At 37.8% G+C, this 72089-nt stretch overlaps 3 protein-coding genes and 1 pseudogene across 4 annotated transcripts; 3 read left to right on the top strand and 1 right to left on the bottom strand.

Moving 5' to 3' along the window:
- Window positions 1-8978: 8978 nt before the first annotated feature.
- LOC149828164 (large ribosomal subunit protein eL33w-like) lies at window positions 8979-10336 on the top strand. The gene is made up of 5 exons (XM_090017423.1): window positions 8979-9075; window positions 9204-9239; window positions 9471-9699; window positions 9880-9922; window positions 10135-10336. Exons 1-4 carry the CDS (start codon window positions 9044-9046, stop codon window positions 9919-9921), a joined length of 339 nt encoding a protein of 112 aa, XP_089873549.1. The 5' UTR covers window positions 8979-9043; the 3' UTR covers window position 9922; window positions 10135-10336.
- A 7027-nt stretch (window positions 10337-17363) lies between these two features.
- Window positions 17364-21483, top strand: LOC149828163 (reticulon-like protein B12). The gene is made up of 4 exons (XM_090016776.1): window positions 17364-17520; window positions 17636-17816; window positions 20030-20241; window positions 20983-21483. Exons 1-4 carry the CDS (start codon window positions 17451-17453, stop codon window positions 21150-21152), a joined length of 633 nt encoding a protein of 210 aa, XP_089872902.1. The 5' UTR covers window positions 17364-17450; the 3' UTR covers window positions 21153-21483.
- An 8789-nt stretch (window positions 21484-30272) lies between these two features.
- LOC149828162 (pentatricopeptide repeat-containing protein At4g33990 pseudogene) lies at window positions 30273-31706 on the top strand (annotated as a pseudogene).
- A 964-nt stretch (window positions 31707-32670) lies between these two features.
- Window positions 32671-70877, bottom strand: ENOC (cytosolic enolase). 2 transcript variants are annotated; one of them, XR_016434247.1, is made up of 13 exons: window positions 70643-70877; window positions 70098-70252; window positions 58244-58418; window positions 36819-36890; window positions 36605-36721; window positions 35766-35846; window positions 35022-35098; window positions 34635-34738; window positions 34272-34370; window positions 34103-34188; window positions 33884-34025; window positions 33174-33371; window positions 32671-33079 (listed from the first exon to the last, which is right to left on the bottom strand). XR_016434247.1 is itself a non-coding variant. In XM_090017422.1 (13 exons), the coding sequence occupies exons 1-13, from the start codon at window positions 70745-70747 to the stop codon at window positions 33011-33013; spliced, it is 1425 nt and encodes a 474-aa protein (XP_089873548.1). In that variant the 5' UTR covers window positions 70748-70877; the 3' UTR covers window positions 32671-33010. The 2 variants fall into 2 exon arrangements, 1 of the variants encoding a protein (XP_089873548.1); XM_090017422.1 differs by having other exon boundaries at window positions 33939-34025.
- Window positions 70878-72089: the final 1212 nt, after the last annotated feature.

Below are 72089 nucleotides of genomic sequence, written 5' to 3'. Positions count from 1 at the left end.
AAACAATAAATAAATGCATGAACACACAAACACAAGCACATGTTTGTGAACATTTAGGTATAACATACCTAGGGAAAAGAACATGTATGCCTCAAACTGAGAGAAGGACATTTTTCACATATTAGAAACCAAAGGTAAATCATCAATATGTGGATATGCTTTCAGGTCATGCACAAAAAGTATGTCACAAAATCGATAAGGCTGTAAAGCTCATCATCCTTCTTTAATCACAACAGACTATCATTCTAGTTTCTTGGCCATATAGTATGTTGAAATCAACAACACCATCAACATAAACAAATATGAACAGCTATGTTTCCTTCAATAAATCGGCAGATAGTAACTAAACGAAAAAACTGAAGTTATGGCCAAAAAAATGTCAAAAAATGCCAAACGCAGATACACCCGTGCATGCCCAAATGCAAACACACATGCACACACATTCTTTCAGAAATTGAAAGCGAAAGCCTGATCTCCCTTGTCAGGTTAGAAGAAGGTAGACATATTTTATGTTGCCACCTGCGTGGTTGGTATCAATATTTTTTTGCGAGTCTTCTCACCATTTTTTTGTCACTGACAACCTATGACATTGAACGCGACAGAACCAAGATGTTTGCTTCAACTTTTACCATTGTTCATCGTCAGAACAGTGTAATCAAACTCATAGGGGGGAATGGTAAAAATAACATAAACTAAAAATAGTAGATTTATAACGTTAAAATTTGCATAGGTGCAAAGGCTTGATAATAAATCTAAGAACCCCAAGCGAATATAAAATTAACACCACAGATATTAGAACAAGGAAACACAAAATTATTCGATGGTGGACCTTGGTCACTATGCTGCCTCAAATTCATCCATAACCTAGCATTAGAAACAGAAACCCAAGAATGACACTAAAAGCAACAAATTGTGATATGTGTCAACATGCAATCTCTTCGGAAGATGAATAAGCGCACAACACATTACAAGAACAGGGTAGACAGAATACTTTGAGAAAAGGTTCACCAGAATTAAATACTTGAAAGCATCAACAACAGGCGTGATCATAAACCTGTAGGCCTCAATCTGTAGATGTGACATGTCAATGCAAAATGCAAAAGCAGCAAAACTAATTAACATCAAACACATCAAATATCATATAATATGCTAAAGAAAATACCTGATGAACAATTGTGCGAAGTACAATAATTGGATTAGCATGAGCCAACTTGGTGACCATACGGCCAAGCTACTTTAGGTTTTCTTTTGCAAGTCGTTTCAAGATCCTTCGAGTGTCACACAAAGGGAAAAAACTGAACACCAAATCACGTTCAAAAGAAAGGAAAGACTGAAATGAAGTTTAGGAAAACAAAAAATAAATATGTAGTTTGTGATACATAACCTTTGCAGTTTATCTTGCAGCAAAACCACAGGAATCTTCTCATCATCGTTTTCCCACTCTCCGTGATCATTTGCAAACATGAGGTTTTTATCCCCACATGACTAGTCTAGGAAAATTAATAGAAGAGCAGCAAAATCATCGATCAACACCTAATAACAAGAATAAGCACCAAACCACAGAAAAAAGGAAATATATGTTCCATATCATAGAATCAAAGAACTATCTCAAAACCCCCCAAACCACCAACCACCAAACCCAAACAAAATAACCACAAATCCTCCCCCAAAATCCCTAAAAACCAACCGAGCAACCCCAAAATGGCTTGCGTGCCCTGTATCTTCTGGCCCTCGAAGGTCAGCATTGAACCCTCCTGGTAGAGGTTGGCGAGGCCCACCCAGTGAGCGTCGAAGGTGCTGTAGTAGTGCTCCACGAACACCCTCGCCACCACGCTGCAACCGATTTAGAGATAAGTAATCAAGTAGAGATAAGCATAGACAACTAATTTAGAAAGAACCCCACAAAAAGTTAAAAGGGTTCCGCTTAAGGTCATCAAAAATCCAGAGCTTGGATGTAATACCCCAAAGTTTTATCCAAAAAACTAGAGATTTTTTTTTAAATTAGTTTTAGAAATCACAGGGAAAATTGAATAAGAAATTTGGGCGAGTTACAAATATCTACTTAAAGTTCAACATTCACCTATTAATAAGAGTTCATTCCAAATTTAAAATAATAATATCAAAGTTTTTTTCAAAGTTCATAAAGAATATGAATGTCTAAAATCAAAATCTAACATAAATGTAAAAAAAATAGCTCAAGTTCCAAATTTATAATAGAATTACACTTAACAAGTTCACGGTAGAAAAGTGTGATTCAGTACTCATAAATTAAAACATGTATGCAAAAGAATATTTCTACAACTCACACATGCAATTAACACTCATCAATTCATGGATATCTACATTATAATACCTCACACAATTTTCAACCATACACACTTGCAATTCTTTTTCAAACATAAGTAGTTAAATATACATGAACAGTTAAATATGCATGAGCAGTTAAGGATGCATGAACTTACCATTATAGAACGAACGACTATTTATGAATGAGTAACTTAATTATTTTTAATTCGATTTTCTTTTTAAATGATGCATGCCATGACTAACTAAATGCACAATCAATTTAAGTTCTTACTTCTTAGTCTCGTGGGTATGACACATGCATAAACCTGGATGAGGGACATAGTGTAGGTATTGTATTCATACAATTGTGGCTTTGGACCTAGCCAAACACCTTTAACCAATCCTACGGGTGAGGGACGACCGTATCGAGAGAGCACTTACAACACCATCATCTTGATGCATCAGACTTTTACTCATGAGTTTCTAACCATCCACCTTGTGTTCTGCTGTAGAGGCTTTTCTTATCTTCGTGGCTAGGGAGGAGCAATCTTTCATACTAAAAAATAATATCTACTAAGCCAGACGTACCGCTTACCCTATTCTTGTAATCATCAGACTTTAGTGTCACATGGTCAACCTCTTTAATTCATTAAGTCTATGCAGTTTACAAAATGAATCTAATTAAATATCCATGCCCCTTTCGGGCTCATGAATGCACAATTTTAAATGTCAATCAATAGTCATGCACCATTGCACATATTATAAATGTCAATCAATAATCATGCATCATTGTACAGTTTTGTATTTTTTATTTTAACATTCATTCATCAATATGCATTGGTCATACACAATTAGATATGTCCATATACATTCTCATTCCATGCATATTTCATTCAATTTTATAGTAATTTGCAATAAAAGCTAACTTGTGCAATGAACACCTTATTCAACTTGTGCCCTTATTTGGGCACTCAATACCTGCATAAAATGTGTGCTAGAATTATATTTATGGTATCATTAATTTCAAAACAAATCAAATTCGAATACCGGTAAGGTATCACATTCACTGCTATCGTGGTCCTTAGCCAGTTCGGGACCCGCTGGACCCCCAAACTGACCTATTGCTATGACTGTTATAGTATTGCGTGTAGCTCAGTTTTTTACATAATGTATTGTCAGCTTTTCGATGCCACAACCCGTTCGTAAAAATTTCTTTGAATGAGGGGGCATGCTGATGAATGTATAGCATTGACTATCATTAAAATATATCATTGTGCTAAAATTTTTCTTATATACCAATTTGGGTTACTCAAATCATGAGGTGAAAAAAGGACAACAATTGTTAAATAAATCATACTTACATATAAACTTAAAGTGCTTTTCTGCCTTTACAGGCGAAGTGCTTGTATATACAGAGCAACATTTAATGGGTTGAGTACGCATGACTGTAATTGTTATCTCATATAGATACATGAAATTATTAATTCTATTAAGAAAACAACCCTTATACCCATTCATAGTAGACCTACCTTGGAGAGGGTAGGTGGTACAAGCCTCAAGTGACATATGAATATTTTTTGGGTGTCCAGTCACTCAGAGGTTTTGGAGACCGGGGTGAAAGATTCTCCTAACTTCTGCTGTAAGTTCAGAATGCATCTGAATCAGTGCTTAGTGGCCTTTTAGGAATTTTCTTTGGGTTATAAATTGTTTTCCTTGGGATACGTTTAGCTAGTCATTTGGGGTAATTAAAATATATATAGCATAATAAACCCCCGAATGGTCTCGATTGTACGATGACTAGTGGCTTTACGAGTACCCGTAGGGAAAATAAATATCAAAATAAAAGCTCTTATATTTGAATAACTACTTGCAAAAAAAATGGACAATGGCATTGTTATTAAATACAAGAGTGATTATTTGCATTAAATGTATTTACACATTTATTTAAGCATATACGCATTTCTCGTACAATACCATGCTTATTTTATAGTTACATGAGCATCTATTAGGGTGCGTATGAATTTTCGTGTATTGCCATACTTTTACGTAAGACTTGCATGTTATATGTGTAGAAATATTATATATTACTATATATATTTATTTGGCATATATGCGTTTAGCATACCTACTTTGTTTATAAATATAATTGTGCAATAGTAGCATATATGTATAGGATATGTGTATGGTGACTGATTCCTATTGCTCAAACATTTCAAATACCCTATTACGCATAAAAATGATGTTTGACAAAGAAACCTCTAAGTAAAAGGTTTTGGATTTGTGTACAATACTGAAATGCTATAGGTTTTTTTACATAATCACGCACCAGCTCGAGGCCTAATTAATGCCAAGGTTTTCGATAAACCACGGGAGATGAAACGTAAGCACAACAATGTGCATCTCTCTAATAAAAGGATTATTGCTTCGTTAAGGTGTTACAATGCTGCATTTTCAGCCTCAATCGACGAAGTGCTCACATGAGCTAATGATGCTTAAGCAAAGATAGCATAACTATGTCGTCATACGAATGTATGTTGTTTGGGACCCTGACCTGAATGACCCAGTCTAATCCGTCTCAAATGGGCATGACACTCGTAAGCAACGCAGTGCCAGAGTAGTTGATCCGCCTCAAGTAAGCAAAGTACTCATAAGCACCACTATGCCAGAGTAGGCTCCACCTAGATTAGGCGAAGTACTCGTGAGCGATGTTGTGCCATAGTGGTTTTTTGCTTCTTCAGGCTGGTGCTTGTAAAAGCTAATAATGCATGAACAGTCGATCAAAGATGATCACATCATATGCATGCTTATGTGATCCATCATTTTAAGAATGGTATTCGTAAGTGTCGTTGTGCCAGAGTTGGTTATCCACTCGAATGTGTGAAGCGCTCGTGAAGGCTAAAGGTGTTGAGAGAAATGTTCGCTTGCACATAAACAAATATAACGATAGTCACTGCCCACACGAGATATGGTTAGCGCTTTTAAACAGACCGAGTGGGGTTGAGTTCATATTGCCCTTCGTGTGTGATGCACTGGTTGCTTATGAAGCATTCAACATTTATATAATAAAGATTATGCCATCGAACCCCTTCAGAACTTACACTCATCGTAGAGACAATGGTGATACCACTCGAGTAACATATATTATTATTGATCAAAGTGTTCAGCGGTCTCCTATCACTCGGCGGTTAGGAGGTCAAGCTATCCATTTGTTTCATTTGTTCTATATGATAGACCTCAACTATTGCAGTAGCAGGATACATCTGAAATGGCCTAACGTGGGTTCTCTCGACAAAATCTATTGCCCCGCTACGGGTAGGGTCATTCAGGTATCTGGGCACAAAAATACATAACATAAAAGACACCCAGATGTTTCGTCTGATATTGAAGTTAATTTTTCCCACGTACCAAGAGTGATATAGTTAAATATCGAAACAATGCATTAGTTGTAGGTTCATTGACAAATGTAGTAGGCGCATGTAGACCGTTGTGGTGGCTGTTTGAGCCATTATGGGTGCATGCTACATTTAGCTATTATGAGTTCACACAAACTGTCCTCTAGATTGTTTTTTATGGAGCCTATATATACCCTAATTGCTTTTGTTTTTTTCATCATAGAATTTCAGTCTTCCTCCTTCACTCTCTCTAAAGTTGCTCACGGTAGCTGTGTCATGGTGGCTAGCCTTCTCAAACACCAGGAGTGGTTGGTATTGCACGTGAAGTGCATACTTTATCCCTTAAACAAATTTGTATCCAACCCTCCTGCACCCAGTTTCACATTCAGTGGAGCAATGCTCTTTTAATAAAGCATTGCTGCACACCTCTAAGCTTTTCAGTTTCGTTCCCACCTATTGTCAAGGTTTTCCAATAGGGTCTCAATGATTTGGGGTTTCAAGAGAAAGTGGGATTTAAATTCGACTTAAATTGTGATTTTTTTTTTCAAAAATGGGACTTGAGAATAAATCATTTTTTAAAATAAGATTGAAATGTAACAAAATATTATTTTAAAAATATTAAAACAATGTTGTATGTGTTCGTGTCTGAGTTGACGTGCCCGTGTCACCAGGGACACAACCATAATGGCATGTCCCTGTGACATATTTTAGATTGCATAGCAAGTGCATTACATGAGTAGCAAAACAATCTTATGCCTCATTTTTCACCTTAATTACATCTAGAAGGAAAAAATATGAATTATTCTAAGCAATGGCAAGTGGCACTAGCAAATAGCGTCTTTAATGGCTAGTGAATCCTTTAGAAAAAAAAAGCAAAAATACAAATCTAAATGATAGGACCAGCTAGTGCACGTCACCTTGTGTTGGAACATTGCAAGTTCGAACCCCAATGGTTTTGGGGTAGGTAGGGGTCTTTCTAACCCCAGCTTGCCTTTAAAAAATATATATAAATGGTGAGAAAGGAAGCCCTTCCTACTCCAAAAGAAAATGAAGAAACATTGTTTCACAATGAACAGTTCAAGTCCAATGAGCTTTGTATGGGAAAAACCATCTAAGGCACATAGATGTTGTTCATCATAGAAACAAACTAGGGTTGCAAATGGGTCAGATAGGGGAAGATGAATTTGCAAGATTTTGGCTGTCTCAGATCCAAACTGACCTTACTCTCAAATGTATTTTGGAATCTGAAATCTGACCCGTTTGCGTCCCTAGAGTACATTTAGTAAGGTTTTAGGTGTGGTTTATTTTCAGATGAATGGCATCAAGGTGCCTTATACTATTTTTTGTTCAAAGCTCTTGACACCTCTAGGGGTTTGTGTTGGTCATACATGACCAAAGTTGACCATGTTTCATGCATGGGTTCATGCGATTGAGAAGAGAAGTGAGACCCACCGCTCTCTCTCTCTCTCGGCATAAAACCGCTCAAAAGTGAGCTTTATACAAATAAAGCACATTTGTACGTGCTTCATTTGGATAAGCATAAAGCGAAACTTATTATCAATTTTCTTTCTTTTAAAAAAAACACATCATGTATGCCACATCCTTTTAGTTCGGGTTTGGTTCAAACTCAAGTTGTATCAAACTTGGACCTGGTTTTTGAGTATGATATCGAGTCCAAACCCAGGTCTAATCAAGTCTACTATAAGAAAAACCATACTTACTGCCAATAAGAACTCCTGCCCTCGAGGCCTGGTTGAGTTGGCTCAGCTTGCCATACTTATGGTCGATGTGTTCGCAGCATAAAACCCCAAGATCAGGACCCCTGCCCTCGAGGCCTATGCTAAATGTTGCCTTGTGTATTGTAGAAGATATGCTTATGAGAATGAAACCTTGACCACCCTTCTAGCAAACAAGGCCCAACCTCACTAAGCCAGACCCGCTTTAGGGCAGGCCTCTATATAGTTTGTATTTTACACCTTGTAAGGGAAAATTGGCCAACCTAACCATGTCAACAAATCAGGTTTTGGTCCAATATTTGACTGAGTCCATATCCGATTAGTCAGATTCTGTAAATAAATAATGTGGCATTCAATTAACAATTGGATTCAGACCCGGTATGAATTTTGCATGGAATCCAGATACAATCATGAGCGGCAACTGTCTATGTATAAAAGATATCCGATCAGCTAATTGGGTATGTATTTGGTGTTAAAATTTATCATCTGACTCAGAATCAGAATCTGGATCTGATTAGGCAAGATCCGATTATGTCTAATTCATTAATGCTTAGACCCGAACCAAGTCTAACCTGTTTACATTACTCCATCTGGGCTCCCGGTGTGATCAAGCATCATGCTGGGTCTCCTACAATAGAGACACAATGGAGCAAGTAGGCGTGCAAATGAATTAGATATGGACCGGATAATGCAGATCCAATTCTAGATTCAAAATGCAAATAGTATATCTGAATCCAAATGTGATTAGATGAAGTAGGGTTGAATCCAGACACCAATAACATGTGATAACAAGCAATCCTGCAAAAAAAAAAAAATTAAAACAAGTTCTCTACATGAAAAAGCTGCGATTGGGTCAGATTTAGGGATGTCAATGTGTCAGGTTTGACCCAGACCCGACCCATATCAAACCCAATAGGATCAGGGTTTGGTGATAAACAAGAAGGTCCAAATAAGATCTGGATCAGATTCAAAGGGTCCGATTAATATATGAAGCCGGGTATAGTTTCTGAAATTTTATATCAGACTTGGGCTTACCTGAGTTCCAACAAAAAATTGGGCTTACCTGAGTTCCAACAAAAAATTTTCAATATAAAAAAGATAAAGAAATATTATTTTACCAGATATGATACCGGCCTGGTTCATGTAATCCTTATAAGATCCGGGTATGGCTTCTCTTATTGTGTGTCCGATTAAACCCAGGTCCGGACCTGGTACCAACATCTCAAATCAGATCTGGGTTTGGTCTCACTTGGGTTCGAACCAAACCTGACCAATTGACACCCTTTGTACGATTACAATCTGAATCTAAATTAAGTCTGACCTAAAATACTGATCTGAATCTGAAAATAATCCGATGTAGCAAATCAGAATCCGAGCCAAATAATCTTTACTTTAAAGATTCGAATCCGAAAATAGCAATTCAGATTCAGATCGGATTTTGACTCTATCCGATCCATTTGCACCCCTAGCCAACGAGTGGCATTATTGGAAATTCCTCCAAACCTCAGGTCTAATAACAACTGCTCCCAACTGTAAAATGGGGCTTAGGGTTTTCTTTCTGGTGTTCAGTGTTTGGGGTTTTCCACTCGGATTTCGTTTCTCTGCGGCCTCGGATTTGCTGCCGGGAAGATGGTGAAGGGTCGTCAAGGAGAGCGAGACAGGTTTTCTCCCTCCTACTCATAAACCATCTTCTCCGATTCATCTGTTTTCCTAGGTTTTCTCTTTTTTCTCGTGTTTGTTTCTTGGTGTAGTGTTTTCCTTTGTTTGATTTTTCCCAACTCTTTTGCAGATTGTACGTGAGGGGAACCGTCCCCGGGTACAAAAGGTAAGGTTTTTTTTTTCTCCCCAAGAAACTGTAGCGTTTGTGTTGTTTGATTTCTAGGGTTTTGTTTGGAAGAGAGGAATTCTTTTTCCTTCATTTTGATTGATTGAGTAGATTATGTATTTTGATTTCTAGGGTTTTGTTTGGATAAAGTATTATTTTCCCTTCATTTTGAGGTTTTTTCTTTTCTTCTCTTTTTCTTTTTTTATTTGGGGGGTGGTTTGATTTGGGTAGATCCAAGTCGAACCAGTATGAGAACACGTCGTTGATCCAGATTGAAGGGGTTAACACGAAGGAGGAAGTCGCCTGGTACCGCGGGAAGAGGCTTGCGTACATCTACAAGGCGAAGGTGAAGAATAACGGGTCGCACTACCGGTGCATCTGGGGGAAGGTCACCCGCCCTCACGGGAACAGCGGCATCGTCCGCGCCAAGTTCAAGTCGAACTTGCCGCCTCGATCCATGGTAACGTCTCCTCTTCTCCCCACCACTCGCATTTTCGGTTCGTTGTTGGGTTTTGTTATTGGGGTTCTTCCTTCTTTTGCCAATTCTCTTTCTTTGGTCTCTTTTTTCTCGTGCCGAGTTTTCTGTTTAGTGTTTGGGGGATTTGATTTTCTGTTCGCATTTTTTGTTTCATATTTGCAGGGAAACAAGGTTAGAGTCTTCATGTACCCAAGCAACATTTGAGGTATGTTGGCATTATTTGTTGATTCATTATGCTTTAGTTGTCTGCTGTATCCTACCTTTTGTGTTTCTTGTTTAAATACTGAATTTATTCTTTAATTGTTCTCGAATGCTTATTCTGTAGATTTTGTTAATTTTCAGTTTTTGTACTCCGTTCATTTGTTTCAGTTGTTTGGATTAATGGGGTCTTTTTTTTTTTTTTCTTTGCTGTTTCAGGTTTAGGATATGAAGAGTCCACCTTAGGAGTACTTGGTTGCTGTTTGAATGGAAACTTTTTGCTTGTTATTATAGGTTTGAGATTTTCCTGTTCAATTTTGGTCCCAAATGCAAGTGTAACAAAGGGTACTTTTCTTACTTTGCAAACTAGTAATTGTGCACAGATATGGATTTTTTAATCATATTTTCCCATTTTCTCTATGTTCATGGGTGTTGTCTACGTCTGGTCTATTATCTTTCATTATAAGGATACTTTATTGACTGTTGCATGGCTTTTCTTGTTTGAGTTTTGGATCTTTGTTTAATTTTACTTTCTTGGGTTCTTTGAATCCTATGATCTCGCTTTTCTTGTGGTCATATATTAACATTTTATTTATAATCTGCTCTGGTTATCCTTTTCTTGGTTGGAGTGGTTTTCTGTGGTTCTGCTATATCTCTTTAAATCATGAGTGTGTCTAGAGGATTGTTATATTATCACGTTCAGATGACGTGCTTATACCAAGGACTTTGCTTGCTAGTTGTTGGTCATTTAGGCTCTGTTTGGGAGCCTTGAATTGGTGGTACCTTGCGGTTTCCCCCAGTGCTCTCAGGCTCTGCTGTTTGGAATCTATGGTGTTGCCAAAACACTGCATTGGGAATGGAGCTGGCATCCCCAACACCACATTACAACACCATTCACAAGATGTTTTTGACACCCCCATCCTCAACGTTACATTTTGGCAACACAAGGAAACGGTGTTTCCATTTGAAATGCAGGACTCCCAACAGAGCCTTATGTGCATCCTCAGTGCTGTTTTGTAGATATGTCATAAGCTACAATATGCTAATGTTTTTCCTCCCATACCGCACCAGCAATGAAATTGTGACTATTATTGTAAACACTGCTTATGAGGTTGCTGAGAGGATTGCAGTCGATAACAAGCTTCTGTCAGTGTTCAAGTGTCAGAGTTGATAAATTTGTTGAAAACTCTCTTAAGGTCGTTTGATTTGTGGGACAAACCCCGCCCAAGATCCAACTCATTCTAATATTTTATGCCCCCCTGTATTCAATCAAACACACCACAAATTTGTGCAGAAACAAAAAGGACATACAAGTTCAAAGCAGGCCATTTGTTCTGAAAATATTGGTGCGACTACTCTGTTCAGGACGAAAACAATAGCACCCGACCCGACTGTTTCCATCCCCCCTCCCCTGTTTGGTTTCATGCGAGCGCATCTGATCCTGGCCCTTAAGCCCTCCCCATCGCCACTGCAACTCGGGGTGCATCTGTCGTCCATCACTTACCGCCATCTCTCTCTCTCTGGCCTTGTAGACAGGAAGGTCACCTGAATCCTCCCTTCTCCACTGTCGAGTGGACACTTTCTCTCTCTGGCCTTGGAGCTAGGAAGGGATTCTCTCTCTCTCTCTCTCTCTCTCTCTCTCTCTCTCTCTCTCTCTCTCTTTCGCTCTGAAACCTAATTTCTGTTTCTCTACTCTAAATTCTTCTTCTTCATAGCTTCTCTCCCCTCCTAGTCTGACTATAGTTTTTGCTAATTCTTGAGCTTTCTTTTGATGTTTTTGTTTTTTATTTTGAAAGAGAAAATCTGCATAATATTTACGGCAAAACAGAAGCAAGTTATGAATGGATAGCATCATTCACTTTGACTGGATGATTGATTCTGTTATCTACAATGGTGTTATATTGGACTTTTGGTTTGGTGTGGTTTCTCTTCTAATCTGCTTGCTCTTTTTCAGTTTTCATAAATTTTTTTATTTTTCTGATTTTTTAGTTTAAAAATATTTTTTTAAATAGTTAGATTCTTCTGATTTTTTCTTTTTCTAATTTCTATTTTTAAACATTTTAATTGAAAAATTCATTTTTTTAAAGATATCTTGATTGGAGTCTTTTTTGTTTTGTTTGAAAAACTGATCGTTGTTCAAAGTTCAAACCATGCAACATGTGCCAAAGTTTAATTTCTGTAGCTAAATTTTCTTGATCAGGACAAGTCCTGCCAATTCAAACAAAGATTTATTTGTTCAACATTAAGTGTTTTATCAAATCAAACACATAACAAAAAATGGTCGGGGACAGCTTGTTCATGACAAGCTTGTCTTAGTATGAGCTCATACCAAATTTACATTTAAAAAGAGTGGATTTGGTAAGAGCTTTACACCATCCAAATCCGAATCCGTTTAGACAACATCCAATTAGTCGAATATGTTATTGGCCGCATCCGATCCCGTTATGAACCATTTACATCCCTAAAACTAATAGGTGGATATTGGTTCAGGTGCCTGATGGGTAGTCAGGTATCCAGATCGAGATGGGTTTGGTTTGAATTACCACAACAGTTGGAAAACGGGCTGGGTTTGGCCTTTAGGGTAGGGATAAAAATTATAGAATGTCCAAGAGAACCAGTCACAGCTCTAGCCGTATAAGTCCCAGGGTAAGCCCAAACATGACAATGGCTGGGTTGGGCTTTTGGTGGGTCTAGGTCCAAGTAGGGGTGTTAATGGGTCGGGTTTACCTGGATCTGACTCAGACCAAACCCTATAGGGTCCAGGTATGGTGACAAATAATAAGACCCGGGTTCAGACCCGAAGGTCCGATCAATATATAAACTTGGGTATAATTTTTGAAATTTTATACCAGACTCGGACCTGACCTGAGTTCTGATTAAGACCTGCAAATTTTCAATGTAAAAATGACAAAAAATATTATTTTACCAGGTATGGTCAGCTCTGAGTATCTTATAGTAGACGCAATTAAATTCGGGTCTGGACCTGATACCATACCCAAAAATCTGGTCCAAGTCTGGTTCCACCTGAGTCTGAACCAAACCAACCCGTTGACACTTCTAGGTCCATGGCAGGCCCGGCCAGGCCCAATATCCACCCTTGATTGAAACAGAGCATAACACCAACTTGATATGATAGGAGTCTACTTTCAAGTTTGCAAGGAGCAATGTAAGGCCTGAGGGTTGTCAATGTGGAGGGATGTATGTAAATGGTTCGGATTAGGATCATATGTGACTAATACCATATCGAACTAATCAGATGTTGGTTAAACAGATTAGAATTCGGATGGTGAAAAGCTCATACCGATCCTCTTTCTACATGTAAACAGATTCGGATGTGTGTTAAAATTCGGATATTTGTCCAACTAATCAGATGTTAGATAAAACAGATTCGAATTCGGATGGTGAAAAGGTCATACCAATCCTCTTTTTACAATTTAACGGATTCGGATGTGCATTAAATTCGGATATTTATCCAACTAATCAGATGTTGGTTAAACAGATTCGAATTCGGATGGTGAAAAGCTCATACCAATCCTCTTTTTACATGTAAACGGATTCGGATGTGTGTTAAATTCGGATATTTATCCAACTAATCAGATGTTAAACAGATTGGAATTCGGATGGTGAAAAGCTCATACCAATCCTCTTTTTACATGTAAACGTATTCGGATGTGTTAAATTCAGATATTTGTCACATTTTGGAGCAAAAAATCAAAACTTCATCCTTATCTAATTATAATTGGATATGGTTTGGCTTACTAAATCAAACTAAACCGAATAAAATTCGGTCAGGGTTTGAAAAAAAAAATCTGATTCATTGACATCCCTATCAATGTGTCTGGTTGTTTATTAAAAGTTGGTTCGTCCTTATGCTCAGCATCTTCAGGGGTAGGGGTGGCAAAACCTGACACGACCCGCCAACCCGCCTCTTAGGCGGGTTCGGGTTTGGAAAAAATGAACCCGTTTAATAAACGGGTCGACCCGCCTAACCCGTTTATTAAACGGGTCGGGTTCGTGTTAGGGGTATGCCAACTCGCCAACCTGCCTGACCCGTTTAATAAACGGGTTAGGCGGGTGGGTCAACCTGCCAACCCACCAACCCGACCGGTCAACCCGCCAACCTGACCCGCCAACCTGAGAACCCGTTTACCCGACCCAACCCATTTATTAAATGGGTTGGCAGGTCGTGTCGGGTTACCCGTTTATTAAACGGGTCAGGTTCGGGTTGAGGTATGCTGACCCGCCAACCCGACCCGATTGCCACCCCTATTCAAGGGTAGGCTGCAAGAGACCAAACACAGGTTTGTCTACTAATAAGCCAATTGCTGCTGAAATATTCTGGCCCACCACTGATACTCACCTACCACATGATTAGAAAAGGGTTAACCCCTCGGACTGTTAGAACGGCAACCTTAAGTACGAGCCAGCGCGACTAAGTCTATGATCTTAAGGTGGTTTCTCCGAGTAAAACTAAAAAAAAAGATAGGGATGCAAGTGGTTAGGAGTCGAGTTGGATCTAGTCAATGCCAAATCCGGCGAAAGGGATATTGACTAATTGGGCTCAGATTTGGATTCGGATTCTGATTAGAAAATGCTAATACCTAATCCGAAAAAATACCTAATCCTAAAAAATACATGTAATCAGATTCAGATATTGGATTAAGATATTACATAAATTTTTTTTTTGAAAGGCAAGCTGAGGTTAGGCAGATCCCTACCAGTTATACAACTATACCCTTGGGTTTTCAATTTGCAACATCCCTACACAAGGTGACGTGCACTAGCTGCGGAGAAACATACCAAAAGTTGTTTTTTATTAATTAAAATATTAAAAAAAATATCATTTTTGTTTTATTTTTCAAAACATTTACACATTCGCGCATTGGAGTCTGAGTCCTGTCTGTGTCCTTGTGATAGGCTTTGTATACTCCACATGCAGGGAATGAAAACCTACCAAACATACCCACTAAGAACATTTTTGGTGTTTTTTGAAATTCTGGCCTTACAGATGTGATCTATGGGCTTGTTTTTATAGGAATCAGTTCTTGGAGCATTTGATTCCGATGCATGGATAGGTTTTTACAAGGTTTCAAAAATCAATGGCATACAATTTTCATAAAATTTTGAGGCCCCAAATACCATTTTTTCCATCCTAAATGCTTGATCCAAGTGTCAATTTCTAGTAAATTCCTCATGCTGAACACATGTATGGTCAACATTTTGAAAAAACACTAAAAATCTGATAAAATGTTTCTTAGTGGGCATGTTTGGTAGGTTTTCATTTCTCTTCTCGACAAGAAGCCTCGTCTTTATGCAGCTCACTTGACAAAGGATGACAAAGTTAGCATAAAAACCTTTATTTTCCAAAGACATTTTTAATGAGTTAACAAAAATGAGACAAAGAATGGAGAGTTAAAAAAAATCACAAGTTATTTTCAAATATCAGAGTTTTTTTGCATCTAAGGTCCGAACTGAACCCACTCCATCTCTTCAATGGAGCTGCGTGTAAGGGTGCTCCAAGTAGGAATGTGAAACAAGATGAGCTGATCATGACTAGGCTTGTGTCGGCCTACAAAGAACTTGTTCGAACTCATTAAATAGGCTCATCAAGACGAAGAGTGTTCAGCTCAGCTCAGCTCGGCTCGGCTTACCACAAGAACAAGTCAAGCTTGAGCAACCTCTATTCGGTTAGTTTGGCTCATTTACCAGCTCGAGCTCTAACTCAACCACCAATCTTAGGGCTGGGTTTGGTCAGGTATCTATTACACATCTAATGCATTATTTTTTATAAGAAACTTTAAAATTAATAAGATCCAGATGCATCTAGATCTTATTCAAACTTGCTCAAGCTGGTTATCATTGGATTCTAATTGAATTTGGACTAGTGTTTTATGTTGGATCTAAGTTTAGATTCAGTTCAAACCATAGTTACCAGAAGCTTCTTTGTAGAAAATTTACTGCCTCAGAAGCTTGCTTCAAAAGTGAAAAACTCTTCGCTTCTTGGAAAGGAGGTGAAGCTTTGAGAAACCCGTTTCTGAAATATGAAAAAACCGATTCTCTTAGTTAAGGAGCCCTCTTCCTTTTGATTTCTCAAATCAATTCCTTTTTTACTTTTCTAACGTTTCTCTCTCACTTTTTATCACTTCTCACTAGCTTTTCTCTTATTTCTTATATTTTTTATATTAAACAAATTATAATTTTTGTATAACAAGCTTGCATGTTGGATTTATGGTGTTTTGTATCTGTCTTGGTGTCATTTTTACCTATGATTTATTTGCCTTTTATGTGCTTCCTTTTATTAATTTTTCATGCACTTGTATAATATCTTCATAAATGTATCCTGCTTCTCACTTCATGCTACTTTTCAACCCTTAGCTTCCTCACTTCAGCCATGAATCACTTTTCTTATCTATTTAGTTTTCTGGTAACTATAGTTCAAACCAATATATTTACCTTTTCTAATTATTATTATTTACCAAAACCCAATATTGTCATATATATATATATATATATATATAAATAAGGGTGGGCAACAGGCCGCGTGGGCCAAGCCGAACCGTCCCACCGTAAGCCGAGATTGGGCCAAGGTTTTAGGCCTGGGCCGAAACCCGTCCGGTTATATACATGGGCCGACTTGATAGACCTGAGTTATTTATTAAATTTTAATAATATAAAATTTTTAAAAATAATTATTACATATAATATTTTGATAACTATTACTAATTAATTAGTTACATTAATTTTATGAAAACTAAAAAGTTGAGAACTTATTAATTATTACTATTTAAAAATAGATGTGGTTCGGGTTGGGCCAGACCCAATCTGCTTCACATTAGCCCGTTGAGCCAATGGGTCAGGCCATGTGCTGCTCTTCAAATCCGAGTCCGTTAAGAATCGGGCCATCTTTGAGCCAGACCATATCCGGGTCTGGCCACACTTAAAGCCTAGTGGGCCTGGCCCGATGCCCAGGCTACATTTATATTTTGGTTCGTCACTCAACCCTACCTCGTTCTATTGCATGTGTTTAGGATTCGGGGCAACCCCTACCTTCCACTTACACACACACACATGCGAGTTATTCGCCTGTCACATGGATATGTCAAACGGGACACGAGACACGCCATTCGTGCTTAATCCTTTATTAAGAATACTATATGCAGAGATGCGACACGAAGGTAAAGTTGAAGTATCCCTGTGACACTGCCATTTTGGCATCTTTGTACAGCAGAGCTGCATCATAGGTGCTCACGTGGATGTGTTCAACAAGTTGACACACAGTGTCTCTCTCTCAGCGCTCATGCATTCACGTTCTTCCATATCTATGACATTTTTATTCTTTTATCAAAATAGAAAAAGGCAAAAAAAAAAAAAAGTACTTGGTCTGTCGGTGGGCCCAAAAAGTGTGGATGGTTTTGCTCTTTTAGGTTGGATTCTTGATACCCCAGAGTACCATCCTAGGAGGGAAACACATTTCCCCAACACCACCAAAAAAATTTCCTCAAATCTTTTCGGATTCGTCTCAGATTTGAGGGGTCATGGCTTCTCCCTCTGGTCGATTATTTAACAGACAGAGGAGTCTTCATGAGATTCTTGGTGGTGGAATCAGTGAGTGGATTGATGAGATTTTGACTGAAATTTGGTTCGGTGTCTCTGGTTTTGGTGTTTTCAGGATGTGGGGTTCGCTTAATTTTGTGTATCTGTTGGTGGTTTTGATGAGCAGTTGCAGATGTGGTGCTGTGGAGGAAGAAGAACGTGGCAGTTGGGATTCTATCCGTGACCGCTGCAGCATGGATCGTGTTTGAGAAATCTGGCTACACTCTGTTGTCTCTGGTCGCCAACGTCCTGTTGTCGCTGTTTGTGATCCTTTTTCTGTGGGCAAAATCAGCAGCGATCCTTAACAGGTGAAATTCTTTTCTGTTTTTTTTTTATGATTTGATTTTGGCATATTCATTTGGAGCGATTTAATTGTAATGGGTTTTGAGTGGCGATTGGTCTTTCATCTGTTTTTCGTTGGTAGGGGCTAAGAGGGTGTTTCAGGGTTTGGGTTTTTGTGTTTGGTGGGGTGTATGTTGAATTAATATTATGAAGGTTGGCAGTGAATGGGTCTCAGGTTTCGGGTTGGCTATGATGAATTAGGGACCAATTGCATGTTATTGGGTTCTAGGAGAACTGCTTTCTAAATTCTAAGAGGTTGATTGAGAGTTTGGGGATTTAGGTGTTTGTTACCTTTGATTGGTATGCACATTTGAATTTTGAGTTCAGTTTCTGCTGTAATGAGTTAGTGGTTGGTTATGTTTTGATGGTTTCTAGAATGTGATCTGGTTATGTTGATTTTCTCATGGGGATTGTCACTACGATGGGGTGGTCTATGGTTTTATGATGTTGTTTCAAGTGGCACTAGATGTGTGGTGTGTAGGTTTGTATATCATGGTGGATGGGTTATGTTATACTTTTGAAATTTGAGCAGAGGTTCTGTCTTGATGAGTTTGGTTATTAAATCTTATGGGTTTTCATTGTTTTGATGCGTGGTATTTGTTTCTTGGATTTTTGGATTCAGTATGACGTTACTTTGATTCTGAATATGGTGATGGAATTCAGCTTTTGTTTGTCTATGAGAGTTGATGATGTTTTTGTGACCCATTGCACTTGCATCAGTATCTGTTGCCCTTATTTCATGTTCCCAGATATGTTTCCACTTGCTCTTTTGACAGTTGTGTTTGAATATTGGTATTCACGAACTTCAGTAGGCAGGACTGGTTTTTTAGGCAATGTCTGGTTGTTGCCATGGTAGCATAACATGGATCATATATGGTATCGCTTTTGCTTTCAACCGTGCAGTTTGGGCTTGGTCCTGGTTCGGCTTTGTCACTATAAGGTTATATCTTTGGAGACTGAGGCATGTCTAACCCACCAGTCCACTACTTCTTGTGGTTTTTGTTTGCCCACTGCAAGATGATGTGGATGAAAATACATAAGCAAATATAGAGAGCCTAACAAGGAAAAAGGGTAAACAGAAAAGAAGAAAGTCATTATTCCGAAAAAGGATATCTCAAGGAAAATGTTCTCTTTGCCAAAGTTATGCAAAAGAAACAACACGCTGTAAAGGCTATGGTTGATTCAGATTTTTCTTCCATATACCTTACCTATTTGTGCTGACATTGTCATTATGAAATCAGATGCTAGCTTATAAGAAACTTGATGTATCTATCCTGGGAGATCGTTAGCATCTTAAAGCTCCCATTTTTTTTGTTGTCTTGCCTAGCTTATTTTAAGCTGCATGGTCACCTTTCATGCCTCGGTTACCCCTTGCCATCTATATCCCTTGTCCCAATGCATGCATACAGGTGGTGTTTTCAAAAGTGAAGCTTTCATAGGTATACGTGTGATTTGTAACAGTTCTACAAGAGGGAAAGTGGTCAAAGAAGATGGTCAAATGACTTCAAGGTATCAGATTCAGATTGTGTGCATTGTCATTCACATTCATAACTATAGATATTTATGAATATGTGATTCCATTTTCCTCTGCCTGTCCTGTTTATTATGTTTTAATGTGAATGCTAGATTCTTGGTTAGCATCCTCGTTTGGTGCTTGCCTTGTGCTTTCCTAATTGTCATCTTGAAGTTGGTCTTTGTACCATCTTTGCAGGGGCTAACAATTTCTTAGTTGTTAAGAAAAAAAAAACTTGCCTTTCCAACAAACAACTATGGTATCATACAACATTTTGGACAAAGACAGGTTAAAAATTAAACATGTTTGATGAAATTTTGAATTATGATCAGATGTAAAATGATGGATTGTGCATTATCTCTTGAAAAGGGTTGCAGTACGAAAAACAGATGCTTTAAGCCCAAGTGAAAGAAGAGAGAGGACTGGATGGATCCTCTTGTACAAATTTGTCTTTTCCCTCTTTGATTCTGACTTATTAGTTTGATGGTTGAATCTTCTGCTGGCATCATGTTGCACTTCGCTTACGTTATGTTGCTGTGATAATTCTCATCTTATTTTTCCTTTTACATATGCTTCTTTTCAATTGTGTGCTATCAGTGTCGATTCTTTGGCAAGATATAAATATTCAAATCTTGAAAAGTTCTGTTGCTCTCATACTGAATGCAGACCACCTCCACCCTTGCCAGACTTCCATATAACAGAAGAAATGGCAGAAAAAGCATCAGTTTGTCTGCGTTCACAGATAAATTCTTTGCTCTCCGTTTCTGAGGATATCACCCTAGGAAGGGACTCTAAGCTCTTTTTCAAGGTAGCTGCATTTCTATGGGTTATCTCAATAGTTGGTGGAATGACTGACTTCCTCACGTTAGGTTACACAAGTAAGTCTTTAGTCTTGGCTTCAAGAATTATCCACAGTTTCTTAGTCTTTGCTTTGAGAATTACCCATGTTTTATTTGTATGGTTATATGTAACAGTTAGGTTATTTAACTATATAAATGAAGAGTCGTCTACTTTGACTTGCAATATTTGGGACTCGAGTCCCGATTCCCATGTCAAGGATTATGCTGAGATTTTGGATTTATCCTGATTTTATCAAGAAAAGTTTTCAACTTAATGCATTTTTTATATGTCGCTACTTTTACATGATCATAATGTGATTTTATTTCTTTTGTTGTTATTTTCCTAATTTTTCTCTTTCTTATGAGTGGTATTTTTTCAGACATTTTCGCAATGATTCCCAAGCAAAATAAATTGATTTGATAAAAACTATCATGAGATTATCTTTGCTGGAAAAAAAAAACTGAGAGCCAGATTTGTGGCACTGCTTAATTATCGTTGAATACAGTTAGTGTTTTTGAACAGGAAAGTCCTGTAATTTGATCACACACATATGATTTGCATCATAATTTGACAGTCACGGTTATCATCTTTACGCTTGTGTGTGTGTGTGTGTGTGTGTGTGTGTGTGTGTGTGTGTGTGTCACATGCACATGATTTGCATCATAATTTGACAGTCACGGTTATCATCTCTGTGTGTATATAGCCCTCATTGTTTCTGAGCATGAATATCTTACATAGACCCCTTACCATTTCCTCAAATTCAACATTTTTGTGGACAGGCCTCGTTATCATTCTTACAGTCCCTGCACTGTATGAGAAGTATGAAGATCATGTGGATAGATACACACAGATAGTATGTGTAGCAATGCAAAAGACATACACAGGATTAGATGCAGAATACTTTATTAAGATCAGAAAATGGATTCTGGAGAAAAGAAAACTGAGCTAGAGCATGCCTTTTATCTAGTTTGCAGTTAATCTCCGGCTTTTTCCTTAGTCACCGGCCGTCAAGCTCGGTGTTTTTGAATCAGAAATTGGTCAAGCTTGGAGGTGAAGTGCCCATCGGCATGTGTTGGTGTGAAGTTTGAAGAGGGAAGCCGTTCACTGCTAAAAGGTTTAGTTTCAATCTCATGGCCAACTGGGATCATGATGTTTTCTGTTTTTTGATTCGGCGTTATGCCTTTGTCTGAAATTAGTTGTAAATGCTGGTTTTTGAGTGGATTTCCGAGTGATGAGAATGCAGCGCTTGAAATCAGAATAAATTTGAGTTGTTTGATGGATAACGTCACTGAAGTAGTTGTTTGATAGGATTCAATTTTATAGTTTAGTTTGTATACAGGGGTGTCTACTAGATTGTGAGCTCCGGACCAGTTAAATCATGGTGTGAGTGTGTGTGCACCTGTGCCTGCACCCATGCCCACACCTGCACCAGTGCCCGCACCTGCGCCCACCCCCATCTTCTGGTGCGTGTACGCGTTTCTATGCTTCACAAAGAATATCTTAGTCTGTCTATAGTTTCTATTGTTTTTAAACCACTTGTGTTAAGTGGGTTCTTTTATGTTGTAAAGAGGACTGTTGTGTATTGCAGAAAGGAGACCAGACTGTGCCATTGCCACTAGGGATGCAAACTGTTCGAATTTCGGATCAGAAAATACATTAGGAGTCGGATTTCGGATCAGAAAATACATTGGGGAGAGTCGGATTGCAAAAGCTCCTTGAATCTGACAAGTTTGCAACCATAATTGCCACCAATTTTTAACAAGCCGATATAGTAGGTAGGGGCAGTGGGTTGAGTTGCCAAAGTGGCTTGGTGGCTTTAGGTCTTCATCTATCACCGTGGCGGTTACCCATGTGGTCAGCGGGATCCTGTGTCAAGTTGAAGACCCAAGATTGAATCTCGCTGGTGCATGCAAGCTGCCATTGCTTTTATTGCGGTTGAGGCACGTAAGGCTGGGTAGTCGTGTCCTCAACCCGGAGTTTTGATTCGCAGGGAGGCGGGCCCATTAAGTGACATGGTTCTCGATGAGGGTTTTCTTCATCATAAAAAAAGAGACTTTAGGTCTTCATCTACACAATGTGGCTGCTAGGGCTGCCAATCTGACTGCATATCTTCTTGGCCACTTGGTGGCATTTAGTCTTAGGTCAGGGTGATTGCAGCCTTGACCATCCAGCTATCCCTTTCGCACCCAACAAGATCTTACTTATATTTATCAAAAAATGATTGTATTGTACGACAAAAATTTGCTCCATGATTAAAACCGCAAATTTTGGGTGTTAAAATGATCATTTTAATTCTTGTATGTGGAGACCTTTTGAGATATGTGAATTTTTTTGTGACTTTACTACTGATTTTTTTGACCCATAAATTTAAGGATTTACACAATTTTTTTGGTCACTTGCATTGAAAATCTAGAAAATAATAAAATATGATAGATAAATTGACGCGTTAGCTTTCCAACGCCATCTAGATCACCTTGATCTGATGAGAAACATTCTCTAAAAGATAGACTTTTCAGATGTATTGCACTATGTAACTAAAAGGTAGATTCACATATTTTGTTTTTGCGAACTTCACAAAATTTACATAAAATATAGGTGAAAATTATCAATATTTATGAGGCTGAAGAAGTCATAAAATATAGGCAAGGATGATGAAGTTCGCATATATTTTATGCGAAGATGAGAAAGTCTACCTATATTTTATGCAAAGATGAGGAAGTCTAGATATATTTTATGCAGACTTCATGAAGTATTCCTCATAAAATATATGCAAACTTTCTCATCCTCGCCAAAAATTAAAGTAGATTTTCTCATCATCGCATAAAATATATATGAATTTTCTTATCCTCGCACAAAATATATGTGAACTTCGTCATTCTCGTATAAAATATATGCGAACTTTGTCATCCTCACACCAAACATATGCGACCTTTCTCATCCTCGCACAAAATATATGCGAACTTTCTTATTCTTGCAAATATTGATCAATTTTTGCCTATATTTTATGCAAACTTCATCATTCTTGACTATATTTTATGCAAACTTTATAAGGTTCGCAAAACAAATCGTACGAATCTACTTTTTAGTTGCATAGTGCAATACATTCAAAAAGTCTATCTTTCAGACTTTTCAACTGCTCATCAAATCAAGGTGAATTTGGTGACATTGGAAAGAACATCACGATCTATCTCTTTTTCTTTTATTGTTTTTCTAGATTTCTGATATAGGTGATCGAAAAATAGCATAGAACAAAAGGAAAAGGCATAACTATGTGTGTTCATCTCTTGTTTGTGAACACTGTCGTGGTTGTATCTTAGTATCAGTTTGTCGGTTTCTAGCGAATCAAGTATCGTTGAATATGTATTTTTGTCTAGTTTCTTTGTTCTTTTTTGTGTTTTTTGAAATCCTTTATTTTTGGGTCAAAATGTCTTTTGAAAAATAAATTGTTCGGTTGTTTCAGTCAACAAAGCATGCTTCTATTCTAATTTTGGAACTTAGTAACGGGAACCGTAAAGGAGTTTTTAGTTATGACTCAAAACAAAAAAGTTACATGCCTGAGAGAGAAAAATCTGAGAATAGAGACTATTTTGCAGAAAGCAGTCACATGTGTGAAGGGTAAATAGAACTTTTTAAAATCATATATTTACGATTTTGAACGTGAGAACAGTGAAATTATGGGTTTTTTTGAAAAAATATATCATTTTTGTTGTACATATAGAAAAAATATTTTCTACTAATGAGCTAAAAATAATAGGTAAAAGTTGTATTGACTCAATCTAACCACAAATGTGTTTAGCATGGTTTGTTTGCTAAGGATCAAGCCTTAGATTTTATTTTTCTGAATAAAAAAATGTGATCTTTTGAGTTATGAAATTTTGGCACATTGTGGGCTATTGATTTTTGAACCCCTTTAAAAAACTAATTACTTGTCATAATCACATGATTTAATAAACAAATGGTCCAGGTGTGGATTCTTAGTAAATCGATTGTGCCCCAACACATTTATACGGCCGAAACTGCATAAAAGTTACCGAAAAAGCTGAAAAATCCATTTAGCACACAGTTTAGCACCAAATGGGTTTAGCACCGACCCATTACTCTCTCTCTCTCTCTCTCTCTCTCTCTCTCTCTCTCTCTATATATATATATATATATATATATATATATAACAAGGGAAAACCCCAGTTTTGAAAGAGATTGACGTCCTGTCATATGACTCGTTCTTAAGTAGTTAAATCCCCTTACCAAACAGAGCAGATCTAGTGATGAGTGTGACAAATATCACGAGATTTATGAAAATCTTGCGATAATATCGTGAGAAATTGCCTGAAAGTTTAAAACGGCAATTTCTCGTGAGATTTATAAAAAAACATAAATACCATGATTTAAATGCGATATTTACGTTTTAAACGACCATTTATTGGAAAAAACCATGTATATTTTTTTTAAATAATTTTTATTAATATTTTCTTATAAAAATAAATTTTAATATTTTTATTTGTTTTTTTATTGCCAAGAATTTTGCCAAAAAAATGCCAGATTTATGGTTTTTTTTTAAATTTCTCGTGAGTTTTTTAAAAACGAGAAATTGCGGATAAAAACGTTTGTCACTATGCTAGTGATCAAGACCGAGTATTTGGGCTACACAAAATTTCTGCAAGTTCAGTGATTTTTATCCATCGCATGCAGTATTTTTCTGTCTTACAGAGAAAACATCACCTGAAAATTCGCAGCATGGACAACAATTTTCTAAGTGGTGGACAAAGTACTCTGCCCTGATCACTGGATCAACCTCCCTACCAGGGAATCTGCAGATGTGCACTTGTGTCAAATTCTTGATATTCTTCAACTTAAAACACTTTAATTCAATCCACCTAGCCGGGTGTTGAGAGCCTTTGTGGGCCAACAAAGTCTTGATGCATGGCAACTATTCACAAAGACCACTCTAGATATCTAAACTCTCCTCTGAACATCATAAGAAAATGATGCCTACCTGTTTGGAACTGCCAGTAGGTGGCAGCTAAGGATACAGATATGGATTTCCCAAAATTTGTGGTTTTAGCAAATCCACTTGGCTGTTTGGGATAAATTGAACGGTTCAGCTGGGGATTTACCACTTCCACTTGTGCTTCTGTTTGCAATGCAGCTGAAAAGCTAAAATTATAACTGAAAAAGTATTTGGAAGGTCGTCAGAGCAGTCACCCATGTGGGAACTGGTGTAGAAATTGGTAACTATCACCTCATTCAGATGGGAAGTGAAACATGGAACTAGTTATCAAATACCACTCTAGTTTTATTATTTTTTACAATTGCATCCATCCCAAACAACTTTGGCGTTGGATATTCCCTACTTCCCACTGGAGCTACCTTTGATGGCTAGTTTCTAAACAGGGAATAAGAGAAGTCTATAGTCTTTTAATCTATGTCATAGTAACACACCATTTAGACAGCGTATCATGAGTGACACGAGTTAGACACGCTATGACACGTTGTAGACACCTCAATTTTGACTTAGTTGTCTTGTGTCAAAGGTCGTATTTTAAAAGATAGTTGCTCTCAGTCTTTCTCAACTTCTACTACATCTTTAACCTCTTCAAGATTTTTTATAGCTAAAACAGGTCGATTTATTTGACCGAAAAATATATCTTTTCATATAGAGCTTATTTTGAGTGCAATTTTGATAACAAAAAATGATAGAATTTGGTTTTTTACTTAAAAGATGAAATAAACTAGAGGATGTTAGTTTTCCAACGCATTAAAAATCTTCTGTTCATTTGACGACACATCAAAAAATAAATTGCCATGTCGTTAGAGGTCAATGAATTTTCATCAGACATGGTAAAAGATCCTAACTTGTCGTTAGAGGTTTCAACTTGTCATTAGACTTAAGTAGCATTTTTAGCTTGAAAATGTGTAAAACCAAGAATAAGCCTCCTTTCAGCCTTCTATAAACTATAGATTGCATGGATAAACCTTCTATAAGCCAAAACTTATCTTATTAACATGTCAAAAACCACATTTCTTATCTCTTAAAAGAAACCAACCAACCAACCAATCAGAGTTTGTCACCTCAAACTATTAGTGAATTAGAATCAGGCTGTTGTGCAGCTGACAGATATGAGTACCCAAATTCAAGACCAACCAACTGATCCAAAGTTGACGCAAAAACTTATAAATAGATGCCATTTCCACCCCCCACTAGCTATCTAACATCTAGAATGTAGAGATCATTCTAGCCCTGCACCCACACCCTGCTGAGTCAACTAACTATCCCTTAGGTCTAGATCCACTACCACATTGGGTCTGCCTGCTGGGCCCAAACCTTTTAGAGCCTCCATCTTGAGAAAGCCCTGCTGAATTTGTTATGTACTCATCAGTCATAGAAAGGCTACCTAAGACCGTTGTAAACTCTTCCTCATCTTTTATTTCTATCATTTTTTATTTTTTATTTTTTATTTATTGGGGGCGTGTTTATCTCTAATTCTTTTATTTTTGCTATTTTCTCAGATTTTAGAGTGTTGGTGGTGCCTGATACCATCAGCCTCACCTTTTTTTAGGAGTTTGGGTTGAGGTATGTCAGATCGCACACCTGAAACCATAAGAAGAATAGTTGTACTCCTAAATCGATTGATCCCTTCTCATCGGAGGAAGAACACAACCCTTGTCTCTCAAAAGTCTAAACCAAAATCTGCTTTTAAATATTTATTTTAAAATCCATTTCCAATCCTTTTAAAAAATATGGGATCCACACAAGTTAACACGTTTTTAATACATGCATACACTATTTTTAATAATATTTTAATAAATAATATTTTACATATTAAAATATACAACAATAGTTTTGATTGCTTAAAAAAAAATGTCATGTATCCTTTTTTTTTTCGTGCCTACATTTTTGTGACATAGCTTTTAATTGGAGTAGGTAGTCTGAAGGCCATGGGTTGCTTGGTTCATTTGGGCGGAGCCTAGACCAGGTTTTGGGAACCTAGGGATGTCAACAGGTCAGATTCGGGTCTAATCTAGTCATTACCTAATCCAACTTAATCAGCTATAACTTATTCGGATTTGGATGAAAAAAGATAAAACCGAACCCATGTTCGACCAGTCTAAAACCTGATATTTACACTTAATCAGGCTCGGATCTTAGTGGGATTTGGATTCAGATTTCAATGCAAAATCAATACTGAATCCGAATCTGTTTTTTAATCATATCCGGATTTGGTTACATAATCCAACTAATTGGATTCGGATACGGGTCAGATATCGGGTTACATCAGACCTGTTAGACATCCCTATGGGAACCCTTTTGCAGGCCGAGTGTGACCAGATCTCAGCCTGTTAAGTGGCCTTTCGGTCTGTCCAAAATTTGATCCGGGCTAGACCCATTGCTCAGTCCTTAACTTAGATATTTATCAATTCAAAGGCAATTATTACTTAGAGGGATTTTGCAAAAGGTTTGCTTAATGTATCAGTTATTTACAAAAAGCAGCTTAATGTTTCGATGAATCACTAGAATATGAGAACTGGAAATATGGGCATTTTCAACACTTTTTTTGCAAATCCAACCATGTGGATGTGCTTGGCATGATGAATTTGCTAGGAATGAACCATTGGATTGTGTATTTTAGATGAAAAAAATATGATTTTTTAATACTTGAATATTTATGAAGAATATGAGCCATTGATTTTAAAGCCTTAAAAAAACTCATTTATGCGTCAAAATAGGATGATTCAAGAGTGTGTTCTTATGAAACCAAGCATGTATATCACATCCGTACGGTTAAATTCAAGAGAAAAGAACAATAAATCCATAAAAAAACGTGGTTAACACATTAGTTCTCATATTCTAGTCATTCGTGTTTTGGATATTATAATTAGCTGCTTTTATAATTTATGTCCCCAAGACATCCTTGGTCCTAAATTTTTTTCCTTGTCTTTTGTTTCCTCAAATAAAGTCACCAAATGCCCTCAATGCTGATTTTGATTCAAGGACATGTCTTAAGATGGCATAAAATGAGTTGTTTCCTGTAAAAGGATTAGGATGCCAATTTATACCCCAAGCCTGTATTTGAAAACTCTTCACTTTTTTGAAATGAGGAAAAACTTTGGAAAACCCGCTTTCAAAATATATGACAAACTTGATTTTCCTTTAGTGGAAAACTACCTTTTTTCATTTTCCAATTAATTCTCTTTAGCTTCCTTGAAGTTTTCCTTCTGCTTCTTGTCACTTTTTACTTACTTCCTCCTCACTTCTTACATTTTTATATTAACAAATGAATATATTTTTATAACAAGCTTACATATTAGTTTTATATTATTTTATATTTCTATTCACATGATTTCTTATTTGTTTATCCATTTCCTTTTAGGGTAACTATGGGTTGGGCAGCTTTTTCCTAATTAACTAACAACTAGGCCGCTTTCTGTAAATTAGTCTTAATACTTTTTTTTAAGAAAAATTAATTAGTCTTATTACTTTTAAAAAAGGACTGGAGAGAGACGGGGAGAATCTTTGGCGCCAAAAATCAAATTGCTAACTCCAACGGTTAGATTTTTTGTAATCATCTTCAAACGGGCAAAGAACTGCCCAGGTCTCTATGTCAAGCTACTCTAGACGTTCACCTTTTCTACCGCAAATACTTGTCAACCTCCATCAGAAAATTGCATGGCGTTCTCCCTTCCAATTCATTCCAGAAATCTTCTGTCTTGCATTAGCGATTCAAGTCTTTCCTTTCCATGCATGACCCATCTTGCCTGTCTTCAGATAGAACGCCTTCTGATTCCATTAGACGCCTCAAAAGGCATCTCTTGTGCCGCCGTTAGACTAAAAGAAGGCAGAATTTCTCCTCCCTAGAAATGAAAATCTATGGCATTCTGAGACTGTTGAAAAATTTCCCAACAAGGAGTTACTCTCAGACACCATGGCCGACCAACTCTCTCTCGGAACACTTCCACCCTTTGTCCATTCGAGGCCGGATCAAAGAATCCATTCACATTCTTTGTCAGCTCATCGCCAACTAAGGCACTCAGCTAACCTCCGAAACCTTCCTTTGATACGTGCGTGCCTCATGGGTTCTGTAGAACCGGACGTGGTTCTGAAGAATAATATTATGATGTATTCGAAATGCAGTGATTTCGAAGGTGCTCGACGAGTGTTCGATGGAATGCAGCAGAGGAACGTGGTAAACCTGCGGAGGCATATGAATTCTATGTGTGGATGCTCTAGGAAGAAACAAGAGCTGACAATTTTCTTTATCCTTGCGTTTTGAAGGCATGTGCAGCCGTGAGAGGTTTAGCTTAAGGTCAGGCTGTGCATCTAAATGTTATCAAAAGTGGGTTTGAGTGGGACATTGTGGTGCTGAATTCATTAATAGACATGTATGCTAAATGTTCAAGTGTGGATTCAAGACAGATTTTTTGTGGAATACCCGTCAAAGATGATTTTACTTGGAGCTCGATGCTTAGTGGATACGTCCAATGCCGCTGTTTCAACAGTGCTTTTGATCTTTTCAGAGAGATGTTAAACAGATAATTTAGGCCTTGCTCAGCTACTTTAGCTGGGATTTTGCCTGTTTTCTCAGATCTAGGCTCTCTGAAACAAGGGAAGCAAATTCACGGATTAATAATCACAAGTGGATTCAAATCTGATAGATTTGTAGGAAGTTCCCTCATTGATATGTATGCAAAATGTCTGAGCTTAGGCAATGCTCGACTTGTTTTTGATCGAATGCCAGAGAGCGATAATGTCTGCTGGAATACCAAGATTCAAGGATATTCTCAGAAAGAGTATGTGTCAGATGAGATGGAAATATTACAGCAGGTAAAGGAAGATGAACTTAGTCAGCGCACCTGCAATTACAGTATTTCACATGTTCGGTCTATTCAAGATTCCCAAAACCTCATTTTTAGGCTAAAAAATGCTGGCATAAGGTCAAGGACCATCCTAAAATCCCTTTTGTTTCAAATGGGTGAATATATAGAAAACAATCGGTCTGTGAAGGAAATCCATGGCTTCTTGCTAAGGAATGAATATGTGACTGATAGCTCAGTGGCATCCAATCTTATAGAAATGTATTCAAAGTTTGGTGATATTGAGTTTGCTAGAGGAATTTTTGATAGCATCATTAGAAAAGATTTAGATTCTTGGAATTCAATGATTGTATGCTATGCTGACAATGGATTTATCCGTGAGGCCATGCAGTTTTTTGGTAAAATGCATGAATTTGGAATGGAACCTAACATTGTTACTTGGAATGCCGTTATCAGGGCTGGTGATCCCTATACTGCTTTGGTAATGTTGAGTGAAATGAAATGCTTAGCTTAACTTGTTTGAAGTATGGTAGGCAGATACACTGCGGAAATGTTGCTTATTCACTTAAACTATTTGAATCAACTTGTAAGGATTCAGCATCATGGAACACAATAATTTCATGCCTTGTGAAAAACGGATTTCTTAATGAAGCAATAAGCACCTTTCATGTCATGCAAGAAACAAGCATAAAAGCAGACATAGTTACATGGACTGCACTCATCTCTGGCTACGTACAAAATGGATATTGTGATGAAGGCCTGAAAAATTTTCATCCCTTTCTTCTGAATGGGTTGAAACTTGAAACCTAATCCCATTACAGTTACTAGCATCCTTCCAGCATGTGCTCATCTGGCAGTCCTATCTCATGGAAAAGCAGTTCATAATTATATAACAAGGACTGGAATTGGCTATTCTGATGCTTTTGTAGCCAATGCCCTTATGGATATGTACGTCAAGTGCGGTTGCGTGCTGTATTCAGAAACAGTGTTTAAACGAATGGAACATAGAGATGTGGTTTCATGGAATATAATGATTCAGGGATCAATAGTTCATGGAAAGGGTGAAACAGCGTTAACTCTCTTTGACCAAATGCTGGAAGAAGGTATCAACCCTGATGGTGTAACTTTTGTAGGTATTCTTTCAGCTTGTAGTCATGGAGGACTTGTGGATCGAGGATGGAAATTATTCAAAACCATGCTTCCTAAGTATGGAGTTGTACCCAGTGGAAAGCACTATGCTTGTATCGTTGACCTCGGTCGTGCCGGCCAGTTTGATACCATGCATGATTTCATTATTCAGATGCCACTACAACCCACTGCTAACCTTTGGGGATCACTGCTTGCTTCTAACAAGATTCATGGCAACGTTGAAATGGCAAGATATGCATCTGAACATCTTCAAGAATTGCAGCCTGAGAATCCAGGGAATTATTTCCTATTGTCGAATACATATGCTTCTGCTGGAAGATGGATCGATGTAGATCATGTGAGGGAACTGGCATTAGGAAGATGCCTGGATGCAGTTGAATTGAGATCAAGAATCAAGTTTATGCCTTCTCTGCTGAATGTTTATCAAGCCACCCAGAGATTGAAAGAATATGCTAATGTCTGCAAGAGTTATTGGCTTGCATGTCTGAAGAAGGGTATAAACTTGACATCAGATCTTTTACAATTGATGAGGAATAGGATCTGATTAGATGACAAGGGAGATTATAATATAGTCAGTCAACTGATATACTGATGCTTTTCAGTACCTGTACAGGAGTCATGTTAGACAAATAAATGGACCTGCTGTTCACATATTGCTGCTATGATCTCTTTTAGAAGGGACTGGTATTTCAAGAGTTATTCTGTTTTTCATTTTTCTTTGAATTTTGAAAAGCAGTTGTTGGTGTGGCCTTTTTTGGAGGAAGAGGGATATGGTTAACCATTTGGCTGCTGCTTTTTGTGTTTTGGAAATTTTGGGTCATACTCGGATTATTTAACAGTTCTTTCTATTGCCTCTCATCATCTTTTGGTGGCGCATTCAGTAACATTTCTTTGCAGGTGAAGTTTCTTAATTTTCCTTCTTAATAAATTCCTTTGGTTGCTTGATCTGTATGTAATTTCAAATCTGATAAGAGTATTAAAGTTGGAATTTACCTGTATGGCAGGTACTTATCCTGACCATTGGGATAATCTGGGATATCGCATTGTGCTCCAAAAGGTAATATCCCAAAAGTTATCCCGAATTTCTGGATGAGTGAGTACTGCCAAACACCACCATGATGATCCAACTCGCAAAACACAAGGGCTACTCTGCTGTCGACATCACCATAAGCCTTTCGTCTGAGCTGCCGGTGGTGGAGTACAAGATTGCAGACATGGGCTACATTCGGTTTTATCTGGCTCCCAAGATTGAAGATGAAGTTCAGGCATAGAGAAAAATGCACCACTTCCAACTTTCTTTCCTCCATATTACTTACCATGCGCTCTCTCTCTCTCATCTTATATAGTGTAACACTGATTTGTTGCAATAAAGTGGTTCCCTTCAAACTTTGGATACTCCAGATCCCGTGTGAGAAAGATAAAACATAAATCGACCCATGCAAAACTATAAAATTCTCAGCAACCCTTAATAACAAGATGCTTAGCCTTGTGAGGGATATGAACACAAATTTCTCTGGAGACGATCTAATAAAAAGTCTTGGCTCATTTAACATTACAAGAGGTATGTGCAGGTAGCTCATGGAGGAGCCCCAGGTTTAATAGAATGGGTATTCGTTACAAACTTACAAAACAACAACAACAACAACAACTACGCCTTCATCCCAAAACAATTGGGGTCGGCGATATTAACCAAAAAAGAAAATCATTCTGGGTCTTCCACAAACTTACAAAACCATTTTGAAAATAAAACACCTAATTTCTGCATTTTCTCTCGGTTCCTGTTTGGAGAATGAGTGAAATTTCCTCAAATGTTTTAACCACCAGGCACTGCAATAACTGTTGTATTCATCATGGCGATCTCCAGTTCTCACCCGCATAGATTGCATTGTCGCCCAGCTCTTCTTCAATCCGCAGCAACTGTTAGGAATTTTCAAACAATCGACTCAGATGAATTTCTCAAATGCCTTTATATACAAAAATGTTTACATGGACAACAAAAAAAAAATGAAACCTGATTGTATTTTGTGAGCCTCTCACTCCGGCATGGTGCACCAGCCTTGATTTGCCCTGCAGCCAGGCCAACCGCAAGATCGGCTATGAAGGAATCTTCGGTCTCTCCACACCTATCGGACACCACTACTCCCCATGCTGTATCCTTGGCCAACTTCACATTTTCTATGGCTTCAGTGACCGTCCCAACCTGATTTACCTACACAGTCATCTTTCGATCTTATTATTTTGAATTGGCAAAACCAATTTTTCAGCAGTATTACCATCATGCTGATATTAACCCACAGTAAAGACTTCTACACTAATGAGATGCATGCATCAATTGACACACTGGTGACAGCATTTTTTTGAGAAGTGAAAAACCAAATTGCATCTTTTGCAGCTTCTCTATTTAAAGGTCATGGTGATGAGTTAAAAATCATGAGATTTCAGTACTTGTGTTAACCAATTCATGGTTTTCTATCTAGGTTATTTTTATTTACATGTGCATTCCTAAATAGTTTAGAAACCTTGTTGATGTACATTTTTAAACCTCCTATGAATTCAGACATCGCATTCAGAATTGACATATTTGTAGAAGAAAAAATCCAAACATGCTCTCAAAAGGCAACTTATAAAAAAGAACAATTTTTACTGAGAACTAACATACATGTCAGCAAAAAGGAAACCTATCTAAAAGGTAATGAGAGTCGAGTTTCAATTGTCACTCACAAAATCGAATACAGAATGCATCTGAGTTCCCTTGATTGAAATAAGCATGGAGTACCTTGAGAAGAATAGAATTGCAGGTGGAATCCTGTATTGCCTTCTCCATCCGACTTGTGTTTGACATTAACAAATCACCTCCTACAACCTGTAGTTATTACCAGTATTTTACTAATACTGCTTATGGTACTTTGCATAGAATGTAAAAATAAAGGCACAACAGACCTGACAAGCACCTATAGCAGAAAACAACTTGGTATTTTCCCAGTCGTCCTTGTCAAATGGATCCGTGATGGAGACAATAGGATATTCTAGCAGATGAAAGCAAATAATAGCGTTTAAGTGAAAGCAGAAGAACAAGATACGAGGAGATCAATGTAGGTTGTGTCTTTACCTTCGCAGAGTCGTCTGTACAACTCAATCATTTCGTCTCCCATCTTGAAATTCTCTCCAGACTTATTTGGAACTTTGAAGTCCAAATCATATTTCTTTCCTGAACCATGAAAGGAAAATTTAGGAACAGCTCATCAGTAATTATCCTTCATCTTTTGAATATTGAAAACCACATAGCATGCATATCTAGAAAATCGTCTTTTGCCTATAGGAAAAAGGATAACAGGTGGTAGTATCAATCAATATGTACAGAACTCTGACATAACATCACATAAACTTTAATTGTAAAACCCTAAAAGGTAGCCATGGGTCATGCTATGTTTTTTTTTCAGTTTTCAAACTTATTCTGGGAAGTTTGCATCACCTATGCAGAACTCAGTGGCAGCTGCATCAATGGCCACCTTTATTCTACCACTGTAACCTGCCCTGTCGATAGCTTCCTTAACAAGGTCCAAGGCTTCTGCAAAACTGCAAGGGCAACAGAAGACAGCATCTTTTCAAGCAGAAACAATGATTTCTTTCTTGGAAATGGGTCTTACTCCATTTTCATGTGTGGCAAACTATTATTTTATATGCTCACACAATGGCACAAAATATCCCAATGATAAGCTAAGACCAGCTTGATTGTTGCTAACTTATGAACAAGTTGCAATTTAGTCATGAGTGCTTGAGTGCCACAAAGAAAGAAAAGCACAATTGCTGGTACTCTCTCATAGGAAAGATAGACATGACAGTATAATAGAAGGCCTGCCTGGAGATATTTGGAGCAAATCCTCCTCCATCACCAACATTGCATCCATTTAGCCCATGCTTCTCTGAAATAACAGCCTGAAAATTTGCAAGAATACAGTGATACAAATTATTTTTTATATAAAACATGAAAACAAACTGATCAGCATATGACATTGGATTTCACATGAATTTTATTGTAAAAACATATCTGATTTGGCATAGCATCCCATTCATGTGAATATGCTCCCTGTGTGTATCATTTATTTATACACACTACTAACTAAAATCAATTGTTAGGGTAACAGAAAATCATGCTCACAGAGTTTTTGTTCTCATTCCAGTAGATAGGGAAAAAAGAAATCACAACTCTAATGATCTTCTTTTTGCACTATGAATTTATCAAATGATACAGGTTGTTGAGAAAGAGATGGCCTTCCCAGGTCAAATAAAACATTTAATCCATGGTACCAGGAGAAAGATTTCCCATTCCTTAGCCAGAAAGATATAGCCACGAAAGAGCCCTTGCAATAGACTTCACATATGGGCCGGGCATGTTCCACAATGATCCAGAACCTAGTTCTGGTGATTCCTTGTCCTTTTTGAACTAAATGGTATAAGAATAAAACATCACTACCTTATTTACCCAGATTTCGTACATATACCCTTTATGATGGAGATGACATCCAAGTTTCTTTTTCCATGAGAAAAGGAAAACTAACAGACAAATTGAAGAAGCGAAGTGTTTATGGTAAAAAAAAAATACCTTTAGATGATGATATGTCTCAGCACCCATCTGTGTTGCTTCCTCAAACGAACTTGCACTAACTGGGAGAATCATGATTTCCTGACATATTTACAGGCGTCAGCTTGCTTCATGTGTGATGACATTCTGTGAACTTCAATTTCAAACTAAAAAACTGAATCCTTGCAGCATTCAAAACAACCAACAAGTACTCACTATAATCATGTAGCAAGAAATAGTATTGATTGTGCAAAATTAAATCTACAACTGGATTTAAACCAAGAAAATATAAAAGGTGTATGATAGTTAAACCATGCATCTATGATGCTATGATGTCAAGCATTGGGACATGATCTACTGATAGTTATAAACTTATAATCATAAACCAGTAAAATAAAATTCACGATTGAACATTTAGTACTGTTCATAGAGAAAATGAACCTACTGCAGTCAACTTTTATGAGAATGATGCATGCAGCAATAAGAATACTTAACACACATTGAAAGTCCTACCCACTGTAAGCATATAAAAAACAAATATACGTCAAAAGCTGTCCACTGCAAGCATATAAAAAATGGATCTATGTTGAAGCACATAAATAAAAAGCTTTTGATTTGTCAATCAATCATCAGATCAGGCATCCAAATGCATACGTGATATCAAATTGAAAGAGAAGGAAAAAAGGTTGTTTACATAACATGGAGTTGCTACAAAGTAGACATACAAAACTCAAACATGAATTGAAAAGACTGGTTATTATGTGTTCCAAAGTATTGAATTATCTACATAAAACAACTGATCTACAACAGAAATTAAACCAACCATTATAAGATCAGAAACCTGGATCTATATACCGTACTTGAGCAGCCAGATTATTGCCAGCATGTTTTCCACCACTGATAACAGTAAAAGCTGGAACAGGAAGAACCAGCCTGGTTACACCAGAAAGATCAGCAATGTACTTGTAAAGAGGGACCTAAAATGACAATCAGAAACAAATTCAGCTCTTAAAGTCCCTTCAAAACTGTAAGATTGCCAAATAGTATTAAAATAACCACATGTAGAATGTATACCTCTTTTTCTGCAGCACCAGCTCTGCAAGCGGCAATTGAGACAGCCAATATAGCATTTGCTCCAAGTTCCCCCTAAACAAATTGGAATTTGGACGACCATTGAGATTAAGCATTATCAATAAGTTTCTTCATATAGATTATGTGTGTGTGTACACACACACACACACACACACCAAGAGGTCACCTTTTTCTATAAAGTGCTTGCAAAAATTTCAAAAATGACACTAGATCATATCCACTCTTTAGTTAAAATAAAACACATTTGATAATTCCAAACAGAATGAATCAAATTATCAGATGTTTGCAGCAGCTAGGAATCACCCACCAGGCAAGACAAACAGAATGTTCTCCAAAATTAGCTCCGAGATTATTTATTCTTAGCATTTGGAAGAAAAGAATGATAATGATCCATCAGAAATGGTGGAAATCAGCCTACTAAAGCATGAAATGAAAAGAATGAGAAAACTACCATTGTCAAAATAAAAAGATGAAACTGTTCAAGTGAGGTATTAATGCATGCTAACAGCCTAAACTATCACTAACAGTTGTCACATACAACAACTACGCCTTCATCCCAAAACAATTGGGGTCAGCGATATGAACAAAAAAAAAATCATTTTGGGTCTTCCACATGAATCCTTCTCCTCCAATCATTTTTATCCAATGCCATGTCCTCAGTGAGGTTCAAAGCATTCATATCCTTTCCTATCATCTCCATCCAAGTCTTCTTAGGCCTACCCCGACCTCTTTTAACTAATATATTAGTTGTCACATACATGCAACGAAATAAAGCGGAAGGCAAACCATAATGTGCACAAGGACATGAACAAGTCCTACAATACAACAACAACTACGCCTTCATCCCAAAACAATTGGGGTCAGCGATATGAACCAAAAAAGAAATTCATTTTGGGTCTTCCACATGAATCCTTTTCTTCCAATCATTTCTATCCAATGTCATGTCCTCCATGAGGTTCAAAGCATTCATATCCTTTCCTATCATCTCCATCCAAGTCTTCCTAGGCCTACCCCGACCTCTTTTAACTAATATATTTTCCCATTTCTCCAACCTTCTAACTGAAGCATCATTAGACCTTCGCCGAATATGTCCAAACCACCGTAAACGATTCTCTCGCATCTTATTTTCAATGAGTGCAACACCTACCTTCTTACGTATCTCCTCGTTCCGAATCTTATCTTTTATTGTATTTCCACACATTCATCTAAGCATCCGCATCTCAGCTACACTCATTTTTTGAATATGATGTCTCTTGGCAGCCCAACATTTTGTACCATATAGTAAAGCGGGTCTAATAGTCGTCCTATAAAACTTTCCCTTCAACCGCAATGGCATTCTACGATCGCACAGCACTCCAGTTGCACTTTTCCATTTCATCCACCCAACCTTTATCCTATGATTTACAAGTCCTACAATGAACAATACAAATGCCAAAGGAAATACATAAGCACACAAGTGCATACAATGGCTACAAAGAGCCTAAAACAAGTCCACAAAGGGACTAAACACAAGCCAATCAATAGCAAAAACATGAAGATCACAAGAGGCACTAATGTGCATACATAAAAGAACATGAAAACATAAAAAATAATAATCCTTTGTTGAGATAGAATGCTTAGGAAAAGCATTAACGAAAATAGGGACAAGAGGTCCCTTTTTATATACATTTCAAAAGGGGCCAAGGGAGCCCAATATAGCTGTTGGGAGCTCTTGACGGCTATAAATATAGCCATTGGGAGCAACGACTATAAGGAATTTTACTAAAAACTAAATGACAAAAATAAGAATAAATAAAAAAGGCAAATCTGCCTCTAATGGGCAGTACCTATTACATACTTACAGAATTACAAAAATAACCCTAAAAGGGTATTGCCCAAGGTTGTAAGTATCGTAGCGTAACCCGTATCGGTCGGGCCCAAAATAAGATACGTATCATAAAAAATCACAAATTTTGAAAAAAAAATAAAAAAAAATTCTAAAAAAAATCAGAAAAAATTCTAAAAAAATCATAGCACACGAAACAATAACGAAATGCACAAAATGTAACCATAGAATTAGTTCACTCATTACTCGAGTGCTCCACTGCCATGCCAGATCATTTGATGTCATCTTCCAAAAAAAAAAACTCAATAAAAAGCAAAGAATATTTATCTTAACCCACTTCCTTGAGTGGAAAAATGATGGAAACGCACTCTTGATGAAATCGCAAAATCCCTCTCCCTTGTGCATGGATCTACCCCAAATCGCTCTCACGGCTCCTAGGGTACGTGGATAACTCTCTAAGGGCCTCTACACAAATGAGAGAATCGAGCCCGCAAGAGGTCTTTAAAACCAAAAAGAAAAAATTACGATTCGAGCCTTTTTTAAAGTGCAGCGAAAGTGTATCGTACGAGTGTGTATCGTATCGTTTTTCTAAATAGTAATGATATGTATCGTAACTCCGCCTGTGTATAATTGTTTAGTTATACACTGCCGGTTCCAAGCCCGGATAAAGGAGGGTTGCGGTAGGCCAGTGACAGCCAGCATAAAAACTTAGTCACCCTATGAATATGAACCAATATGAGAATTTCGTTGGGGCGTTCCCTACTGAGCGACGTGTTGTACTCTATAGGCTCGGAGGCAATGATAAATGGGCAAGGGTTGCTAAGTCGTCACCCGAAAGCAACGCGACACACCGGCGCCCGGGTGTGGTGTCAAATAGGCAAGGGTTCCCTCACTTTGTTGGATGGGTGGGGGTAAAGAAGTTAGTCCAAGACCATAAAATTAGGTTAGCCACTTCGAACATAGGGTCTTTAACTGATAAGTTGGTAGAGTTAGTAGATGTTATGTGTATGAGAAAGATTGATATTTTATGTCTACAAGAAACCAAATCGGTAGGTGAGAAGGCAAAAGTGATAGAACATTGGGGATATAAGATTTGGTATACAAGAATAAATAGAAATAGGAATAGAGTAGGGATTGTTATGAGTGGTGAGTTTATAGATAATGTAGTTGAGGTCCGTAGGAAGGGTGATAGGATTTTACTTATTAAATTAGTATTAAGTACAAATATTATTAATATTATTAGTGTTTATGCACCTCAAGTAGGTTTAGATGATTCCATTAAGCGTCAATTTTGGGAAGATTTAGATAGAGTAGTACAAGGGATATCTTATGGAAAAAAGCTTTTCATCGGCGGTGACCTTAATGAACATGTAGGCATTAGTAGGAATGGATTTGAAAGTATCCATGGAGGCTATGGTATAGGAGAAAGAAACGAAAGAAAAGAAAGGATTTTAGATTTTGGTTTGTTCTATGATATGATCTTAGCAAACACTTGGTTTAGGAAAAGGGAGTCTCACCTAGTAACTTTTAAAAGTGTGGTTAATATGAGTCAGATAGATTTTTCCTACTTAGAAAGAGAGATAGGGGTTGTTGCATCGATTGTAAGGTTATACGGGGAGAAAGTGTAGCTACACAACATAGAGTCTTAATTTTAAATCTTAGAATTACACAATGCCGCGAAAAGGATAGACATAGGATAGATCCTAAAATTAAATGGTGGGCACAGAAAGGAGCTAAACAAGGAATGTTTGTAGAGCAGGTAGTTAAGGAAGCTAATTGGTGTCTCGAGGAAGATTCATAATCAATGTAGAATAAGATAGCGGGTGGCATGAGAAAGGTGGCTAAGGAGGTATTGGGTGAGTCTAAAGGTGGTGCACCGCTAGGTAAGGATACATCATGATGGAACGAGGATGTCAAATTAGCTATTAAGGTTAAAAGAGAGTGTTATAGAAATCTAAGAGTCGTGATAATGAGAATTTGGAGAAGTATATGATAGCAAAGAAGGAAGCTAAAAAAGTAGTTCGAAACACGAGGGATAAGGTATATAAGGAGGTTTATGACAAGTTGGATACCAAAGAGGGCGAGAAGGATATTTATAGGCTTGCAAAGATGAGAGATAGGAAATCGAGAGATCTGGGTATGGTTAGATGTATCAAAGATGAAACACAAAGGGTTTTAGTCAAAGATGAGGAGATTAAGGAGAGATGGAAAGATTATTTTGATAAGCTATTTAATGAAAATCATGCTCAGGATCTTGGAGACTTGTCCATTCTTTTTCATGAGATGAATCGTGATTTCATGCACAAGATTCGAAAGAAACAAATTGCAGAGGCTTTGAAGAAAATGAAATCAAGAAGGGCAGTTGGCCCAAATGGTATACCTATCAAGGCTTGAAAATGCTTGGGAGAGAAAGGTTTAAAATGGTTGACAAATCTTTTTAATAAGATTTGGCGGACAAATAAGATGCCTAATGAGTGGAGGAAGAGTACTTTGGTGCCTCTATATAAGAATAAGGGTGATATACAAAATTGCACAAACTATCATGGTATAAAACTCATGAGTCATACTATGAAACTTTGGGAGAGGGTGATTGAGTCTAGGTTAAGGAAGGTTGTCATGATATCGGAGAATCAATTTGGTTTTATGCCTGAAAGATCAACTATAGAAGCTATACATCTTCTTAGACAACTTATTGAGAGAAATAGAGAGAGGAACAAAGATTTGCATATAGTTTTTATTGATTTGGAGAAGGCATACGATAGAGTACCTAGGAACGTTCTCTATTGGACAATGATGAAGAAAGATGTTTCTCTCAAGTACATTAGTATAATTAAGGATATGTAAGAAGGAGTAGTAACCAATGTTCGCACTTGTGGAGGGTGTTAGTTTGGATCATGGATCCGACCCGCACCACATTCCAAGGATCCACCTCAGGATGCGTGGGCAGTGGCATGTTTGTAATTTAACTTTATTTCTTGTGTAATGTTATACCCTATACAACACTTATAAATAACAAAAGAAAAGGGAAAACCCTATTGCCGCCGACACCTCTCTTCTCTCTCTTCTCTCTTTACCTCATCTTTAACTCTTGCAGGTTGATATTTCTGACATGGTATCAGAGCACAGGCGCGGAAATCAATCATCTAGAAGGCCTCTAAGGACCAGCACGTGCTGCTAAAGGACGTAGGTTTTATTTCTGTCTCTCTTCCTTAATCAGATTTACTTCTTTCTTCTTTTTCTTAATCCTCTTTCACGTCATTCCAGTTTCTCTTTCGATTCTTTTCATTTTCAGTATTTTTCTGGTACGCACGTCTTAACATCCTGTTTTCAGTCTGTCGAATCTTTGTTTTTCTCCCCAAAACATTTCTGTTCAATATTCTTCTGGTTCGCACGTCACTATTCTTCTGTGTAACGTGTGTGTTGATATCATTTTCTGTGTAACATGTATGCTGATATCATTTTTTGTGTAACGTGTGTGCTGATATTATTTTCAGCACACAACATTGCTGTTTTCCCCTCAATGCACTGTTAGTACAGTCGACATTTAATATTTTTCTGGTTCACACACCACTATTCTTCTGTGTAACGTGTGTGCTGATATTATTTTCAGCACACAGCATTGCAGTTTTTCCCTCAATACACTGTTGGTACAATTGGCATCTCATTCTTCATATAATCCATGGATTCCAAGTTGAACCCTAGTTTTCTTACTCACCTCATGATCCACAAGTTATCCCATGATAACTACTTACTTTGGAAACGTCACATTGTGCCCTTTATTCGCAGTCATGGTCTTTATGGGCATCTAGATGGGCGATCACCCGCCCCACCTACACATATCATGTGAGAAATAACAGGTGAAGATGGGAAGGTGAGTCAACTTTGAATCACCAATCCTGCTTATGACATATGGGTACAATGGGATCAGACATTAGTTGCTTACATAACTTCCACACTTTCTGATCGTGTTTTACAAACTATTTTTGATGATCAATCTGCTGCCGAGTTGTGGAATGGACTAGCTCATTCCTTTTCTCAGGTTTCCGAATCTCGGGCTTTACAACTCAAGTGGCAATTCCAATCCATGCGAAAAGGAAACAAATCCATTACAGGGTTCATGGGGGATGTCAGAGTGATTACAGATCAGTTAGTTGCAATTGGAAGTCTTGTATCAAATAAGGATATAGTACAACAGGTATTAGGTAGCCTTGGACCTGAATATCGCATGTTTTGCATGGCACTCCAGGTTGTTTCAGTTCTTCCATGTTTTGATGATCTTCAATCTAAACTTTTGCAATATGAGGTCAGTTTAAATCAGGAACACGCATCAGATGATGCTCATCCTGTGATGATGGCACATACGCCTATTCAAACAGGAGTCTTATTTACTCCTCCTCATCCCAATGGAACACCTATGAACAAAGGAGGATTACTACCTACACCAGGTGGAGGAGGTATTGGTTCAGGCAGTGTACCACGAGGGGGACGTGTTCCTACTTGTTTTCTATGCAACAAGCGGGGACATGTTAAAGCAAATTGCTGGTACAATCCTCAGAACCAGAACAAAACAGGGAGGCCAGATAGTAGGCCAGGGCAGAAGGCAACTCATCAGTTTGCACGCACTTCTCAAGGACAGGTTCTTCCACAGGACGTACAAAATATCCTTATGACTACTTTCAATCAGATGAACTTGCGCCAAAATGATGAATGTATATGGTATATTGATTCAGGGGCAGCAGCACATGTTACTTCTGATGCAGGTAAATTTTCTCACTTGACTCCTTACACTGGAAATGGCACTATAGTCATAGGAGATGGATCTCACCACCCCATCTCTCACACTTGAAATATCTCCCTTTCTTTGCCTGAATCTCAATTACCCTTGTCAAATGTCTTACTCACACCTGCTATTCAAAAGAATATTCTATCTGTGTCAAAATTAGTTGATGAAACAAATTCTTCCGTTGAATTTACTCCTTCTGTTTATCTTAAGGATCTTCACACCAAGAAGACGCTCGCTAAAGGTGACCGGCGCGGGAACATGTACGTCTTTGAAGAATCTCATGTGCCTTTGAAGACGTCGTCTTCCGTAGCCGTGGCTTCTTCAGCTTCTTCCTTCCCAACATTTTTTAGTCGATCTACAGATCATAGTTCTTCATCTAGAGTCTTGAAACTTAATAAGCCAGACTTATGGCTGTAATGAAATGGTGGTCTTCAACAAATGCACAAATAACTCACAAACAAGTGTCTATTGGAGACACTACAAGCATGACCCTTGAAAGGGTATAAAAAGAACACTTGAAAAATAAATAATACTTTATTCATGAACAAAATGCTTAAGAAGCATGGTTATTTACATTGAAGGGGTTCACCCCTATATATACAAAAAAGTGGGAGAGAGGAGAGCTCATTTTGAGCTCTCCAAAAGAGACGTTGGATTCCAACGTATCTTAATATAGTTGTTGGACTACAGTCCAACAACATTTATTATTATAGTTGTTGGACTATAGTCCAAAAACATTTATTATAGATGTTGGACTACAGTCCAACAGCTATTTGCACAGTCAAGTTCCAACAGGAACTTGACTGGATCAAATATCTAGTTTCTATTGAACTAGATGCTAAAAAAGAAAATAAAGAAAAATAGAAAAAGAAAATAATAAAAGAAAATATAATAATATTAAATAATATATATATATTACAGTTTACATTTTAACACTCCCCCTCAAACTTACGGTACAATGAGCGAAAGTTTGTCTAAGAGGAAGTGAAATCTGGGAGCAGCGAGAGGCTTGGTGAAGAAGTCTGCTAATTGATATTCTGATGTAACATATGGCAGATCAATGGTTTCATGTAAGTATTCCTCTCTGACATAGTGACAGTCCATCTCAATGTGTTTAGTGCGCTCATGGAATATCCGGTTGCTTGCAATGTAGATCGCACTTTTGTTGTCACAGCACATCTTTGAAGCTTGTGTTGCTTTAGCTCCCATATCCGCTAGCAATCGTCTGAGCCAAACAACCTCCATAGTGGTGGTTGCCATGGCTCTGTATTCAGCTTCGGTGGAGGAAAGAGAGACTTTCTGCTGCTTCTTGCACCTCCACGAAATTAAGGTTTCACCTAGGAACACACAAAAACCAGTAGGTGAGTGTCTATTATTGGGATCACCTCTCCAGTCAGCATCAGTATATGCAATTAAGTTTAATGAAGATGAAGCAGACAAGAAGAGTCCTCGTGAAAAAGAGGATTTTAAGTATCTAATAATACGCAAAATCGCTCTCATGTGCACGGAGGTGGGAGCATGCTGAAACTGACTGACTGTATGAACCGCATGAGTTATATCTGGCATAGTAATGGAAAGATAGGAAAGAGCTCCAACAAGCTGTCTATAAGGAGTAGGATCATCAAGAAGTTCTCCATCATCAATTTTCATTTTAACATTGACAACTTCTGGAGTGTCTACTTTCTTATCATCTGTAATTCCAGACCTGGAAACGATATCAAGAGCAAATTTAGATTGAGATATCAAATACCCCCGAGGGGAATAAGCAACTTCAATGCCTAAAAAATATCTTAATAAACCTAAATCAGTCATTTCAAAGTGAGTTTTAAAAAGATATTTGATATTTGCAACTCCCTGTTTGTCGCCTCCGGTGATGATCATATCGTCCACATAGAGAAGAAGAAGAAGAATGATGTCTGCATCAGATTTCTTAACAAACAAAGCAGTGTCAGTTAAACAAGGTTGAAAACCAATATCAAGCATAACATGACTAAATCGGTCATACCAGGCTTTTGGAGTCTGTTTAAGACCATAAAGAGCTTTTTCTAGACGAAGAGCTTTACCCTTAGGGATACTAATACCAGGTGGGGCTTCCATGTATACTTCTTCAACGAGATTCTCATTCAGGGAAGCATTTTTGACATCTAATTGAAAGATAGGCCATGTTCTAATGGAGGCCAAGGCTATTAAAGTTGTAACAGTGGTCATACGGGCCACAGGAGCAAATGTTTCTTCATAATCGATGCCATACTCTTGAGCATATCCTTTTGCTACTAAACGGGCCATATATCTTTCCAGGGTCCCATCACTTTTGGTTTTGACTTTGTATACCCACCTACAACCTATAGGTTTCTTACCCAGAGGAATATCTTGTATCGTCCAAGTATTGGCCTTTTCTAGTGCATCCAATTCTATTTTCATGGCTTCTATCCATTCTATATGATTTTTTGCTTGAGAATAGGATGATGGTTCAACATATGATTGTATTAATGTAATGGCGGCCCTATACGTGGGTGAAAAAGATTCATAAGACAAATTTTTCTGGAGGTTTAGAGATTCTAGACGTTCTTCTAGGTGAGACTTCAGAGTATTTTTGTAATGCACATGGAAGATTTTGCTCTCTACGTCTTGAATATTGTAGACTAACATCCCTATGGATTTGCTCTTCATTATCATCATTTTCAACAACAATAGGACTTTGATCATTGTCAAGGTCACATCCAACATCACATTCATTGGATTTTGAAGTTGGATCAATTAAAAACGAGTATTCAGTGACATCCTTGGATTTTTCAAATTCAAAGAAGCTTTCTTTTTCCAAAAAAGATACATTTCTTGACACATATAATTTGTCATTTTGAAAATTGAAACACCTGTAGCCTTTTTTATTATCAGCATATCCTAAAAAGGCACATGGGATTGCACGAGGAGAGAGTTTGTCATTTCTGTTGGTGAAAACAAAACATTTGCATCCAAAGACTCTTAATCTAGAATAATCTAGAGTTAAATTAACAAGCTTTTCTATTGGAGTTGTATTCTTTAATGAGGAAGATGGCATCCTATTAATGAGGTAGGTGGCAGTTAGGACCGCTTCAGCCCAAAAACTTTTTGGAACTTGATTTGCAATTAACAATGTCCTAATAGTTTCCATAATGTGCCGATGTTTGCGTTCGGCTAGAACATTCTGTTGTGGAGTGTGTGGACATGATCTTTGATGTGTAATACCATGTAAATTGAGATAGTCTTTGAATTCGTTGGACATAAATTCTCCCCCTGAATAAGTGCGAAAAACAGAAATATCATTTTGAAACTTATTTTTAACCATTTTATGAAATATTTGGAAGTTAGCAAAGACATCAGATTTATGTTTAAGAAAATAAATCCAAGTATGTCTAGAAAAGTCATCAACAAAAATGACATAATATGTATAACCACCTTTGGAAATAACTGGTGCGGGGCCCCAAACATCCGATTGTATTAACTCAAGTGGTCGTGAGGAAACAAAAGTTCTACTAAGAAATGGTAACCTTTTCATTTTGCCAAGAATGCAGTCTTTACAAGAAAAATTTTCAGAATTACAAATTTTTTCCAAACTTGGAAAATATTGAATTTTAGACATATGAGGATGGCCAAGCCTTTTGTGCCATAAATCCAATTCTAATTTCTGAATATTATAACAAAATGCATTTTTGGGTAATTCCAAAAAGTCCATGTAATAAAGTCCGCCTTCTCTATGGCCTTCCCCAATCAGCTTCCCTGACTGGCGATCCTGTACCCAACAACCATGAGAAGAGAAGGAGATATTACATCCATAATCAGATATTTGCGAGACAGATAAGAGATTCAAATTAAGTTTAGGGATATATCTAACTTCTAGGATAAAAAATCTTTTGGATTTTTGACGATTTTCAAAACATCTTATTCCTTTTACTTCGAGAGATGTGTCATCGGCTGTAAAAACCTTTGACACACTTGAGTTATTTTTAAGACATTCGGATAGACTATTAACATTTGGGGTCATATGAAAAGAAGCACCAGAATCTAAAAGTCAAGGAAAGTTACCTGGACCGGAGAAAGATGCAACTGCCGCTCCAGTTGAGGCTTCGGTTGAGGAGGATACCCCTTTGAGAAGAGGTTGAAGGATTTTCATCAGTTGAGCCATAGACACAGGTGCATCTTGATCTTTTGACTCAGATGCAACTCTTTTTTCTTCTCTTCTTTTTAACTTTAGACATTGAGGCCTATAGTGCCCCGGTTCATGACAATGATGACAAATAACTTTTCTTTTATCAAAGTCGTCGTTTTGCCTTCCAAAATGAGGCGGCTTGTAAGTACGAGTATGATTCCCCGGTCTAGATACAGCTAAAATGGAGTCATCATCAACTTTTGGAGTACTTTTTCTAAGTCTATTTTCCTCCATAGTGAGCTCTTCTATAGTATCAACAATAGAAGGAATTTTTTCACGATGTAAAAGGGCTGATTTGGTGGATTCAAACTCCGGCCTTAGACCATTCACAAATTGATAGAAATGTTCCATATCGAGTTGCTTTTGGCGAAGCTCGATGTCTTCGGCACAATGCCATTTGGGCTCAAGAAGAGCCAACTCTTCCCAAAGTTCGGACAACTCATTATAATATTCTCGAATAGTTTTATCTTTTTGAGTCATTGTCCGAATTTTATCTTGTAAATTGCATACATGTGCAATATCTTTAAGAGAATACATGTTTTTGAGGTATTCCCAAGCCTTATCGGCATGCTCAAACTTAGCTAGACTAGAGCATTTTTTAATGTTTATGCTATTGATGAGCCATGACATAATTTTTGCATGCCCTATCCTCCATTCTTTCCATTTCTTTTCATAAGTGGCTAACGCCTTACTCTTCTCTTCTTCCGTTAGAGGAACCTCTTTATCACCCTCTTTCTTGGTAAGAGATAGTTTAGGTTCCAAATCAGAACCATCCACTATACCCCATAAACCTTTTCCCCAAATGTGGTGCTTCATAATCGAAGCCCACATTACATAGTTAGTATCATTTAGCTTCATAGGAATGATGGTGATCTTATCATTGTCATCCATCTTTTACAAGGGTAAGAGAGGAATAAATAGGAGGAGAGAGAGAGAAAAATAAAAAGAAAAGAAAAAGAATAGACAAAGGAATAAGAGAGGATACAAAACCAAAAATTTTTGTAGCACAAGTTCGCCTTTCTTCAAACAAATCTTCTTGAGCCAAGAACAAGGTGATGAAACACCTTTTGTAAATGTGGCACGGAAATCGAGGCGGAAGCACTTCAAGATCTAAGGATTTCGTAGCTCTGATACCATGTAATGAAATGGTGGTCTTCAACAAATGCACAAATAACTCACAAACAAGTGTCTATTGGAGACACTACAAGCATGACCCTTGAAAGGGTATAAAAAGAAGAACACTTGAAAAATAAATAATACTTTATTCATGAACAAAATGCTTAAGAAGCATGGTTATTTACATTGAAGGGGTTCACCCCTATATATACAAAAAAGTGGGAGAGAGGAGAGCTCATTTTGAGCTCTCCAAAAGAGACGTTGGATTCCAACGTCTCTTAATATAGCTGTTGGACTCGGCATTTATTATTATAGCTGTTGAACTATAGTCCAACAGCATTTATTATAGCTGTTGGACTACAGTCCAACAGCTATTTGCACAGTCAAGTTCCAACAGGAACTTGACTGGATCAAATATCTAGTTTCTATTGAACTAGATGCTAAAAAAGAAAATAAAGAAAAATAGAAAAAGAAAATAATAAAAGAAAATATAATAATATTAAATAATATATATATATATATATTACAGTTTACATTTTAACAATGGCATCTTCGTTTGGGTCATTGTAGTCAAGTTTTTCTTGACAAGTTGTCTGCTAAAGGTTTAATACCTGCAGTCAGTTTAGAGTCAAAATGTCCAAGTTGTCACTTATGCAAAAGTCATGTACTTCCTTTTCATAGTATCAATAAAAGAGCAACAAAGCCTTTTGAGATTATATGCTCAGATGTTTGGGATCCTGCGCCCACTGCCTCTCTTTCTGGATCTCGATACTATGTACTCTTTCTTGACTCTTACACTCGTTTTAGTTGGATTTACTTCATGAAAAACAAACATGAAGTTTTCAAGTTGTTCAAACAGTTTCATGCACTAGTCCAAAACCAATTCAATACCAATGTTGTATATTTCCAGTGTGATGGGGGGGGAGAATACATATCCCATGATTTTAGTAAATATTTGAAGGAGCATGGCATTACACGTAACATTTCTTGCCCTCATACCCCTCAACAAAATGGAGTAGCTGAGAGAAAACACAGGCATATTGTTGAGAATACCTTGAGCATGATGCACACTGTGGCTATTCCTTTCTCTCTTTGGACAGAGGCTTTCCATACAGTTGTTTTCGTTATTAACAGGTTGCCCATGACCATCCTTGAAGATAATTCTCCATATTTTGTTCTTTATAATTGTCATCCATCATATGAAGAGCTACATCCTTTTGGTTGTGTATGTTATGTTCATATTGATCATTCATTGAGAAATAAGTTTCAAGACAGAGCTGTACAGTGCAAGTTTCTTGGGTATGCAGATGACTATAAGGGATACAGGTGTTATGATCCTCATACAGGCAAAATTTGGGTATCTAGAAATGTTTTTAATGATGGAAACTTTGACACTCTAGGTTCATCCTCCACAGATACACAGGATAGTTATGATCCTTGGCTCAGTGGCTCACTTTTATATGACTCGTTGCCTTATGAGGATCCATCTTTATCGACAGACAATGAACCCTATACTTTTGATGTGGAACCGCATATGGAAGACATTCCTCCTACAACAACATCCTCACGTTTTTCTGGTCTTGTTTATTCTCGTAGAGTTCATCCAGTTAATGATGAGACTCCTCTACGACGTTCCACTCGGATTAGACATCCTATAGATCGCTGGGTAAGTTATAACAATTTCTCTTTAGATTTTCAAACATTTCTAACTAGAGTGTCCAAAGAAACAGAACCCTCCTCCTTTCATGAGGCTGTACATTCCCGTGCCTGGGTAGAAGCGATGAATGAGGAAATGGAAGCATTGCATGAATGCAACACATGAGAAATTGTACCAAGGCCAGATAACAAGAATGTTGTAGGATCCAAATGGGTGTACAAGATCAAGCACAAACCGGATGGCAGTGTTGAGCGCTATAAGGCTCGTCTGGTTGCACGAGGCTTCACACAGAAGTATGGGCAGGACTACGACTGAACGTTCAGTCCAGTAGTAAAATTGGGCACCGTTAGGATTATCATTGCATTGACGTTACAACATGGATGGTCACTCAGCCAACTTGATGTTAAAAATGCTTTTCTACATGGTGAACTAAAGGAAGAAGTTTACATGGAGCAGCCACCTGGTTATAACATGCATGATTCATCAAATTGGGTATGTAAACTTCGACGCTCTCTTTATGGCCTGAAACAAGCTTCTCGATCTTGGTTTGAAAGTTTTTCCACGGAGATCCAACATCATGGGTTCACTAAAAGTGTTCTAGACCATTCATTGTTCATATTCAAAAGTGATTCAGCTATTGTTTGGGTGCTTATATATGTTGATGACATCATTATTACCGGGAGTGATGATGATCACATATCTTGGGTTAAGTCTATGCTGATGGCTAAATTCAAGATGAAAGACTTGGGTCCCTTGCGATATTTTTTGGGTGTAGAAGTTGATAGTCAACATGAGACTATTACATTGAGCCAACATAAGTACACCATTGATATTTTACTTGCTACAGGGATGGAGAATTGTAAACCAATTAGCACACCTTGCCTTCTAAATCATAAGCTAAGTGCTAAAGAAGGCATTACTTATCATGATCCTACTTTATATCGTCGAGTTGTAGGGATGTTACAATACTTAACATTCACTAGGCCTGACATAGCATACTCTGTCAATCAGGCTTCACAGTTTATGCATGCTCCTACAGATGTACATATGGAAGGAGTAAAAAGGATCCTTCGGTATTTAAAGGGTACGATTGGAGATGGCTTGATGTATACCAAGGACACAACTTATACGTCAGGGCATCGACTATTCACCTACACAAACGCGGATTGGGCTGGTGATCCTGACGAGCACATATCAGTTTCGGGGTATTGCATTCTTATCGGCAATAATATTGTAACATGGAGTAGCAAAAAGCAAAAGGCAGTGGCACGATCTAGTACTGAAGCAGAGTATCGTGCACTGGCAGTAGGAACAGCCAATGTTACATGGGTGAGACACCTACAGCAAGAATTACAAGAACCGATCTCGTCCTCTATGCTTCTTTGCGATAATCAGAGTGCTATTAATATTGCCTTCAATCCCATCCTTCATTGTCGCACGAAGCATATCGAGATCGATCAACACTTTGTTAGACAAAAGGTGGAAGAAAAAGAAATTGAACCTGCATATGTTCGGTCAGATATGCAAGTTGCTGACATTTTTACCAAGGGATTATCCACTCGTCAGTTTTGGGCACTCAAAGACAAGTTGAGCATGATCAAAGACCATACTCAACTTGAGGGAGGCTGTTAGTTTGGATCATGGATCCGACCCGTACCACATTCCAAGGATCCACTTCGGGATGCGTAGGCGGTGGCATGTTTGTAATTTAACTTTATTTCTTGTGTAATGTTATATCCTGTACAACACTTATAAATAACAAAAGAAAAGGGAAAACACTATTGCCGCTGACTCCTCTCTTCTCTCTTTACCTCATCTTTAACTCTTGCAGGTTGATATTTCTGACAGAGGGGTGACAACCAATTTTCCTATAACGGTTGGGTTACATCAAGGATCTGCTTTAAGCCCTTTCCAATTTGCTATAGTGAAGGATGAGCTTACGAGATCAATTCAAGAAAATGTGCCGTGGTGTATGTTGTTTGCTGATGATATTGTTTTGATTGATGAGTCTAGAGTTGGGGTTAATGCTAAGTTAGAATTATGGATACAGACATTGGAAGCAAGAGGTTTTAAGTTGAGTAAGAGTAAGACAGAATATATGGAATGTCGGTTTAGTAAGCAACGAAGTAGTGATAGGAGTGTAGTGAAGCTTGGTGAGCAAGAAATACCGGTGGATGATTGTTTCAAATATTTGGGATCTATCATTCAAAAGTATGGAGAAATTGATGGAGATCTAAAGCATAGAATAAAGGTTGGGTGGATGAAATGGAAAAGTGCAACTGGAGTGTTGTGCGATCGTAGAATGCCATTGCGGTTGAAGGGAAAGTTTTATAGGACGACTATTAGGCCCGTTTTACTATATGGTACGAAATGTTGGGCTGCCAAGAGACATCATATTCAAAAAATGAGTGTAGCTGAGATGCATATGCTTTGATGGATGTGTGGAAATACAATAAAAGATAAGATTCGGAACGAGGAGATATGTAAGAAGGTAGGCGTTGCACCCATTGAAAATAAGATGAGAGAGAAACGTTTACGATGGTTTGGACATATTCAGTGAAGGCCTAATGATGCTCCAGTTAGAAGGATGGAGAAATGGGAAAATATATTAGTTAAAAAAGGTCGGGGTAGGCCTAGGAAGACTTGGATGGAGATGATAGTAAAGGATATGAATGCTTTGAACCTCACCAAGGACATGGCATTGGATAGAAATGATTGGAGGAGAAGGATTCATGTGGAAGACCCAGAATGATTTTCTTTGTTGGTTCATATCGGTGACCCCAATTGTTTTGGGATGAAGGCATAGTTGTTGTTGTTGTTTAATGGTATGTATCGTACGGTACGCTACGATACGGACAACATTGATATTGCCTATTACAAAAGGTAGAAAAACAAACATAAACATAAACATATATATACAACATATTTTAACACTCCCCTTCAAACTTACGGTGAGTAAGCGAAAGTTTGCAAATACAAGAAGAACAACAGAGAGGATTCTAATCTTCGAATGTCTTCATTGGTAATCTCCATCTTTATGACATATCAGAAACAATTCTTTCTCAACCTTTATCTTTAAGAACCTTCGGAGAGAACAAAACAAAGGTTCCAACTACACAAAGAAAAATATCCTATCTAAATAGTTTTAAGGTAAAAAAGTTTTAACACAACAAAAGTTAAAGAATAGTTATATAATCTTAAAACAAATATATTTTGAACAAAATCAGCCCTAATTAAAGTATATATATAGCCATTAAGACAGAAAATAAACTAAACAATTTTAAAAGTGAGCATCAAGAAAAATAACTTTTAATTTTTTTTAGAAAAAATAGCAACAATTCAAGCAAAGTACAATAGTCATTAAGATATACACAATTAATATATTCAACCACAAGAGGTACACATCCCTCATCTCATAAACAATTGTAAAACCGTAAACCACATCATCAGCTTCAACAAGTGCACATAACTCATGATAAAACAAAATCTCTTATCCAAAGAAAAGTTATTCAAATAAGAGGAGAGAGCAGAGAAAACAAGAGAGGTAAAAATATTGTAATGAAAACAAATTGATGTCAATAAGCAAGAAGATTTGAAAACAATATTCAAATCAAGATAATAATTTTTGGAATAATACGAGATTTAATCCAAAAAGGCCAATATGATAAAGATCGATACGAGTATCCAATAAACAACAAGGGCCAAATAAGCAACCGAGTGATTCAATTCACTCATAGAACTAGAGGTTAAACAACCATTAGTCATAGCCAAAACAAGCACCAATACAACACTCATAAACCAGCAAACCATACTGACAAAAAATAGAGGTGCACACATAACTCACCTCGAAAAGGCCAAACAAATTAACGAATGTATCAAATAGAAAAGTGATGGACTAAGCTAAAAAAAGGCAAAAAGAAAAACCATGAAAAACATATTTTAAGGATAAAGAAAACAATAACGGATTTGACAAAAAATTCAAATCAAGTGAAATAACAAGAGTTTGAATCCTCAAAATAAGTTTAGTAAAAACATGCAATAAATGCAATCATATGACAAGATAAAATGTCTACTAATGAGTCTTCAACCATGAACAAGAATATCCACCAATAGATACAAAAATGGAGAAGCACAAAAGTAAACCACAAAGGGCATACACAAAGAAGGCTCTCCTAATTCACAAATTAATATTTTATTACTACCAAGTATGCAAAAAGCATAATACTTAAATCCCATGTGAGGTAATACAATGTAAAAACATGTAAGATAATGTTCACTAAAGAGCCATGAGTCCAAGAAATAACACAATCACAAGGCACCAATGCCATTAAGGTCTCCAAAGAGAGCTCTCACAAAAAACATTTTCAATAAATATTTTTACTAATGATTATATACACTAAGCATATAGGACACAAATCATTCAAGTGCAATAAGTGCACTCACAGTAAACACCTCCCAAGAGGCAAAAACACAAGCCACAAATGGGCACAATCACAAGGGCCACTAAAGGGCTAAGAGAACAAAACATGCATAAAGAAAAACATTATAATATCCAAGGAATAATATGATCCTATTGATCTAATGCATGTCAATATACAATACAAGAGCATGTATTACAAATCTAACCAAGGTAAGAATATGAACATGCTCTCAAGGATTAGCCCCAACAAAAGATCACAACCCTCGAAGCAAAAAGGCATGAATTTGAAGTCATATATAAAGACATGTTTTTGTTAAATTATGTAATCAAACTTGTAATTTCATATATATAAGGTAATACATATACATATATTATATATATATATGTATTTACCTATTATATATATAAAATATATATATTCCCATCTTTAGTCTTAGGGGTAGTTTAGGCATTTTACACATATTCTATTTTATGAATATGTTTTTGTATTTTCTTTTTCTTTTTATTTTTATTATTCTTTATTTCTTTTTCTTGTAATTAATGCATTGTACCTACCTTGGGAGGGGCCCAACACACTAGTCGTTGGATCCCTCCAACGGTCACATTTGTGACCGTTGGAGGGGCTCCAATGACTATGTGGAGCCCCTTCCAAGGTCTCCTAATGCCCTATAAATATGGGCACTCCCTCTTGTATTTCTCTCAAGGGTGTTGGGGATTATTGCCCAACCTTTCTATTGTTTATGAAACTTATGAGTGCATTTGCACATTTGTGATTTCGTGTTTTGTGTTTTTGTGCACAAGTGTTCCAAGTGTTCTTGGTGTGTGTATGTTCACACATTTATATCGTTCCATCGACTATAGTATCTTGTTAAAGATACTTTTACAGTTTTGACATTCATAACCACAATCTTCGAATAAAGCATCTACGATTAAAACTAGATCTCAAAGAAGAACACAACAACAACGCCTTCATCCCAAAACAATTGGGATCGACGATATGAACCAAAAAAGAAAATCATTCTGGATCTTCCACATGAATCCTTCTCCTCCAATCATTTTTATCCAATGTCATGTCCTCGGTGAGGTTCAAAGCATTCATATCCTTTCCTATTATCTCCATTCAAGTCTTCTTAGGCCTACCCCGACCTCTTTTAACTAATATATTTTCTCATTTCTCCATCCTTCTAACTGGAGCATCATTAGGCCTTCGCCGAATATGTCCAAACCACCGTAAACGATTCTCTCTCATCTTATTTTCAATGGATGCAACGCCTACCTTCTTACGTATCTCCTCGTTTCAAATCTTATCTTTTATTGTATTTCCACACATCCATCTAAGCATATGCATCTCAGCTACACTCATTTTTTTAATATGATGTCTCTTGGCAGCCCAACATTCCGTACCATATAGTAAAGCGGGCCTAATTGTCGTCCTATAAAACTTTCCCTTCAACCGCAATGGCATTCTACGATCGCACAATACTCCAGTTGCACTTTTCCATTTCATCCACCCAACCTTTATCCTATTATTTACATCTCCATCAATTTCTCCATACTTTTGAATGATAGATTCCAAATATTTGAAACAATCATCCACCGGTATTTCTTGCTCACCAAGCTTCACTACACTCCCATCACTACTTCGTTGCTTACTAAACCGACATTCCATATATTTTGTCTTACTCTTACTCAACTTAAAACCTCTTGCTTCCAATGTCTGTCTCCATAATTTTAATTTAGCATTAACCCCAGCTCTAGACTCATCAATCAAAATAATATCATCAGCAAACAAAATACACCACGGCACATTTTCTTGAATTGATCTCGTAAGCTCATCCATCACTATAGCAAATAGGAAAGGGCTTAATGCAAATCCTTGATGTAACCCAACCGTTATAGGAAAATTGGTTGTCACCCCTCCATAAGTGCGGACATTGGTTACTACTCCTTCGTACATATCACAAATATTATTTCACAAAATAATACAAGCCTTATGAAAACATTTACTTAAAAAAATTAAATTAGCACAAATAAATGCAATTAAATCCAAAATAAATTTGAAAAACATTTTAAAGTTTTTAACAAATAACCCCATATACCCAAGGGAATTCAAAAAGCTGAATCATTTGCTAATTAATAATTATAAAACAAGAAAATTTCAAAGAGCTCTAAAAAATAACAAATAGTTTTTCAAAGATTAAAAAAATGAGTGTTTTCTCATGCATAATGCATGAGATAAACAACTCAAGTAAAGATAACCATATATATAAAGGTTTCAAATACATACCGAGTCAAGATCTCCCTTGAATCCAAGCCATACATCGATCATGATTTTTTCAAGAAGCATGAATTCGAACCAAAGAGTCCCAAAACCCAAAGAGACAAAATACCAAGAAAAAATTATTGGCGCTGATACCATGTAATGAAATAAAGTGGAAAGCAAAATATGATGTGCACAAGCACAAAAACAAGTCCTACAAAGGACAATACAAATGTCAAAGGCAATACACAAGCACACATGTGCATACAATGGCTACAAAGAGCCTAAATATGCACAAGCACAAGTCCACAAAGGGACTAAAGCCAATCAATGGCAAAATATAAAGATCACAAGAGGCACTAATGTGCATACACAAAAGAACACAAAAACATAAAAATAATAATCCTTTATTGAGATAGAATTCTTAGGAAAAGCATTAACGAAAATAGGGACAAGAGGTCCCTTTTATATACATTCCAAAAGGGGCCAAGGGAGCCCCATATAGCTGTTGGGAGCTCCTGACGGCTATAAACATAGCCCCAACGACTGTAAGGGCTCTGACTAAAAATCCCTCAATCCTATTTTAAATGACAAAAATAGGAATAAATAAAAAAGGCAAATCTGCCCCTAATGGGCAGTACCTATCACATATTTACAGAATTACAAAAATACCCCTAGAGGGTATTACCTATTACAAAGGAGAGAAAAACAAACATATATATATACAGCATAATTTAACAATACCTACATAAGACAGGTATAGCTTGATTGTCCAAGGAATAAAAACAGTCGGAGTGATGAATGATTACATAAAGGCCTTCTGCTTTAGAGACCATATAAAATCTTCATAGAAGCCCACGCAAGAAAATGTGTAACTCATGAGAGGTGGCAATTAAGTTCAGTGCCATTTCCAAAAGATAAGCCCCACTAAATAGTTACCTTAGAAAAGGAGTCTTAGAAAGAGTGGCAATTGAAGGCAGTGATGTCTCTCATTTGGCTTAGCAACAAAGCTAGAATTTTAGACAGCATAGAAAAAAGATAAGTTTCTAGCTAACTTAAACCTCCGTCTTCACTTCACAAATAAATAATTAACAATACCCAGAAGTTATTATTCTAACCAGCATCATATTCAATTGTAGCCAGTAAGACTTATCTCTTGCCTTGTTTTCTGTTTTGTCAAGCTCAATCATTCTGTGATCAATATCGGACTGAAGTGTTGGATCCATGCCAATCAATGCCCCAGATATTATCTCGTTCACATTCTTAACAGCCTTGGAGACACCTCTGCCTAGATATTTCCCCTTGTCACCATCTCGTAATTCAACAGCTTCATACCTAGCAAGAACGAAAAAAAAGGGTTACATCTTAAATTCAAGGATGGAAGGTTAAGAATGACAACCAAAGCATGAAAGAGACAGCAACAGAAGACACAAAAACCAAGCTCTTAGATAAGCATTCAAGGTGGAAAACTGCTTCAAGAATAAATCCATTGAAAAGGCAGAAGAATCTTAAGGCTACACAGCTGTCACATGGATATGGCTGCGGATACGGGGATACAGCCATTTTTATGAAATTTCCAATATGACTTGTATACAAAGGGATACGGAACAGCAGTCAAAATGGAGTATATGTGGCATAGCTACACAGCATGATATGCAGTGGAATGAAAATTAACAAAGTAATTAACATCACAACAGCATCAAGAGGAAATATTCAGAAATCATGCAAAAGGAAAGGTATGCAAAGCTAGGATCAGGCTGATTACCTTCATCTACAAGCGTGTCAGTGCATAATAACGGCTGAGAATTTCCTAGTCATTTGTCATGTGTTTGAGATTTGCCATTCATGCAGTTCTAATCTTTGTCATCGGCTATGTACCATAGATGTTTCATAAGGAGTTAAAAGACTCGGCCTTATCAACCAGGGAAAGAAAGAAATAAACATTGATTACACTTTGATATTCTCATTGACACAGGTTTGCAAGAAAAAAACTGAGTTTTGGTTAGAGAGAACAGAAAGGTGGATTAAACTTTATTAAAAAGCATGTAACAGAAAGTGGTTAGGACGGCCAAAATTCAAGGGAAGGATATTGTGTGATCTCTCATACACTTGCAAACCCAGTAAACTCCTCTAGATAGGAAGGTTTTGAGAAAATATGTGCGGTCACTATTCGAATGTTCATAACTAAAGGGAAAAGTTAATACAGTAAAATAATGATCTGCATGAAAGTTTTCTCCAGAATCAACGATCAGGAAACTGTAGAGAAGAAAGAGAATGGGGCTGCAACTATTCACGATTTTCCCTTATGGAAAAAATTTGTGATCTCTACCTTTTAATTTATATAACAAAACCTAATACAAGGTGCTTTACAAGTAACCCTAATAGGTTACAGGTATTTACAAGTATGCCCCAATATTGGCTGGACATGTTACACAAAAGTAGTTTGGATCCCGATCCGGATCCGGATCCGGATCCAAACTTAGATACAAATACAAATGCATGATATCTGCCCTGTCTAACAGTCCCCCTCAAGTTGTGCATGATTTTGAATCATGGACAACTTGCTCTTTAGGAACCAAAAACCACACTTTGTGAGTCCCTTAGTGAACAAATCAGCCACTTGGTCTTCTGTTCTAACATAATGGGGCTCAATCTCTTTTTCCTCAATCTTCTGCCTGATCAATCTCAATGTGTTTGGTCTTGCTGTGATGAATAGGATTAAGAGATATTTGAATAGCACTTTGGTTGTCACAAAGAAGAAAGCAACTAGCAATCGGTTCCTTTAATTATGTTAACAAATGTCTAGTCCATGTTACTTCTGCCGTAGCAGCAGCCATCGCCCTGTATTCGGCTTCCGTGCTAGATCTAGCCACTGCCTTTTGTTTTCTACTACTCCAGGAAACAAGATTGACACTAATGAAAACCCTGTATCCTGAAACTGACTTTCGATCATCAGGATCTCCGGCCCAGTCTGCATCTGAATAAGCAATGATGTCATGAGCAGTACTTATGGTTCTGCTTTTAGTGTACAAAAGTCCATCGCCAACAGTACTCTTCTCAGTATCCTTTTTACTGCATTCATGTGTCCCGTTCTTGGCTCATGCATGAATTGAGAAACTTGATTGACTGAATATGTGATATCAGGCCTGGTAAACGTGAGATATTGAAGCATTCCCACTAAACTTCGATATTTGGTGGAATCATGATACAAGTCTCTGTCTTGCATACTTAATTTCTGGTTAAGCACACTAGGAGTAGCAAGAGGTTTGCAATCCTTCATTTCAGCCTTTTATAACAGATCGAGAGTGTATTTATGTTGGGTCAAAGTAAGCTTATTTTCTTGATTATCCACCTCTACTCCAAGAAAGTACCGAAGATTTCCAAGGTCCTTCATTTTGAATCTTTGGCTCAGAAGATTTTTAATCTCTTGAACATGGTTCTCGCTACTTCCTGTAATAATTATATCATCAACATATATCAATAAGAAGGTAGTAGACTCCTTACTTCGATGAATAAAAAGAGAATGATCCAATTGCGATCGATAAAAACCATGTCTTTGAATTTCTAGGGAGAAACTCTCAAACCAAGATTGAGACGCTTGTTTCAGGCCATAGAGGGCTCGATTTAATCTGCAGACATACTCCTTTGAATCTCCTTCTGTGTACCCTGGTGGTTGTTCCATGTATACTTCTTCCTTTAAATCCCCATGAAGAAAAGCATTCTTCACATCTAGCTGGCTTATTCTCCAACCATAATCTACAGCCAATGAAAGAACTATTAAGACTGTATCATAAACTGGATCGGGTTTTCAAGTATGGGTCGGGTTCTCCAATGTAACTTGTAAGTTTATGTCTGGGTATGGATCCAAATACTTGGTCCAACCCAGTTACTGTTTTGTATATGTATATATAAACATAAAGTAGGGCACGACTTCATTATTGAAGTCCCCTTTTGCTGCCGTAGCTCTCTCTCTCTCTCTCACGCCTCATTCTCACGTTCCAGCAAGATCGAGTGGGCCATTCTAACATGGTATCAAAGCAGGCTTCTGCACAGTGAATCGACTCCGAAGGGCGTGTCTAGCAAGATCGACACTGCAGGTGCTGTTCCGTCTAGGGCTATCCAGCGAGATCAACGTCCCAGGTGTTTCTTCTTCCAGGTTCTTCAATCTACCTCCTTTTCTATTTTCTATTTCTGTCTGCATCCTCTTTCTGCCTTCATCCAGCTTTTCCCCCTCTGTTTAGTCGTCGTTCCTCTTTTTGTTTGTTTTCTTCCAATCTATCGATAGATTGGACCCTGCGTGACTGCTGTCCTTTTTTATCTATCTTTTCTTCCTTTTGTTTATCACGTCTGATTTGGATCAGACTGTCGAACCCAAAGGCTATCTGAAATCCGAATCTGCCCAAACGTGGGTTCTGATATCAGATTTGGTATTAAGTTGAAAACAGCCATCAACTGTTTAGGTTCATATATTGTGCTTTGATTGTTGCATCTGTTTCATTCCAGTCTGAAATCAAGATCAGATCTATTCCAAAGATCAGATCTGTTTTCTTAGTTGCTGTTGTTCCTTCATCTGTCACGGTTAGATCTGAGTTCACTCCAGATCTGAAGCGAATCTGATTTTTATTTCTTCTCGATCCAATTTCACTCCTTTATTCTTGATTTCTGGTTATTCCTTCAAGGTCTAAAATACCTATTCATTTATTCTTTATTCTTGATTTAATCTGGTCTGAATTTATTTCAGATCTAAAGTCATTCCTTAAGTGTTTGTCAGCAGTCAACAACTTTATAGTTCAGTTTTCATGGATTCTATTACCCTGCCATCTAGTTTTCTAGGACAACTTATCTTAGACAAACTGAATAACAATAACTATTTAACCTAGAAGAGGCAAATACTGCCTTTCATTAAGAGCCTCGATCTCTATGGACACCTAGATGGAACGATCTCTGCACCATCAGAATTTATTGTGCAGGAAATTGTGGACGATAAGGGAGAGACTTCTAACAAGTTGATTCGAAATCTTGAATTCACCACTTGGAGAAAATGAGATCAAGCTGTTGTAGCCTACATTACCTCTACTCTTTCGCGAGAGGTTCTTGTAGGTATTCCAGATGAGTGCTCAGCAATGAAGCTGTGGGAACAACTTGCGAAGACCTATTCTCAAATCTCAGAGGCAAGAATTATGCATTTGAAGAGGGAGTTTCAACTCCTAAAGAAAGAAAGCATGACTGTTACAGAGTATATGAACAAGGTGAAGATCATCACAGATCAATTGGCTATGGTGGGCTGTGTGATTTCTGATAAGGACAAAGTTCAACAAGCGTTAAACGGGCTTGGATCAGATTATCATATGTTGGTAACATCTCTCTTGTGTCTTCCTTCACTTCCTAACTTTGAGGATCTTCGGGCAAAATTACTACAATATGAAATTTCCATTAAAGGAGAAGATGTAGGCAACAATTCAGGAAGCCAAGAAGTATTGTTTACAGGGACAGATTCAGAAAGAGGACGTGGCCACTTTCGAGGAGGACATGGACAGATAAGAAATAATCAAGGGGGGCGTGGATTGTTGCCCACGCCTAGCATGCTGTCAGGTAGTTTTTCGGGAAATCACAATTTCAAAAATGTTCCAACTTGCTATTTGTGCAACAAAAAGGGACATATCAAGGCAAATTGTTGGCACAACCCGCAAAACAAAGGGAAAATGAATGTCACATGATCGTCAAGCAAGGGAAAAGCTGGAGGAACTCAATGGGATGAAGACAATGTCAAGAGTCTTTTAATATCAGCTTTGTCAGGATTGAATTTCAAACAGGGTGATCAGGGAACTTGGTATATTGATTCTGGAGCTGCAGCCCACGTGACAGGTGATATTGGTAAGATTTTGAAACCTATCCCTTATCATGGAAATGCAAGTATTAAAACTAGAGATGGAGCTCTCCATCCAATAACTTACACTGGAAACGTGAATATTCCTCTTTCCGATGGTTCCCTAAAATTGTCCAATGTTTTTCATTCCCCTAATATTGTCAAAAATATCATTTCTGTTTCTAAATTGGTTGATGACATTCATTCTTGCGTTGAATTTACTCCTTCTTCTGTCTGTGTCAAGGATCCACTCACAAAGAAGACGCTCGTTGAGGGAGAGCGAAAGGGAAATATGTATATCCTCAAAGAGACTTCTTCACTTGTTCGCAGAGCTGGATCGAAATCGTCAATTGGTCAACCATTCAAATTAGATTCATCTAAGGATTGTTTGAGTTTGTCTTCGTACAATAAGCCAAATATTTGGCATTGTCGTTTGGGTCATTGTAATAATTCTTCTCTTGAGAAACTTGTGTCAAGTGGTCTTATTTCAAGATCAAGTCCGCATAATAAGGTTGATGGTTTTCTTTGTTCTAGTTGTCAGTTGTGTAAGAGTCATGTACTTCCCTTCAATTCAATAAATGAAAGAGCTTCCTTTCCTTTTGAACTTATTCATTCTGATGTTTGGGGACCTGCTCCACAACCCTCTTTGTCTGGTAGTCGCTACTATGTCACATTCATTGATAGTTTTTCCAGATATACTTGGATTTATTTTATGAAATACAAGTCTGAGGTATTCAAATTCTTTCGTTTATTTCATGCTCTTGTTGTCAATCAATTCTCGACAAGTATTCAACAATTCCAGTGTGACGGAGGGGGAGAGTATCTATCAAAAGAATTTACTGAATTTCTTCAAAACAACGGGATAAGGCGTAGAATATCTTGCCCACACACACCACAACAAAATGGGGTCGCGGAAAGAAAACATCGTCATATTGTTGAAAGTGCCCTAAGTATGCTGCATGACACTCATATTCCTTTAAGTCTTTGGACAGAAGCTTTCCACTCTGCGATTTATGTAATAAATCGTTTGCCGATGAAAATGTTGAATAATTTGACTCCTTATTTCGTGTTGTTTGGTACCCAACCTCAATACAGTCAACTACGAGTGTTTGGATGTGTATGCTATGTTCACATTGACAGTTCCCAACGTAATAAATTTCAGGATAAAGCTTGTAGATGCAGGTTTGTTGGGTATGTTGAAGAGTATAAAGGATATCGATGCTATGATCCAGACACTCGACGCATTAAAATCTCACGAAACGTTGTCTTTGATGAGAACAATGTTCAGATCTCGAACAAAGAAGCAAGGGTTACTAAGGAGGAAGAAAGCTATCAGCCGTGGCTAGCGAATGAATTATTTGATCAGCTAGAAATGGATAACTCTTCTCCATGTCACACAGTAATAGATGAGTGTGAGCCCATGGAAACCAATGCAGAACCTAGTGGGAACGTGTTGACAGTTGCTCAAGGATCTACTGTGCCTCCCATCGCAGAAGAAACCTTGACATCAGGTACTGCTCGTCCAGATGGCAGAAGATTCAAAGGGGCAGTGTATGTCAGAAGAAGGGACACACCCCACATAACTGAGCATGTCAGACGTTCGGAAAGGATCAGACACCCTATTGAAAGATGGGTAAGCTATGAGAATTTTTCCACAGAAATGCAGTTATTCGTTGCACAGGTTGAAAAACAAGAAGAACCCATCGATTTCTCCCAAGCCTCCTTGTCATCAAAATGGGCAGATGCTATGAATGAAGAAATGGGAGCCTTGCATGAATGCAGGACCAGGGAAATAGTTCCTAGGCCTCCGGATAAGAATGTTGTAGGGTCTAAGTGGGTATATAAAATTAAGTACAAACCTGACGGATCCATTGAAAGATACAAGGCAAGACTAGTCGCTAAAGGCTTCACACAAGCATATGGAGAAGACTATGACGAGACCTTTAGTCCAGTTGTAAAAATGGGAACCATTCGACTTGTGTTATCCTTGGCGGTTCAGCATGGATGGTCTCTAAGTCAACTTGATGTTAAAAATGGATTCTTACATGGCGATCTGAAGGAGGAAGTTTACATGGAGCAGCCTCTTGGTTATGCAGAAAACAATCCTGAGACACATGTTTGCAGATTGCGACGAGCCATTTATGGACTAAAACAAGCATCTCGGTCATGGTTTGACAGTTTCTCCATTGAAGTACAGCGATTTGGATTTGTCCGTTCTCAACTTGATCATTCATTGTTCATTTTTCGAGAACATCAGGTCAACACCTTCTCATATATGTAGATGACATTATTATTACAGGAAGTTCTTGCAAGCATATAGAGGCTACAAAGATCCTATTGAATCAGAAGTTCAAGATGAAGGACCTGGGTGTCCTACGATATTTCTTGGGGGTTGAAGTGGATCGACAAAATACTAGCCTCTTGTTGACCCAACACAAGTACGCTCTGGATCTTCTGGAGAAGTCAAGAATGAAGAACTGCAAGCCATTGAATACTCCTAGCGTGTTAAACCATAAACTCAGTGCTCAAGATGGGAAGATCTATGAGGACCCGAAATATTATCGTCGCTTAGTTGGGATGCTTCAATATCTTACTTTTACGAGGCCGGATATTGTATATGCAGTGAATCAAGTCTCTCAATTCATGCACGATCCACGTACAGAACACATGAATGCAGTTAAAAGAATTCAAGAATTCTTCGGTACTTGAAGGGTACTCTTGGAGATGGGCTTGTTTATCGTCAATCAAAGGCAAAAGGAGAACATAGACCACTAGAAGTGTATGCAGATGCAGATTGGGCAGGAGATCCAGACGATAGAAAGTCAGTCTCTGGGTATTGTGTGTATGTTGATGAAAACTTAATAGCATGGAGTAGTCGGAAGCAACGTGCTGTTGCGCGTTCAAGTACAGAAGCTGAGTACCGATCCATGGCCTCTGCCACTGCCGAAGTTACATGGTTAAGACATTTATTAACAGAGATAGGAGAAAAAGTGAAGGTTGCGAATCTGTTTTGCGATAATCAAAGTGCCATTCAAATTGCTTTCAATCCTATCCATCATGGTCGAACGAAACACATAGAGATCGATCAACACTTTGTCCGACAGAAGGTAGAGGACAAAGAAGTTATTTCAGTCTATGTACCAATAGAAGATCAAGTTGCTGATCTACTTACCAAAGGCCTTACGAGTGCGCCGTTTTGGTATCTCAAAGGCAAGTTGTCCATGGTACAGGACCATGCACAACTTGAGGGAGGGTATTAAGACTATATCATAAACTGGATCGGGTTTTCCAGTATGGGTCGGGTTCTCCAATGTAACTTGTAAGTTTATGTCTGGGTATGGATCCAAATACTTGGTCCAACCCAGTTACTATTTTGTATATGTATATATAAACATAAAGTAGGGCACGACTTCATTATTGAAGTCCCCTTTTGCTGCCGTAGCTCTCTCTCTCTCTCACGCCTCATTCTCATGTTCCAGCAAGATCGAGTGGGCCATTCTAACAAGAACAATGCGAATTGTGCCCATTTTCACGACTGGACTAAAGGTTTCATCATAATCCTGTCCAAATTCTTGGGTGAATCCCTTTGCTACGAGACGAGCTTTGTATCGCTCAACACTCCCATCCGGTTTGTATTTGATCTTGTAAACCCATCGCGACCCAACAACATTCTTACCTGAAGGTCGAGGGACAACTGTCCATGTTTGACATTGGTATAAAGCTTCCATCTCTTCATTCATGGCCATTTTTATTTTATCAAACCTCTACTCACGAGCTGAACCTCACACCACACAAGTCAGACACCAGCCCTATATCACTCGAAAACTCTTCATCAAAGCAAAATATGGGCCTCTCAGTCCAGTTAAAAAAAAAATTAAAAGCTCATTCCTAGCCCAGCTCCGATTCCATATGAAATAGATTTTTATCCATTTTTGTAGCCCAACCCCGACTGTAGCAAATAGTTTGATTTGTCCATATGAAATAGATTTTTATTAATAATTGTAGCCATTTTTATTTTATCTAAAAAAAAAACAATGTTGGGTACTGGGCTGGGCTACAAAAATGGATAAAAATCTATTTCATATGGAATCAGGGCTGGGCTTTTAAAAAATAAAAAATAAATAACTGTTTCGGGAGGCTACCGTAACAGTTATTTTTTTTTAAAAGCCCAGTCCTAGCCGGCTAGCCCAGACCTGATTCCATATGAAATAGATTTTTATCCATTTTTGTAGCCCAGCCCAGTCCTACCCAGCCCTGACTGCAGCAAATAGTTCGATTTGTCCATATGAAATAGTTTTTTATTAATAATTGTAGCCATTTTTTATTTTATGTCAAAAAAAAAATTTTGGGGACGCTGCCCCCGAACCAGTGTTGTGCAGTACCTAAGGCGTACGCCTCAGAGGCGAAGCGCAGGCTCAACGCCTCGCTTCGCCTCATCGCATTTGTTGTGAGAGGCGTACGCCTCAGTTCCTCTCACAACAAATTTTGGATGACCTCGAGCGAATCGAGAGGTCGCCGGACGTCAGTGGAAGAGAGAGGAACATACCTGAACAGAGACATTGCCAACGTCGATCGAGGTCTTCGGATGTCAACAAAGGAGGAGGTCGCTGATCATCAAAGGTCGCCGATCGTCGGAGGTAGCAGATCGGCGGAGGTAGCAGATCGTCGGAGGTCGCCGATCGTCGGAGGTCGCCGGTGGCCGAAAATGAGAGAGAGAGAGAGAGAGAGGAGTCGGGTGAAAAAGCAAAACTTCGTTCTTAAGTTTTCACGATTTTTTTAAAATGTCTGTTTTCCCCTTTTTCAGAATTTTTTTTTTTAGTTTCTTGTTTTTCACGTGTCATTTTCGTTTTGAAAAAGGGTAAAATTGGTATTTCGCAAGCGCGTCCCCCTTTAAAGGGGGACGCAATTCCCTTTAAAGGGGGGCGCATTTTCCTTTAAAGGGAGACGCGTCCCCCTATAAAGAGAAGCGCGTCCCCCTTTTAAAGGGGGATGTGCTTCCCTTTAAAGGGGGACGCGCTTCCCTTTAAAGGAGGACGCGCTTCTTCTTTTTTACGTGCGCTTCCCTGTGCGTTTCGGAGGTGCCGCGTTTTGCGCTTCCGAAACGCGTCTCGGGGAAGCGCGCTTCCCCTTATACATAGGCGTTTCTGGTAACTCTGGGTTTTTTTCATGCATTTTGTGATTTTAATGCATAATTCCCATAAAAGAATACTTGTTATAAAGAATTATATATTTTTAAATCATAAATATTAACAATTATGTATAGTTGAATACTTATATAGCTTAATCATTGATGTCATATGCTAAATTTAGTGATTATACAATATGAATTTTGATTTTTTTTTCATATCTTAACACTAGAAAATGCATAGCCCCAACTCATCCGAGTTACCGAGTCGACCCGCTGACTCACGAGTCAAGGGTTGGGCGATCTGACTTTGAGTCATGAGTTTGCCAACAATGGATGCCGCTTCTTCTTCTTCTTCTTCTTCTTCTTCTTCTTCTTCTTCTTCTTTCCTCCTTTTTTTCTCCTTTTTCCTCTGTTCTTCTTTTTCTTCCCTCCTTTTCTTCTTCTTATTCTTCTTCCTTTTTCTTTTTCTTTTTCCCTTCCTCTGTTGTCGCTTCTTCTTCTTCCCTCCTCTTTCTTCCTTTGTTCTCCTTCTTCTTTTTCTTCTTCTTCTTCTTTTTCCATCCTCCTTTTTCTTCTTCCCTTCCTTTGTTGCTTCTTCTTCTTCTTCTTCTTCTTCTTCTTCTTCTTCTTCTTCTCCTCCTCTTTTTTCTTGTTCCCTTCATCTGTTGCCGCTTCATCTTCTTTCCTCTGTTCGTCTTCATTTTCTTCCCTAATCCTTTTCTTCTTCTTCCCTTCCTCTGCTTCTTTTTCTTCTTTCCTCTTCCTTTTCTTCTTCTTCTTCTTCTTCTTCTTTCCTCTTCCTTTTTTCTTCTTCTTCTTCTTTCCTCTTCCTTTTTTCTTCTTCTTCATCTTTTTCTTCTTCCTTTGTTCTTCTTTTTCTTCCTCTGTGCAATTAATTGATTGTGCATGTGATTATATATGTACATGTAATTGACTGAGTATGTATTGGTTTTTGTAAAGATTGTGTATATCAAATTGTGAATGTTAGTTTGTGTCATTATTTTAAAATAATTTTTTGATAGGTGCATATGCATGTAATTGACTGTGTATATGTAGGTTTGTACATGTACATAACTACATATAAAGATTGTGTATGTACATGTAATCTATTGTGTATGTGTAGGTTTGTAATTTTGTATATAAAGATTATTAATGTGATTTGTGACTTTTAGTTTGTGTTAATATGCATTATGTTGAGGAATTTATATGTTAGTGATTTTGTTACTTAATTTTTCATTGAATGCTCATATTTTATTTGTTAGATACTTAGATCAATTTGTTGCATTTATGTTATTTTTACATGTTATTCTTATATTTTTGGTATTTATTTGATATTTTCTATTTCTTATTGGTTGTTACTTCATGAATAAAGCATTTATGCTATTTATTTATATTTTTAAATTTTTTTAAGTTTAAAAAAAATTGAGGCTTACGCTTTACTCCTAGAGGCTTACGCCTCACTTCAATTTTTGGTGGAGCACCTAGCTTTTCACAACATTGCTACCAACCAAGGAACATGAACCTATGAGGACCACCTCCACCACTAACCCCCTTCACAGGGAAAAGAAAACATCTGACCCTCTTCCACCCAAAGGCTTGAAGGTCAGCTTCCAACAGGGGGAACATCTCATCACATTTTTATCAAAAAGGATCAGAGTGTGGCACGTAAGACAAGAATCCTGGACCACAGTCTTTAGCCATTGCAACATGTTACTCAAGCTCCCCCCATAGACAACCAAGCCAAATTCAAGATAAAAGCCAATCAATGAACACAATTACATACAAATAGATAACCATAAGAAACAGTTCGCCATAAACCTATTCTCAACAATTCAAATGGAGCAGGCAGGGCAAAGTTCCTCTTCATAAACGCTACAACAAATCTCGACAAGGTACTGAAACACACCATATATCATCAGTTATATTTTACATGCATCCGCGCATCAATCCAATAAGGCAAGACACAATGAGAATACCAATAATAACCATAAGATGACAATAATTGACAGAAATTTCGTACATTCCATTAGCATCTCCACTCGGAACAGCTGCGCGAAATACCCCCTTATTCGTATGCAGGTCAACTTCTACTGTAGGAACCCCCTTACTATCAAGTATCTGCCTAGCCACTATCTTCGTGATCACGCCTGGCACAGCCTTCTTCATATGGTTTGACTGCAACACGCACAGGAATAGTCAACAAGATGACAAATCCATTACCTATTATCAAACTTAAAATTACAGACCCAAAAAAAATGGCAAAATTCACTCTCTGAGCCACACCGCTCTTCAATTCACTGCATAAACTTACAAATGCACAGATCATTATCCCTTGTCGACAATAGAGCGGAAAAAACTCAAAGATATCAAATTTATACAACAACAAATACACAGAAAAGAAAAGGAACCAATTGCATCCATCACTTATCGACCACATCTCACATGCACACATAACACAATCACAAGAGACATATAATTCAACAATTCTTGCACACTAGACCGAGCATTTCGACACAAAAAAACTAAAATCAGCGTCGAGAAACTGAAGGAGGAGAGGGATCTCACGATGTAGAGAACGGGATCGGGCGTCTTTGCCCTAACGGCGGCATTGACGGCATCCTCGATCTTGCGGGATAGCCGGTGCTTCTCGAGGTATTCTTGGACGGACATCCCTCCGGCGCTCCTTTCTCTCCGGAACCCTAACGAAAAAAAAACTAGAAAAAGAGAGGCGAGAATTCCGGTCGGATCTGTCTGAAAGAGCGAGGGAAAAGGCGAAGGAGGCGACGACACCCTCTGTCTGAATCACAGAGCGTCACCCACGCGTAATTATTATATATTCCGAGCAGCAGGGATGCTGCGTTTAAATAAGGGAAATTACTATTTCGTCCTTAAATATTCGCCTTTATGTCCTTTCTCCTCTTCATTGGTTGATTATCGGGTTAGAGTCGGATTTGGATCTGAATATATATATATATATATATATATATATATATATATATATATATATATAAAGAGAATAATGGGTCCGTGCTAAACCGCTTGTTAAACGGGTTTTTTCAGTGCTTTTTACGTGGTTCTGACTCCATAAATGTGTTGGGCATGGTCGATTTACTAAGAATCTGAACCTGGATCTAGGGATGGGAGCGGACCCTGGCGGGGGGGAGCAAGGTCTCAACCCCCGCCCCATTTCAAAATCTAAACCTTTGTCCCTCGCACGAGGATAGATTTTAACCTTCATCCTTGTTTCATGTTCTTCATCCCCGGTTCAAACGGGGCGAGGTGGGGTGGGGCCTCGGTGTCCCAGTCCGCTGCCATCCCTAATCATGTGTTTTTGATGAAAAAAAATGATGTTTGGAGCCTCTAAAATTTATAAAGATTTTGGACCCTTGATTTTTCAAATTTTATAAAACTCCACCAATGGGTTGGAATCAAATGCTTTGAGAGCTAATCCCTCTAAAATCAAGTATATAGATCACATCTGTACGGTTAGAATTTAAAAATAAAATAAAATAAAATAAACACAAAAAAAACCCATTTAACACGTGGTTTAGCACGGACCCATTACTAAACTGGTTGAACCAGCCTGTGTAATCCCTAACCCACCCATTTTCTCTCTCTCTCTCTCCCACACAGGAGGACCACTACCATGATGAGAGGCCATCTGACCAGGCGGGGACGGAGGAGGTTGAGTGCAGAGATTAGTAACGAGAGAGAGAGAGAGAGCAGCGTGCAAAAAGGAAAGAGGGAGGAAAGAGCAGTGGGAAGGCTGTCTGGTGGTGGTGGAGGCCGAGGATGGTGGTGGTAGAGGTTGGGGAAGGGGCGACAGGAAGACCCGTGGGCCTAATATGGCAGGCGCTGAGTGAAGCACAAAAACAAAAGGGAGGAAGGGGCGGTGGGGAGGTTGTTCAACAATGGTAAAGGCCAAAGATGGCGGTGGGGAGGCCGTCTGATGGTGGTAGAGGCTGCAAAGGGTGGTGGTGGAGGTCAGGGAAGGGTGATGGTGGAGGTGGAA

The sequence above is a fragment of the Nuphar pumila genome, chromosome 9 (assembly GCF_984573655.1).
Source record: "Nuphar pumila chromosome 9, dmNupPumi1.hap1.1, whole genome shotgun sequence".
Classification (NCBI taxonomy): domain Eukaryota; kingdom Viridiplantae; phylum Streptophyta; class Magnoliopsida; order Nymphaeales; family Nymphaeaceae; genus Nuphar; species Nuphar pumila.
Note: the sequence above shows the minus strand (reverse complement) of the source record. Positions and strands in the feature narration are given on the sequence as shown.

Coding starts and splice junctions, on each gene's coding strand:
- ENOC (XM_090017422.1), bottom strand. CDS start 70,747: ATGTCCGTCCAAGAATACCTCGAGAAGCACCGGCTATCCCGCAAGATC. Junction 35,099..35,765: donor AGACATATCATCATCTAAAG/GTATTTTTTTTT, acceptor GCAAATTTTCAG/GCTGTTATTTCAGAGAAGCA. Junction 34,189..34,271: donor GTACAGACGACTCTGCGAAG/GTAAAGACACAA, acceptor TTCATCTGCTAG/AATATCCTATTGTCTCCATC.
- LOC149828163 (XM_090016776.1), top strand. CDS start 17,451: ATGGCTTCTCCCTCTGGTCGATTATTTAACAGACAGAGGAGTCTTCAT. Junction 17,521..17,635: donor GATTCTTGGTGGTGGAATCA/GTGAGTGGATTG, acceptor TTTGATGAGCAG/TTGCAGATGTGGTGCTGTGG. Junction 20,242..20,982: donor CCTCACGTTAGGTTACACAA/GTAAGTCTTTAG, acceptor TTTTGTGGACAG/GCCTCGTTATCATTCTTACA.
- LOC149828164 (XM_090017423.1), top strand. CDS start 9,044: ATGGTGAAGGGTCGTCAAGGAGAGCGAGACAG. Junction 9,076..9,203: donor CGTCAAGGAGAGCGAGACAG/GTTTTCTCCCTC, acceptor ACTCTTTTGCAG/ATTGTACGTGAGGGGAACCG. Junction 9,240..9,470: donor ACCGTCCCCGGGTACAAAAG/GTAAGGTTTTTT, acceptor TGATTTGGGTAG/ATCCAAGTCGAACCAGTATG.